General features: G+C 43.2%; 40 non-coding genes and 4 pseudogenes across 40 annotated transcripts; 12 read left to right on the top strand and 32 right to left on the bottom strand.

Moving 5' to 3' along the window:
* The first annotated feature begins 36,566 nt into the window (after positions 1–36,566).
* On the top strand, positions 36,567–36,730 carry LOC134987417 (U1 spliceosomal RNA). Its single transcript, XR_010193073.1, has one exon. It is a non-coding gene; the product is annotated as a U1 spliceosomal RNA (small nuclear RNA).
* Positions 36,731–36,882: 152 nt separating this feature from the next.
* On the top strand, positions 36,883–37,018 carry LOC134987460 (U1 spliceosomal RNA; annotated as a pseudogene).
* Positions 37,019–37,719: 701 nt separating this feature from the next.
* Positions 37,720–37,883, top strand: LOC134987430 (U1 spliceosomal RNA). The gene has a single exon (XR_010193087.1). It is a non-coding gene; the product is annotated as a U1 spliceosomal RNA (small nuclear RNA).
* A 152-nt stretch (positions 37,884–38,035) lies between these two features.
* On the top strand, positions 38,036–38,198 carry LOC134987456 (U1 spliceosomal RNA). Its single transcript, XR_010193113.1, has one exon. It is a non-coding gene; the product is annotated as a U1 spliceosomal RNA (small nuclear RNA).
* Positions 38,199–38,872: 674 nt separating this feature from the next.
* Positions 38,873–39,036, top strand: LOC134987428 (U1 spliceosomal RNA). Its single transcript, XR_010193086.1, has one exon. It is a non-coding gene; the product is annotated as a U1 spliceosomal RNA (small nuclear RNA).
* Positions 39,037–39,187: 151 nt separating this feature from the next.
* On the top strand, positions 39,188–39,350 carry LOC134987437 (U1 spliceosomal RNA). Its single transcript, XR_010193095.1, has one exon. It is a non-coding gene; the product is annotated as a U1 spliceosomal RNA (small nuclear RNA).
* Positions 39,351–40,024: 674 nt separating this feature from the next.
* On the top strand, positions 40,025–40,188 carry LOC134987421 (U1 spliceosomal RNA). The gene has a single exon (XR_010193079.1). It is a non-coding gene; the product is annotated as a U1 spliceosomal RNA (small nuclear RNA).
* A 152-nt stretch (positions 40,189–40,340) lies between these two features.
* LOC134987398 (U1 spliceosomal RNA) lies at positions 40,341–40,503 on the top strand. Its single transcript, XR_010193059.1, has one exon. It is a non-coding gene; the product is annotated as a U1 spliceosomal RNA (small nuclear RNA).
* Positions 40,504–41,177: 674 nt separating this feature from the next.
* On the top strand, positions 41,178–41,341 carry LOC134987416 (U1 spliceosomal RNA). The gene has a single exon (XR_010193072.1). It is a non-coding gene; the product is annotated as a U1 spliceosomal RNA (small nuclear RNA).
* Positions 41,342–41,493: 152 nt separating this feature from the next.
* On the top strand, positions 41,494–41,629 carry LOC134987464 (U1 spliceosomal RNA; annotated as a pseudogene).
* An 855-nt stretch (positions 41,630–42,484) lies between these two features.
* On the bottom strand, positions 42,485–42,647 carry LOC134987439 (U1 spliceosomal RNA). Its single transcript, XR_010193097.1, has one exon. It is a non-coding gene; the product is annotated as a U1 spliceosomal RNA (small nuclear RNA).
* Positions 42,648–43,115: 468 nt separating this feature from the next.
* On the top strand, positions 43,116–43,278 carry LOC134987452 (U1 spliceosomal RNA). The gene has a single exon (XR_010193109.1). It is a non-coding gene; the product is annotated as a U1 spliceosomal RNA (small nuclear RNA).
* An 828-nt stretch (positions 43,279–44,106) lies between these two features.
* LOC134987447 (U1 spliceosomal RNA) lies at positions 44,107–44,269 on the bottom strand. The gene has a single exon (XR_010193105.1). It is a non-coding gene; the product is annotated as a U1 spliceosomal RNA (small nuclear RNA).
* Positions 44,270–44,421: 152 nt separating this feature from the next.
* On the bottom strand, positions 44,422–44,585 carry LOC134987397 (U1 spliceosomal RNA). The gene has a single exon (XR_010193057.1). It is a non-coding gene; the product is annotated as a U1 spliceosomal RNA (small nuclear RNA).
* Positions 44,586–45,259: 674 nt separating this feature from the next.
* Positions 45,260–45,422, bottom strand: LOC134987443 (U1 spliceosomal RNA). The gene has a single exon (XR_010193100.1). It is a non-coding gene; the product is annotated as a U1 spliceosomal RNA (small nuclear RNA).
* Positions 45,423–45,564: 142 nt separating this feature from the next.
* LOC134987424 (U1 spliceosomal RNA) lies at positions 45,565–45,728 on the bottom strand. Its single transcript, XR_010193082.1, has one exon. It is a non-coding gene; the product is annotated as a U1 spliceosomal RNA (small nuclear RNA).
* A 674-nt stretch (positions 45,729–46,402) lies between these two features.
* LOC134987450 (U1 spliceosomal RNA) lies at positions 46,403–46,565 on the bottom strand. The gene has a single exon (XR_010193108.1). It is a non-coding gene; the product is annotated as a U1 spliceosomal RNA (small nuclear RNA).
* Positions 46,566–47,033: 468 nt separating this feature from the next.
* Positions 47,034–47,196, top strand: LOC134987438 (U1 spliceosomal RNA). Its single transcript, XR_010193096.1, has one exon. It is a non-coding gene; the product is annotated as a U1 spliceosomal RNA (small nuclear RNA).
* Positions 47,197–48,051: 855 nt separating this feature from the next.
* On the bottom strand, positions 48,052–48,187 carry LOC134987463 (U1 spliceosomal RNA; annotated as a pseudogene).
* Positions 48,188–48,339: 152 nt separating this feature from the next.
* On the bottom strand, positions 48,340–48,503 carry LOC134987415 (U1 spliceosomal RNA). The gene has a single exon (XR_010193071.1). It is a non-coding gene; the product is annotated as a U1 spliceosomal RNA (small nuclear RNA).
* Positions 48,504–49,177: 674 nt separating this feature from the next.
* On the bottom strand, positions 49,178–49,341 carry LOC134987405 (U1 spliceosomal RNA). Its single transcript, XR_010193062.1, has one exon. It is a non-coding gene; the product is annotated as a U1 spliceosomal RNA (small nuclear RNA).
* A 152-nt stretch (positions 49,342–49,493) lies between these two features.
* On the bottom strand, positions 49,494–49,657 carry LOC134987420 (U1 spliceosomal RNA). The gene has a single exon (XR_010193078.1). It is a non-coding gene; the product is annotated as a U1 spliceosomal RNA (small nuclear RNA).
* Positions 49,658–50,331: 674 nt separating this feature from the next.
* On the bottom strand, positions 50,332–50,494 carry LOC134987436 (U1 spliceosomal RNA). Its single transcript, XR_010193094.1, has one exon. It is a non-coding gene; the product is annotated as a U1 spliceosomal RNA (small nuclear RNA).
* Positions 50,495–50,645: 151 nt separating this feature from the next.
* LOC134987431 (U1 spliceosomal RNA) lies at positions 50,646–50,809 on the bottom strand. The gene has a single exon (XR_010193088.1). It is a non-coding gene; the product is annotated as a U1 spliceosomal RNA (small nuclear RNA).
* A 674-nt stretch (positions 50,810–51,483) lies between these two features.
* On the bottom strand, positions 51,484–51,646 carry LOC134987455 (U1 spliceosomal RNA). The gene has a single exon (XR_010193112.1). It is a non-coding gene; the product is annotated as a U1 spliceosomal RNA (small nuclear RNA).
* Positions 51,647–51,798: 152 nt separating this feature from the next.
* Positions 51,799–51,962, bottom strand: LOC134987433 (U1 spliceosomal RNA). The gene has a single exon (XR_010193090.1). It is a non-coding gene; the product is annotated as a U1 spliceosomal RNA (small nuclear RNA).
* Positions 51,963–52,663: 701 nt separating this feature from the next.
* Positions 52,664–52,799, bottom strand: LOC134987459 (U1 spliceosomal RNA; annotated as a pseudogene).
* Positions 52,800–52,951: 152 nt separating this feature from the next.
* Positions 52,952–53,115, bottom strand: LOC134987413 (U1 spliceosomal RNA). The gene has a single exon (XR_010193069.1). It is a non-coding gene; the product is annotated as a U1 spliceosomal RNA (small nuclear RNA).
* Positions 53,116–53,789: 674 nt separating this feature from the next.
* Positions 53,790–53,952, bottom strand: LOC134987445 (U1 spliceosomal RNA). The gene has a single exon (XR_010193102.1). It is a non-coding gene; the product is annotated as a U1 spliceosomal RNA (small nuclear RNA).
* A 152-nt stretch (positions 53,953–54,104) lies between these two features.
* LOC134987419 (U1 spliceosomal RNA) lies at positions 54,105–54,268 on the bottom strand. Its single transcript, XR_010193077.1, has one exon. It is a non-coding gene; the product is annotated as a U1 spliceosomal RNA (small nuclear RNA).
* A 674-nt stretch (positions 54,269–54,942) lies between these two features.
* LOC134987442 (U1 spliceosomal RNA) lies at positions 54,943–55,105 on the bottom strand. The gene has a single exon (XR_010193099.1). It is a non-coding gene; the product is annotated as a U1 spliceosomal RNA (small nuclear RNA).
* Positions 55,106–55,257: 152 nt separating this feature from the next.
* Positions 55,258–55,421, bottom strand: LOC134987404 (U1 spliceosomal RNA). Its single transcript, XR_010193061.1, has one exon. It is a non-coding gene; the product is annotated as a U1 spliceosomal RNA (small nuclear RNA).
* Positions 55,422–57,845: 2,424 nt separating this feature from the next.
* LOC134987399 (U1 spliceosomal RNA) lies at positions 57,846–58,009 on the bottom strand. The gene has a single exon (XR_010193060.1). It is a non-coding gene; the product is annotated as a U1 spliceosomal RNA (small nuclear RNA).
* Positions 58,010–58,161: 152 nt separating this feature from the next.
* LOC134987422 (U1 spliceosomal RNA) lies at positions 58,162–58,325 on the bottom strand. Its single transcript, XR_010193080.1, has one exon. It is a non-coding gene; the product is annotated as a U1 spliceosomal RNA (small nuclear RNA).
* A 673-nt stretch (positions 58,326–58,998) lies between these two features.
* On the bottom strand, positions 58,999–59,161 carry LOC134987435 (U1 spliceosomal RNA). The gene has a single exon (XR_010193093.1). It is a non-coding gene; the product is annotated as a U1 spliceosomal RNA (small nuclear RNA).
* A 151-nt stretch (positions 59,162–59,312) lies between these two features.
* LOC134987427 (U1 spliceosomal RNA) lies at positions 59,313–59,476 on the bottom strand. The gene has a single exon (XR_010193085.1). It is a non-coding gene; the product is annotated as a U1 spliceosomal RNA (small nuclear RNA).
* A 674-nt stretch (positions 59,477–60,150) lies between these two features.
* LOC134987454 (U1 spliceosomal RNA) lies at positions 60,151–60,313 on the bottom strand. Its single transcript, XR_010193111.1, has one exon. It is a non-coding gene; the product is annotated as a U1 spliceosomal RNA (small nuclear RNA).
* A 152-nt stretch (positions 60,314–60,465) lies between these two features.
* On the bottom strand, positions 60,466–60,629 carry LOC134987432 (U1 spliceosomal RNA). The gene has a single exon (XR_010193089.1). It is a non-coding gene; the product is annotated as a U1 spliceosomal RNA (small nuclear RNA).
* Positions 60,630–61,303: 674 nt separating this feature from the next.
* On the bottom strand, positions 61,304–61,466 carry LOC134987453 (U1 spliceosomal RNA). The gene has a single exon (XR_010193110.1). It is a non-coding gene; the product is annotated as a U1 spliceosomal RNA (small nuclear RNA).
* A 152-nt stretch (positions 61,467–61,618) lies between these two features.
* LOC134987458 (U1 spliceosomal RNA) lies at positions 61,619–61,782 on the bottom strand. Its single transcript, XR_010193116.1, has one exon. It is a non-coding gene; the product is annotated as a U1 spliceosomal RNA (small nuclear RNA).
* Positions 61,783–62,456: 674 nt separating this feature from the next.
* LOC134987444 (U1 spliceosomal RNA) lies at positions 62,457–62,619 on the bottom strand. The gene has a single exon (XR_010193101.1). It is a non-coding gene; the product is annotated as a U1 spliceosomal RNA (small nuclear RNA).
* Positions 62,620–62,771: 152 nt separating this feature from the next.
* Positions 62,772–62,935, bottom strand: LOC134987418 (U1 spliceosomal RNA). The gene has a single exon (XR_010193074.1). It is a non-coding gene; the product is annotated as a U1 spliceosomal RNA (small nuclear RNA).
* Positions 62,936–63,609: 674 nt separating this feature from the next.
* On the bottom strand, positions 63,610–63,772 carry LOC134987441 (U1 spliceosomal RNA). Its single transcript, XR_010193098.1, has one exon. It is a non-coding gene; the product is annotated as a U1 spliceosomal RNA (small nuclear RNA).
* Positions 63,773–63,924: 152 nt separating this feature from the next.
* On the bottom strand, positions 63,925–64,088 carry LOC134987446 (U1 spliceosomal RNA). Its single transcript, XR_010193104.1, has one exon. It is a non-coding gene; the product is annotated as a U1 spliceosomal RNA (small nuclear RNA).
* Positions 64,089–65,905: the final 1,817 nt, after the last annotated feature.

The following is a 65,905-nucleotide window of genomic DNA, read 5'->3' as shown; positions in this document are numbered from 1 at the left end:
GAATTTTCTCATGCCTATCTCTTTGCAAAAGAGAGATATCGGCAAGGAAAAGCTGCATTGTACTTTTACATTTTTCTCCCAAACGAAAGACACTAGAATGAAAATTTTAAAGCCTCCTGTTAGTGCTTCATCTACACGTTATAGCCCTGAATTTTCCAATGCCTATCTCTTTGCAAAAGAGAGATATCGGCAAGGAAAAACTGTATTGTACCTTTGCATTTTTCTCCCAAACGAAAGACACTAGAATGAAAATTTTAAAGCCTCCTGTTAGTGCTTCATCTACACGTTATAGCCCTGAATTTTCCAATGCCTATCTCTTTGCAAAAGAGAGATATCGGCAAGGAAAAGCTGTATTGTACCTTTGCATTTTTCTCCCAAACGAAAGACACTAGAATGAAAATTTTAAAGCCTCCTGTTAGTGCTTCATCTACACGTTATAGCCCTGAATTTTCCAATGCCTATCTCTTTGCAAAAGAGAGATATCGGCAAGGAAATGCTGTATTGTACCTTTGCATTTTTCTCCCAAACGAAAGACACTAGAATGAAAATTTTAAAGCCTCCTGTTAGTGCTTCATCTACACGTTATAGCCCTGAATTTTCCAATGCCTAGCTCTTTGCAAAAGAGAGATATTGGCAAGGAAAAGCTGTATTGTACCTTTGCATTTTTCTCCCAAACGAAAGACACTAGAATGAAAATTTTAAAGCCTCCTGTTAGTGCTTCATCTACACGTTATAGCCCTGAATTTTCCAATGCCTATCTCTTTGCAAAAGAGAGATATCGGCAAGGAAAAGCTGTAATGTACCTTTGCATTTTTCTCCCAAACGAAGGACACTAGAATGAAAATTTTAAAGCCTCCTGTTAGTGCTTCATCTACACGTTATAGCCCTGAATTTTCAAATGCCTATCTCTTTGCAAAAGAGAGATATCGGCAAGGAAAAGCTGTATTGTACCTTTGCATTTTTCTCCCAAACGAAAGACACTAGAATGAAAATTTTAAAGCATCCTGTTAGTGCTTCATCTAAACGTTATAGCCCTGAATTTTCCAATGCCTATCTCTTTGCAAAAGAGAGATATCGGCAAGGAAAAACTGTATTGTACCTTTGCATTTTTCTCCCAAACGAAAGACACTAGAATGAAAATTTTAAAGCCTCCTGTTAGTGCTTCATCTACACGTTATAGCCCTGAATTTTCCAATGCCTAGCTCTTTGCAAAAGAGAGATATTGGCAAGGAAAAGCTGTATTGTACCTTTGCATTTTTCTCCCAAACGAAAGACACTAGAATGAAAATTTTAAAGTCTACTGTTAGTGCTTCATCTACACGTTATAGCCCTGAATTTTCCAATGCCTAGCTCTTTGCAAAAGAGAGATATCGGCAAGGAAAAGCTGTATTGTACCTTTGCATTTTTCTCCCAAACGAAAGACACTAGAATGAAAATTTTAAAGCCTCCTGTTAGTGCTTCATCTACACGTTATAGCCCTGAATTTTCCAATGCCTATCTCTTTGCAAAAGAGAGATATCGGCAAGGAAAAGCTGTATTGTACCTTTGCATTTTTCTCCCAAACGAAGGACACTAGAATGAAAATTTTAAAGCCTCCTATTAGTGCTTCATCTACACGTTATAGCCCTGAATTTTCCAATGCCTATCTCTTTGCAAAAGAGAGATATCGGCAAGGAAAAGCTGTATTGTACCTATGCATTTTTCTCCCAAACGAAGGACACTAGAATGAAAATTTAAAGCCTCCTGTTAGTGCTTCATCTACACGTTATAGCCCTGAATTTTCCAATGCCTATCTCTTAGCAAAAGAGAGATATCGGCAAGGAAAAGCTGTATTGTACCTTTGCATTTTTCTCCCAAACGAAAGACACTAGAATGAAAATTTTAAAGCCTCCTGTTAGTGCTTCATATACACGTTATAGCCCTGAATTTTCTCATGCCTATCTCTTTGCAAAAGAGAGATATCGGCAAGGAAAAGCGGCATTGTACTTTTACATTTTTCTCCCAAACGAAAGACACTAGAATGAAAATTTTAAAGCCTCCTGTTAGTGCTTCATCTACACGTTATAGCCCTGAATTTTCCAATGCCTATCTCTTTGCAAAAGAGAGATATCGGCAAGGAAAAGCTGCATTGTACTTTTACATTTTTCTCCCAAACGAAAGACACTAGAATGAAAATTTTAAAGCCTCCTTTTAGTGCTTCATCTACACGTAATAGCCCTGAATTTTCCAATGCCTATCTCTTTGCAAAAGAGAGATATCGGCAAGGAAATGCTGTATTGTACCTTTGCATTTTTCTCCCAAACGAAAGACACTAGAATGAAAATTTTAAAGCCTCCTGTTAGTGCTTCATCTACACGTAATAGCCCTGAATTTTCCAATGCCTAGCTCTTTGCAAAAGAGAGATATTGGCAAGGAAAAGCTGTATTGTACCTTTGCATTTTTCTCCCAAACGAAGGACACTAGAATGAAAATTTTAAAGCCTCCTGTTAGTGCTTCATCTACACGTAATAGCCCTGAATTTTCCAATGCCTATCTCTTTGCAAAAGAGAGATATCGGCAAGGAAAAGCAGCATTGTACTTTTGCATTTTTCTCCCAAACGAAAGACACTAGAATGAAAATTTTAAAGCCTCCTATTAGTGCTTCATCTACACGTTATAGCCCTGAATTTTCCAATGCCTAGCTCTTTGCAAAAGAGAGATATCGGCAAGGAAAAGCTGTATTGTACCTTTGCATTTTTCTCCCAAACGAAAGACACTAGAATGAAAATGTTAAAGCCTCCTGTTAGTGCTTCATCTACACGTTATAGCCCTGAATTTTCCAATGCCTATCTCTTTGCAAAAGAGAGATATCGGCAAGGAAAAGCTGTATTGTACATTTGCATGTTTCTCCCAAACGAAGGACACTAGAATGAAAATTTTAAAGCCTCCTATTAGTGCTTCATCTACACGTTATAGCCCTGAATTTTCCAATGCCTATCTCTTTGCAAAAGAGAGATATCGGCAAGGAAAAGCTGTATTGTACCTTTGCATTTTTCTCCCAAACGAAGGACACTAGAATGAAAATTTTAAAGCCTTCTGTTAGTGCTTCATCTACACGTTATAGCCCTGAATTTTCAAATGCCTATCTCTTTGCAAAAGAGAGATATCGGCAAGGAAAAGCTGTATTGTACCTTTGCATTTTTCTCCCAAACGAAAGACACTAGAATGAAAATTTTAAAGCCTCCTGTTAGTGCTTCATCTACACGTTATAGCCCTGAATTTTCCAATGCCTATCTCTTTGCAAAAGAGAGATATCGGCAAGGAAAAACTGTATTGTACCTTTGCATTTTTCTCCCAAACGAAAGACACTAGAATGAAAATTTTAAAGCCTCCTGTTAGTGCTTCATCTACACGTTATAGCCCTGAATTTTCCAATGCCTATCTTTTTGCAAAAGAGAGATATCGGCAAGGAAAAGCTGTATTGTACCTTTGCATTTTTCTCCCAAACGAAGGACACTAGAATGAAAATTTTAAAGCCTCCTATTAGTGCTTCATCTACACGTTATAGCCCTGAATTTTCCAATGCCTATCTCTTTGCAAAAGAGAGATATCGGCAAGGAAAAACTGTATTGTACCTTTGCATTTTTCTCCCAAACGAAAGACACTAGAATGAAAATTTTAAAGCCTCCTGTTAGTGCTTCATCTACACGTTATAGCCCTGAATTTTCCAATGCCTATCTCTTTGCAAAAGAGAGATATCGGCAAGGAAAAGCTGCATTGTACTTTTACATTTTTCTCCCAAACGAAAGACACTAGAATGAAAATTTTAAAGCCTCCTTTTAGTGCTTCATCTACACGTAATAGCCCTGATTTTTCCAATGCCTATCTCTTTGCAAAAGAGAGATATCGGCAAGGAAATGCTGTATTGTACCTTTGCATTTTTCTCCCAAACGAAAGACACTAGAATGAAAATTTTAAAGCCTCCTGTTAGTGCTTCATCTACACGTTATAGCCCTGAATTTTCCAATGCCTATCTCTTTGCAAAAGAGAGATATCGGCAAGGAAAAGCTGTATTGTACCTTTGCATTTTTCTCCCAAACGAAGGACACTAGAATGAAAATTTTAAAGCCTCCTATTAGTGCTTCATCTACACGTTATAGCCCTGAATTTTCCAATGCCTATCTCTTTGCAAAAGAGAGATATCGGCAAGGAAAAGCTGTATTGTACCTTTGCATTTTTCTCCCAAACGAAGGACACTAGAATGAAAATTTTAAAGCCTCCTGTTAGTGCTTCATCTACACGTTATAGCCCTGAATTTTCCAATGCCTATCTCTTAGCAAAAGAGAGATATCGGCAAGGAAAAGCTGTATTGTACCTTTGCATTTTTCTCCCAAACGAAAGACACTAGAATGAAAATGTTAAAGCCTCCTGTTAGTGCTTCATATACACGTTATAGCCCTGAATTTTCTCATGCCTATCTCTTTGCAAAAGAGAGATATCGGCAAGGAAAAGCTGCATTGTACTTTTACATTTTTCTCCCAAACGAAAGACACTAGAATGAAAATTTTAAAGCCTCCTGTTAGTGCTTCATCTACACGTTATAGCCCTGAATTTTCCAATGCCTATCTCTTTGCAAAAGAGAGATATCGGCAAGGAAAAACTGTATTGTACCTTTGCATTTTTCTCCCAAACGATAGACACTAGAATGAAAATTTTAAAGCCTCCTGTTAGTGCTTCATCTACACGTTATAGCCCTGAATTTTCCAATGCCTATCTCTTTGCAAAAGAGAGATATCGGCAAGGAAAAGCTGTATTGTACCTTTGCATTTTTCTCCCAAACGAAAGACACTAGAATGAAAATTTTAAAGCCTCCTGTTAGTGCTTCATCTACACGTTATAGCCCTGAATTTTCCAATGCCTATCTCTTTGCAAAAGAGAGATATCGGCAAGGAAAAACTGTATTGTACCTTTGCATTTTTCTCCCAAACGAAAGACACTAGAATGAAAATTTTAAAGCCTCCTGTTAGTGCTTCATCTACACGTTATAGCCCTGAATTTTCCAATGCCTATCTCTTTGCAAAAGAGAGATATCGGCAAGGAAAAGCTGTATTGTACCTTTGCATTTTTCTCCCAAACGAAAGACACTAGAATGAAAATTTTAAAGCATCCTGTTAGTGCTTCATCTAAACGTTATAGCCCTGAATTTTCCAATGCCTATCTCTTTGCAAAAGAGAGATATCGGCAAGGAAAAACTGTATTGTACCTTTGCATTTTTCTCCCAAACGAAAGACACTAGAATGAAAATTTTAAAGCCTCCTGTTAGTGCTTCATCTACACGTTATAGCCCTGAATTTTCCAATGCCTAGCTCTTTGCAAAAGAGAGATATTGGCAAGGAAAAGCTGTATTGTACCTTTGCATTTTTCTCCCAAACGAAAGACACTAGAATGAAAATTTTAAAGTCTACTGTTAGTGCTTCATCTACACGTTATAGCCCTGAATTTTCCAATGCCTAGCTCTTTGCAAAAGAGAGATATCGGCAAGGAAAAGCTGTATTGTACCTTTGCATTTTTCTCCCAAACGAAAGACACTAGAATGAAAATTTTAAAGCCTCCTATTAGTGCTTCATCTACACGTTATAGCCCTGAATTTTCCAATGCCTATCTCTTTGCAAAAGAGAGATATCGGCAAGGAAAAGCTGTATTGTACCTTTGCATTTTTCTCCCAAACGAAGGACACTAGAATGAAAATTTTAAAGCCTCCTGTTAGTGCTTCATCTACACGTTATAGCCCTGAATTTTCCAATGCCTATCTCTTAGCAAAAGAGAGATATCGGCAAGGAAAAGCTGTATTGTACCTTTGCATTTTTCTCCCAAACGAAAGACACTAGAATGAAAATTTTAAAGCCTCCTGTTAGTGCTTCATATACACGTTATAGCCCTGAATTTTCTCATGCCTATCTCTTTGCAAAAGAGAGATATCGGCAAGGAAAAGCTGCATTGTACTTTTACATTTTTCTCCCAAACGAAAGACACTAGAATGAAAATTTTAAAGCCTCCTGTTAGTGCTTCATCTACACGTTATAGCCCTGAATTTTCCAATGCCTATCTCTTTGCAAAAGAGAGATATCGGCAAGGAAAAGCTGCATTGTACTTTTACATTTTTCTCCCAAACGAAAGACACTAGAATGAAAATTTTAAAGCCTCCTTTTAGTGCTTCATCTACACGTAATAGCCCTGAATTTTCCAATGCCTATCTCTTTGCAAAAGAGAGATATCGGCAAGGAAATGCTGTATTGTACCTTTGCATTTTTCTCCCAAACGAAAGACACTAGAATGAAAATTTTAAAGCCTCCTGTTAGTGCTTCATCTACACGTAATAGCCCTGAATTTTCCAATGCCTAGCTCTTTGCAAAAGAGAGATATTGGCAAGGAAAAGCTGTATTGTACCTTTGCATTTTTCTCCCAAACGAAGGACACTAGAATGAAAATTTTAAAGCCTCCTGTTAGTGCTTCATCTACACGTAATAGCCCTGAATTTTCCAATGCCTATCTCTTTGCAAAAGAGAGATATCGGCAAGGAAAAGCAGCATTGTACTTTTGCATTTTTCTCCCAAACGAAAGACACTAGAATGAAAATTTTAAAGCCTCCTATTAGTGCTTCATCTACACGTTATAGCCCTGAATTTTCCAATGCCTAGCTCTTTGCAAAAGAGAGATATCGGCAAGGAAAAGCTGTATTGTACCTTTGCATTTTTCTCCCAAACGAAAGACACTAGAATGAAAATGTTAAAGCCTCCTGTTAGTGCTTCATCTACACGTTATAGCCCTGAATTTTCCAATGCCTATCTCTTTGCAAAAGAGAGATATCGGCAAGGAAAAGCTGTATTGTACATTTGCATGTTTCTCCCAAACGAAGGACACTAGAATGAAAATTTTAAAGCCTCCTATTAGTGCTTCATCTACACGTTATAGCCCTGAATTTTCCAATGCCTATCTCTTTGCAAAAGAGAGATATCGGCAAGGAAAAGCTGTATTGTACCTTTGCATTTTTCTCCCAAACGAAGGACACTAGAATGAAAATTTTAAAGCCTTCTGTTAGTGCTTCATCTACACGTTATAGCCCTGAATTTTCAAATGCCTATCTCTTTGCAAAAGAGAGATATCGGCAAGGAAAAGCTGTATTGTACCTTTGCATTTTTCTCCCAAACGAAAGACACTAGAATGAAAATTTTAAAGCCTCCTGTTAGTGCTTCATCTACACGTTATAGCCCTGAATTTTCCAATGCCTATCTCTTTGCAAAAGAGAGATATCGGCAAGGAAAAACTGTATTGTACCTTTGCATTTTTCTCCCAAACGAAAGACACTAGAATGAAAATTTTAAAGCCTCCTGTTAGTGCTTCATCTACACGTTATAGCCCTGAATTTTCCAATGCCTAGCTCTTTGCAAAAGAGAGATATTGGCAAGGAAAAGCTGTATTGTACCTTTGCATTTTTCTCCCAAACGAAAGACACTAGAATGAAAATTTTAAAGTCTACTGTTAGTGCTTCATCTACACGTTATAGCCCTGAATTTTCCAATGCCTAGCTCTTTGCAAAAGAGAGATATCGGCAAGGAAAAGCTGTATTGTACCTTTGCATTTTTCTCCCAAACGAAAGACACTAGAATGAAAATTTTAAAGCCTCCTGTTAGTGCTTCATCTACACGTTATAGCCCTGAATTTTCCAATGCCTATCTCTTTGCAAAAGAGAGATATCGGCAAGGAAAAGCTGTATTGTACCTTTGCATTTTTCTCCCAAACGAAGGACACTAGAATGAAAATTTTAAAGCCTCCTATTAGTGCTTCATCTACACGTTATAGCCCTGAATTTTCCAATGCCTATCTCTTTGCAAAAGAGAGATATCGGCAAGGAAAAGCTGTATTGTACCTTTGCATTTTTCTCCCAAACGAAGGACACTAGAATGAAAATTTTAAAGCCTCCTTTTAGTGCTTCATCTACACGTTATAGCCCTGAATTTTCCAATGCCTATCTCTTAGCAAAAGAGAGATATCGGCAAGGAAAAGCTGTATTGTACCTTTGCATTTTTCTCCCAAACGAAAGACACTAGAATGAAAATTTTAAAGCCTCCTGTTAGTGCTTCATCTACACGTTATAGCCCTGAATTTTCCAATGCCTATCTCTTTGCAAAAGAGAGATATCGGCAAGGAAAAGCTGCATTGTACTTTTACATTTTTCTCCCAAACGAAAGACACTAGAATGAAAATTTTAAAGCCTCCTGTTAGTGCTTCATCTACACGTTATAGCCCTGAATTTTCCAATGCCTATCTCTTTGCAAAAGAGAGATATCGGCAAGGAAAAGCTGCATTGTACTTTTACATTTTTCTCCCAAACGAAAGACACTAGAATGAAAATTTTAAAGCCTCCTTTTAGTGCTTCATCTACACGTAATAGCCCTGAATTTTCCAATGCCTATCTCTTTGCAAAAGAGAGATATCGGCAAGGAAAAGCTGTATTGTACCTTTGCATTTTTCTCCCAAACGAAGGACACTAGAATGAAAATTTTAAAGCCTCCTTTTAGTGCTTCATCTACACGTTATAGCCCTGAATTTTCCAATGCCTATCTCTTAGCAAAAGAGAGATATCGGCAAGGAAAAGCTGTATTGTACCTTTGCATTTTTCTCCCAAACGAAAGACACTAGAATGAAAATTTTAAAGTCTACTGTTAGTGCTTCATCTACACGTTATAGCCCTGAACTTTCAAATGCCTAGCTCTTTGCAAAAGAGAGATATCGGCAAGGAAAAGCTGTATTGTACCTTTGCATTTTTCTCCCAAACGAAAGACACTAGAATGAAAATTTTAAAGCCTCCTGTTAGTGCTTCATCTACACGTTATAGCCCTGAATTTTCCAATGCCTATCTCTTTGCAAAAGAGAGATATCGGCAAGGAAAAGCTGTATTGTACCTTTGCATTTTTCTCCCAAACGAAAGACACTAGAATGAAAATTTTAAAGCCTCCTGTTAGTGCTTCATATACACGTTATAGCCCTGAATTTTCCAATGCCTATCTCTTTGCAAAAGAGAGATATCGGCAAGGAAAAGCTGCATTGTACTTTTACATTTTTCTCCCAAACGAAAGACACTAGAATGAAAATTTTAAAGCCTCCTGTTAGTGCTTCATCTACACGTTATAGCCCTGAATTTTCCAATGCCTATCTCTTTGCAAAAGAGAGATATCGGCAAGGAAAAGCTGCATTGTACTTTTACATTTTTCTCCCAAACGAAAGACACTAGAATGAAAATTTTAAAGCCTCCTTTTAGTGCTTCATCTACACGTAATACCCCTGAATTTTCCAATGCCTATCTCTTTGCAAAAGAGAGATATCGGCAAGGAAATGCTGTATTGTACCTTTGCATTTTTCTCCCAAACGAAAGACACTAGAATGAAAATTTTAAAGCCTCCTGTTAGTGCTTCATCTACACGTTATAGCCCTGAATTTTCCAATGCCTATCTCTTTGCAAAAGAGAGATATCGGCAAGGAAAAGCTGTATTGTACCTTTGCATTTTTCTCCCAAAAGAAGGACACTAGAATGAAAATTTTAAAGCCTCCTTTTAGTGCTTCATCTACACGTTATAGCCCTGAATTTTCCAATGCCTATCTCTTAACAAAAGAGAGATATCGGCAAGGAAAAGCTGTATTGTACCTTTGCATTTTTCTCCCAAACGAAAGACACTAGAATGAAAATTTTAAAGCCTCCTGTTAGTGCTTCATATACACGTTATAGCCCTGAATTTTCCAATGCCTATCTCTTTGCAAAAGAGAGATATCGGCAAGGAAAAGCTGCATTGTACTTTTACATTTTTCTCCCAAACGAAAGACACTAGAATGAAAATTTTAAAGCCTCCTGTTAGTGCTTCATCTACACGTTATAGCCCTGAATTTTCCAATGCCTATCTCTTTGCAAAAGAGAGATATCGGCAAGGAAAAGCTGCATTGTACTTTTACATTTTTCTCCCAAACGAAAGACACTAGAATGAAAATTTTAAAGCCTCCTTTTAGTGCTTCATCTACACGTAATAGCCCTGAATTTTCCAATGCCTATCTCTTTGCAAAAGAGAGATATCGGCAAGGAAATGCTGTATTGTACCTTTGCATTTTTCTCCCAAACGAAAGACACTAGAATGAAAATTTTAAAGCCTCCTGTTAGTGCTTCATCTACACGTTATAGCCCTGAATTTTCCAATGCCTAGCTCTTTGCAAAAGAGAGATATTGGCAAGGAAAAGCTGTATTGTACCTTTGCATTTTTCTCCCAAACGAAGGACACTAGAATGAAAATTTTAAAGCCTCCTGTTAGTGCTTCATCTACACGTTATAGCCCTGAATTTTCCAATGCCTATCTCTTAGCAAAAGAGAGATATCGGCAAGGAAAAGCTGTATTGTACCTTTGCATTTTTCTCCCAAACGAAAGACACTAGAATGAAAATTTTAAAGCCTCCTGTTAGTGCTTCATATACACGTTATAGCCCTGAATTTTCTCATGCCTATCTCTTTGCAAAAGAGAGATATCGGCAAGGAAAAGCTGCATTGTACTTTTACATTTTTCTCCCAAACGAAAGACACTAGAATGAAAATTTTAAAGCCTCCTGTTAGTGCTTCATCTACACGTTATAGCCCTGAATTTTCCAATGCCTATCTCTTTGCAAAAGAGAGATATCGGCAAGGAAAAACTGTATTGTACCTTTGCATTTTTCTCCCAAACGAAAGACACTAGAATGAAAATTTTAAAGCCTCCTGTTAGTGCTTCATCTACACGTTATAGCCCTGAATTTTCCAATGCCTATCTCTTTGCAAAAGAGAGATATCGGCAAGGAAAAGCTGTATTGTACCTTTGCATTTTTCTCCCAAACGAAAGACACTAGAATGAAAATTTTAAAGCCTCCTGTTAGTGCTTCATCTACACGTTATAGCCCTGAATTTTCCAATGCCTATCTCTTTGCAAAAGAGAGATATCGGCAAGGAAATGCTGTATTGTACCTTTGCATTTTTCTCCCAAACGAAAGACACTAGAATGAAAATTTTAAAGCCTCCTGTTAGTGCTTCATCTACACGTTATAGCCCTGAATTTTCCAATGCCTAGCTCTTTGCAAAAGAGAGATATTGGCAAGGAAAAGCTGTATTGTACCTTTGCATTTTTCTCCCAAACGAAAGACACTAGAATGAAAATTTTAAAGCCTCCTGTTAGTGCTTCATCTACACGTTATAGCCCTGAATTTTCCAATGCCTATCTCTTTGCAAAAGAGAGATATCGGCAAGGAAAAGCTGTAATGTACCTTTGCATTTTTCTCCCAAACGAAGGACACTAGAATGAAAATTTTAAAGCCTCCTGTTAGTGCTTCATCTACACGTTATAGCCCTGAATTTTCAAATGCCTATCTCTTTGCAAAAGAGAGATATCGGCAAGGAAAAGCTGTATTGTACCTTTGCATTTTTCTCCCAAACGAAAGACACTAGAATGAAAATTTTAAAGCATCCTGTTAGTGCTTCATCTAAACGTTATAGCCCTGAATTTTCCAATGCCTATCTCTTTGCAAAAGAGAGATATCGGCAAGGAAAAACTGTATTGTACCTTTGCATTTTTCTCCCAAACGAAAGACACTAGAATGAAAATTTTAAAGCCTCCTGTTAGTGCTTCATCTACACGTTATAGCCCTGAATTTTCCAATGCCTAGCTCTTTGCAAAAGAGAGATATTGGCAAGGAAAAGCTGTATTGTACCTTTGCATTTTTCTCCCAAACGAAAGACACTAGAATGAAAATTTTAAAGTCTACTGTTAGTGCTTCATCTACACGTTATAGCCCTGAATTTTCCAATGCCTAGCTCTTTGCAAAAGAGAGATATCGGCAAGGAAAAGCTGTATTGTACCTTTGCATTTTTCTCCCAAACGAAAGACACTAGAATGAAAATTTTAAAGCCTCCTGTTAGTGCTTCATCTACACGTTATAGCCCTGAATTTTCCAATGCCTATCTCTTTGCAAAAGAGAGATATCGGCAAGGAAAAGCTGTATTGTACCTTTGCATTTTTCTCCCAAACGAAGGACACTAGAATGAAAATTTTAAAGCCTCCTATTAGTGCTTCATCTACACGTTATAGCCCTGAATTTTCCAATGCCTATCTCTTTGCAAAAGAGAGATATCGGCAAGGAAAAGCTGTATTGTACCTTTGCATTTTTCTCCCAAACGAAGGACACTAGAATGAAAATTTTAAAGCCTCCTGTTAGTGCTTCATCTACACGTTATAGCCCTGAATTTTCCAATGCCTATCTCTTAGCAAAAGAGAGATATCGGCAAGGAAAAGCTGTATTGTACCTTTGCATTTTTCTCCCAAACGAAAGACACTAGAATGAAAATTTTAAAGCCTCCTGTTAGTGCTTCATATACACGTTATAGCCCTGAATTTTCTCATGCCTATCTCTTTGCAAAAGAGAGATATCGGCAAGGAAAAGCTGCATTGTACTTTTACATTTTTCTCCCAAACGAAAGACACTAGAATGAAAATTTTAAAGCCTCCTGTTAGTGCTTCATCTACACGTTATAGCCCTGAATTTTCCAATGCCTATCTCTTTGCAAAAGAGAGATATCGGCAAGGAAAAGCTGCATTGTACTTTTACATTTTTCTCCCAAACGAAAGACACTAGAATGAAAATTTTAAAGCCTCCTTTTAGTGCTTCATCTACACGTAATAGCCCTGAATTTTCCAATGCCTATCTCTTTGCAAAAGAGAGATATCGGCAAGGAAATGCTGTATTGTACCTTTGCATTTTTCTCCCAAACGAAAGACACTAGAATGAAAATTTTAAAGCCTCCTGTTAGTGCTTCATCTACACGTAATAGCCCTGAATTTTCCAATGCCTAGCTCTTTGCAAAAGAGAGATATTGGCAAGGAAAAGCTGTATTGTACCTTTGCATTTTTCTCCCAAACGAAGGACACTAGAATGAAAATTTTAAAGCCTCCTGTTAGTGCTTCATCTACACGTAATAGCCCTGAATTTTCCAATGCCTATCTCTTTGCAAAAGAGAGATATCGGCAAGGAAAAGCAGCATTGTACTTTTGCATTTTTCTCCCAAACGAAAGACACTAGAATGAAAATTTTAAAGCCTCCTATTAGTGCTTCATCTACACGTTATAGCCCTGAATTTTCCAATGCCTAGCTCTTTGCAAAAGAGAGATATCGGCAAGGAAAAGCTGTATTGTACCTTTGCATTTTTCTCCCAAACGAAAGACACTAGAATGAAAATGTTAAAGCCTCCTGTTAGTGCTTCATCTACACGTTATAGCCCTGAATTTTCCAATGCCTATCTCTTTGCAAAAGAGAGATATCGGCAAGGAAAAGCTGTATTGTACATTTGCATGTTTCTCCCAAACGAAGGACACTAGAATGAAAATTTTAAAGCCTCCTATTAGTGCTTCATCTACACGTTATAGCCCTGAATTTTCCAATGCCTATCTCTTTGCAAAAGAGAGATATCGGCAAGGAAAAGCTGTATTGTACCTTTGCATTTTTCTCCCAAACGAAGGACACTAGAATGAAAATTTTAAAGCCTTCTGTTAGTGCTTCATCTACACGTTATAGCCCTGAATTTTCAAATGCCTATCTCTTTGCAAAAGAGAGATATCGGCAAGGAAAAGCTGTATTGTACCTTTGCATTTTTCTCCCAAACGAAAGACACTAGAATGAAAATTTTAAAGCCTCCTGTTAGTGCTTCATCTACACGTTATAGCCCTGAATTTTCCAATGCCTATCTCTTTGCAAAAGAGAGATATCGGCAAGGAAAAACTGTATTGTACCTTTGCATTTTTCTCCCAAACGAAAGACACTAGAATGAAAATTTTAAAGCCTCCTGTTAGTGCTTCATCTACACGTTATAGCCCTGAATTTTCCAATGCCTAGCTCTTTGCAAAAGAGAGATATTGGCAAGGAAAAGCTGTATTGTACCTTTGCATTTTTCTCCCAAACGAAAGACACTAGAATGAAAATTTTAAAGTCTACTGTTAGTGCTTCATCTACACGTTATAGCCCTGAATTTTCCAATGCCTAGCTCTTTGCAAAAGAGAGATATCGGCAAGGAAAAGCTGTATTGTACCTTTGCATTTTTCTCCCAAACGAAAGACACTAGAATGAAAATTTTAAAGCCTCCTGTTAGTGCTTCATCTACACGTTATAGCCCTGAATTTTCCAATGCCTATCTCTTTGCAAAAGAGAGATATCGGCAAGGAAAAGCTGTATTGTACCTTTGCATTTTTCTCCCAAACGAAGGACACTAGAATGAAAATTTTAAAGCCTCCTATTAGTGCTTCATCTACACGTTATAGCCCTGAATTTTCCAATGCCTATCTCTTTGCAAAAGAGAGATATCGGCAAGGAAAAGCTGTATTGTACCTTTGCATTTTTCTCCCAAACGAAGGACACTAGAATGAAAATTTTAAAGCCTCCTTTTAGTGCTTCATCTACACGTTATAGCCCTGAATTTTCCAATGCCTATCTCTTAGCAAAAGAGAGATATCGGCAAGGAAAGCTGTATTGTACCTTTGCATTTTTCTCCCAAACGAAAGACACTAGAATGAAAATTTTAAAGCCTCCTGTTAGTGCTTCATATACACGTTATAGCCCTGAATTTTCCAATGCCTATCTCTTTGCAAAAGAGAGATATCGGCAAGGAAAAGCTGCATTGTACTTTTACATTTTTCTCCCAAACGAAAGACACTAGAATGAAAATTTTAAAGCCTCATGTTAGTGCTTCATCTACACGTTATAGCCCTGAATTTTCCAATGCCTATCTCTTTGCAAAAGAGAGATATCGGCAAGGAAAAGCTGCATTGTACTTTTACATTTTTCTCCCAAACGAAAGACACTAGAATGAAAATTTTAAAGCCTCCTTTTAGTGCTTCATCTACACGTAATAGCCCTGAATTTTCCAATGCCTATCTCTTTGCAAAAGAGAGATATCGGCAAGGAAAAGCTGTATTGTACCTTTGCATTTTTCTCCCAAACGAAGGACACTAGAATGAAAATTTTAAAGCCTCCTTTTAGTGCTTCATCTACACGTTATAGCCCTGAATTTTCCAATGCCTATCTCTTAGCAAAAGAGAGATATCGGCAAGGAAAAGCTGTATTGTACCTTTGCATTTTTCTCCCAAACGAAAGACACTAGAATGAAAATTTTAAAGTCTACTGTTAGTGCTTCATCTACACGTTATAGCCCTGAACTTTCAAATGCCTAGCTCTTTGCAAAAGAGAGATATCGGCAAGGAAAAGCTGTATTGTACCTTTGCATTTTTCTCCCAAACGAAAGACACTAGAATGAAAATTTTAAAGCCTCCTGTTAGTGCTTCATCTACACGTTATAGCCCTGAATTTTCCAATGCCTATCTCTTTGCAAAAGAGAGATATCGGCAAGGAAAAGCTGTATTGTACCTTTGCATTTTTCTCCCAAACGAAAGACACTAGAATGAAAATTTTAAAGCCTCCTGTTAGTGCTTCATCTACACGTTATAGCCCTGAATTTTCCAATGCCTATCTCTTTGCAAAAGAGAGATATCGGCAAGGAAAAGCTGTATTGTACCTTTGCATTTTTCTCCCAAAAGAAGGACACTAGAATGAAAATTTTAAAGCCTCCTTTTAGTGCTTCATCTACACGTTATAGCCCTGAATTTTCCAATGCCTATCTCTTAACAAAAGAGAGATATCGGCAAGGAAAAGCTGTATTGTACCTTTGCATTTTTCTCCCAAACGAAAGACACTAGAATGAAAATTTTAAAGCCTCCTGTTAGTGCTTCATATACACGTTATAGCCCTGAATTTTCCAATGCCTATCTCTTTGCAAAAGAGAGATATCGGCAAGGAAAAGCTGCATTGTACTTTTACATTTTTCTCCCAAACGAAAGACACTAGAATGAAAATTTTAAAGCCTCCTGTTAGTGCTTCATCTACACGTTATAGCCCTGAATTTTCCAATGCCTATCTCTTTGCAAAAGAGAGATATCGGCAAGGAAAAGCTGCATTGTACTTTTACATTTTTCTCCCAAACGAAAGACACTAGAATGAAAATTTTAAAGCCTCCTTTTAGTGCTTCATCTACACGTAATAGCCCTGAATTTTCCAATGCCTATCTCTTTGCAAAAGAGAGATATCGGCAAGGAAATGCTGTATTGTACCTTTGCATTTTTCTCCCAAACGAAAGACACTAGAATGAAAATTTTAAAGCCTCCTGTTAGTGCTTCATCTACACGTTATAGCCCTGAATTTTCCAATGCCTAGCTCTTTGCAAAAGAGAGATATTGGCAAGGAAAAGCTGTATTGTACCTTTGCATTTTTCTCCCAAACGAAGGACACTAGAATGAAAATTTTAAAGCCTCCTGTTAGTGCTTCATCTACACGTTATAGCCCTGAATTTTCCAATGCCTATCTCTTTGCAAAAGAGAGATATCGGCAAGGAAAAACTGTATTGTACCTTTGCATTTTTCTCCCAAACGAAAGACACTAGAATGAAAATTTTAAAGCCTCCTGTTAGTGTTTCATCTACACGTTATAGCCCTGAATTTTCCAATGCCTAGCTCTTTGCAAAAGAGAGATATCGGCAAGGAAAAGCTGTATTGTACCTTTGCATTTTTCTCCCAAACGAAAGACACTAGAATGAAAATTTTAAAGCCTCCTGTTAGTGCTTCATCTACACGTTATAGCCCTGAATTTTCCAATGCCTATCTCTTTGCAAAAGAGAGATATCGGCAAGGAAAAGCTGTATTGTACCTTTGCATTTTTCTCCCAAACGAAGGACACTAGAATGAAAATTTTAAAGCCTCCTATTAGTGCTTCATCTACACGTTATAGCCCTGAATTTTCCAATGCCTATCTCTTTGCAAAAGAGAGATATCGGCAAGGAAAAGCTGTATTGTACCTTTGCATTTTTCTCCCAAACGAAGGACACTAGAATGAAAATTTTAAAGCCTCCTGTTAGTGCTTCATCTACACGTTATAGCCCTGAATTTTCCAATGCCTATCTCTTAGCAAAAGAGAGATATCAGCAAGGAAAAGCTGTATTGTACCTTTGCATTTTTCTCCCAAACGAAAGACACTAGAATGAAAATTTTAAAGCCTCCTGTTAGTGCTTCATATACACTTTATAGCCCTGAATTTTCTCATGCCTATCTCTTTGCAAAAGAGAGATATCGGCAAGGAAAAGCTGCATTGTACTTTTACATTTTTCTCCCAAACGAAAGACACTAGAATGAAAATTTTAAAGCCTCCTGTTAGTGCTTCATCTACACGTTATAGCCCTGAATTTTCCAATGCCTATCTCTTTGCAAAAGAGAGATAATGGCAAGGAAAAGCGGCATTGTACTTTTACATTTTTCTCCCAAACGAAAGACACTAGAATGAAAATTTTAAAGCCTCCTTTTAGTGCTTCATCTACACGTAATAGCCCTGAATTTTCCAATGCCTATCTCTTTGCAAAAGAGAGATATCGGCAAGGAAATGCTGTATTGTACCTTTGCATTTTTCTCCCAAACGAAAGACACTAGAATGAAAATTTTAAAGCCTCCTGTTAGTGCTTCATCTACACGTTAAAGCCCTGAATTTTCCAATGCCTAGCTCTTTGCAAAAGAGAGATATTGGCAAGGAAAAGCTGTAATGTACCTTTGCATTTTTCTCCCAAACGAAGGACACTAGAGTGAAAATTTTAAAGCCTCCTGTTAGTGCTTCATCTACACGTTATAGCCCTGAATTTTCCAATGCCTATCTCTTTGCAAAAGAGAGATATCGGCAAGGAAAAGCAGCATTGTACTTTTGCATTTTTCTCCCAAACGAAAGACACTAGAATGAAAATTTTAAAGCCTCCTATTAGTGCTTCATCTACACGTTATAGCCCTGAATTTTCCAATGCCTAGCTCTTTGCAAAAGAGAGATATCGGCAAGGAAAAGCTGTATTGTACCTTTGCATTTTTCTCCCAAACGAAAGACACTAGAATGAAAATTTTAAAGCCTCCTGTTAGTGCTTCATCTACACGTTATAGCCCTGAATTTTCCAATGCCTATCTCTTTGCAAAAGAGAGATATCGGCAAGGAAAAGCTGTATTGTACCTTTGCATGTTTCTCCCAAACGAAGGACACTAGAATGAAAATTTTAAAGCCTCCTATTAGTGCTTCATCTACACGTTATAGCCCTGAATTTTCCAATGCCTATCTCTTTGCAAAAGAGAGATATCGGCAAGGAAAAGCTGTATTGTACCTTTGCATTTTTCTCCCAAACGAAGGACACTAGAATGAAAATTTTAAAGCCTCCTGTTAGTGCTTCATCTACACGTTATAGCCCTGAATTTTCAAATGCCTATCTCTTTGCAAAAGAGAGATATCGGCAAGGAAAAGCTGTATTGTACCTTTGCATTTTTCTCCCAAACGAAAGACACTAGAATGAAAATTTTAAAGCCTCCTGTTAGTGCTTCATCTACACGTTATAGCCCTGAATTTTCCAATGCCTATCTCTTTGCAAAAGAGAGATATCGGCAAGGAAAAACTGTATTGTACCTTTGCATTTTTCTCCCAAACGAAAGACACTAGAATGAAAATTTTAAAGCCTCCTGTTAGTGCTTCATCTACACGTTATAGCCCTGAATTTTCCAATGCCTAGCTCTTTGCAAAAGAGAGATATTGGCAAGGAAAAGCTGTATTGTACCTTTGCATTTTTCTCCCAAACGAAAGACACTAGAATGAAAATTTTAAAGTCTACTGTTAGTGCTTCATCTACACGTTATAGCCCTGAATTTTCCAATGCCTAGCTCTTTGCAAAAGAGAGATATCGGCAAGGAAAAGCTGTATTGTACCTTTGCATTTTTCTCCCAAAAGAAAGACACTAGAATGAAAATGTTAAAGCCTCCTGTTAGTGCTTCATCTACACGTTATAGCCCTGAATTTTCCAATGCCTATCTCTTTGCAAAAGAGAGATATCGGCAAGGAAAAGCTGTATTGTACCTTTGCATTTTTCTCCCAAACGAAGGACACTAGAATGAAAATTTTAAAGCCTCCTGTTAGTGCTTCATCTACACGTTATAGCCCTGAATTTTCCAATGCCTAGCTCTTTGCAAAAGAGAGATATTGGCAAGGAAAAGCTGTAATGTACCTTTGCATTTTTCTCCCAAACGAAGGACACTAGAATGAAAATTTTAAAGCCTCCTGTTAGTGCTTCATCTACACGTTATAGCCCTGAATTTTCCAATGCCTATCTCTTTGCAAAAGAGAGATATCGGCAAGGAAAAGCAGCATTGTACTTTTGCATTTTTCTCCCAAACGAAAGACACTAGAATGAAAATTTTAAAGCCTCCTATTAGTGCTTCATCTACACGTTATAGCCCTGAATTTTCCAATGCCTATCTCTTTGCAAAAGAGAGATATCGGCAAGGAAAAGCTGTATTGTACCTTTGCATTTTTCTCCCAAACGAAAGACACTAGAATGAAAATTTTAAAGCCTCCTGTTAGTGCTTCATCTACACGTTATAGCCCTGAATTTTCCAATGCCTATCTCTTTGCAAAAGAGAGATATCGGCAAGGAAAAGCTGTATTGTACCTTTGCATGTTTCTCCCAAACGAAGGACACTAGAATGAAAATTTTAAAGCCTCCTATTAGTGCTTCATCTACACGTTATAGCCCTGAATTTTCCAATGCCTATCTCTTTGCAAAAGAGAGATATCGGCAAGGAAAAGCTGTATTGTACCTTTGCATTTTTCTCCCAAACGAAGGACACTAGAATGAAAATTTTAAAGCCTCCTGTTAGTGCTTCATCTACACGTTATAGCCCTGAATTTTCAAATGCCTATCTCTTTGCAAAAGAGAGATATCGGCAAGGAAAAGCTGTATTGTACCTTTGCATTTTTCTCCCAAACGAAAGACACTAGAATGAAAATTTTAAAGCCTCCTGTTAGTGCTTCATCTACACGTTATAGCCCTGAATTTTCCAATGCCTATCTCTTTGCAAAAGAGAGATATCGGCAAGGAAAAACTGTATTGTACATTTGCATTTTTCTCCCAAACGAAAGACACTAGAATGAAAATTTTAAAGCCTCCTGTTAGTGCTTCATCTACACGTTATAGCCCTGAATTTTCCAATGCCTAGCTCTTTGCAAAAGAGAGATATTGGCAAGGAAAAGCTGTATTTTTCTCCCAAACGAAAGACACTAGAATGAAAATTTTAAAGTCTACTGTTAGTGCTTCATCTACACGTTATAGCCCTGAATTTTCCAATGCCTAGCTCTTTGCAAAAGAGAGATATCGGCAAGGAAAAGCTGTATTGTACCTTTGCATTTTTCTCCCAAACGAAAGACACTAGAATGAAAATTTTAAAGCCTCCTGTTAGTGCTTCATCTACACGTTATAGCCCTGAATTTTCCAATGCCTATCTCTTTGCAAAAGAGAGATATCGGCAAGGAAAAGCTGTATTGTACCTTTGCATTTTTCTCCCAAACGAAGGACACTAGAATGAAAATTTTAAAGCCTCCTGTTAGTGCTTCATCTACACGTTATAGCCCTGAATTTTCCAATGCCTATCTCTTTGCAAAAGAGAGATATCGGCAAGGAAAAACTGTATTGTACCTTTGCATTTTTCTCCCGAACGAAAGACACTAGAATGAAAATTTTAAAGCCTCCTGTTAGTGCTTCATCTACACGTTATAGCCCTGAATTTTCCAATGCCTAGCTCTTTGCAAAAGAGAGATATTGGCAAGGAAAAGCTGTATTGTACCTTTGCATTTTTCTCCCAAACGAAAGACACTAGAATGAAAATTTTAAAGTCTACTGTTAGTGCTTCATCTACACGTTATAGCCCTGAATTTTCCAATGCCTATCTCTTTGCAAAAGAGAGATATCGGCAAGGAAAAGCTGTATTGTACCTTTGCATTTTTCTCCCAAACGAAAGACACTAGAATGAAAATTTTAAAGCCTCCTGTTAGTGCTTCATATACACGTTATAGCCCTGAATTTTCCAATGCCTATCTCTTTGCAAAAGAGAGATATCGGCAAGGAAAAGCTGTATAGTACCTTTGCATTTTTCTCCCAAACGAAAGACACTAGAATGAAAATTTTAAAGCCTCCTGTTAGTGCTTCATCTACACGTTATAGCCCTGAATTTTCCAATGCCTAGCTCTTTGCAAAAGAGAGATATCGGCAAGGAAAAGCTGTATTGTACCTTTGCATTTTTCTCCCAAACGAAAGACACTAGAATGAAAATTTTAAAGCCTCCTGTTAGTGCTTCATCTACACGTTATAGCCCTGAATTTTCCAATGCCTATCTCTTTGCAAAAGAGAGATATCGGCAAGGAAAAGCTGTATTGTACCTTTGCATTTTTCTCCCAAACGAAGGACACTAGAATGAAAATTTTAAAACCTCCTATTAGTGCTTCATCTACACGTTATAGCCCTGAATTTTCCAATGCCTATCTCTTTGCAAAAGAGAGATATCGGCAAGGAAAAGCTGTATTGTACCTTTGCATTTTTCTCCCAAACGAAGTACACTAGAATGAAAATGTTAAAGCCTCCTGTTAGTGCTTCATCTACACGTTATAGCCCTGAATTTTCCAATGCCTATCTCTTTGCAAAAGAGAGATATCGGCAAGGAAAAGCTGTATTGTACCTTTGCATTTTTCTCCCAAACGAAAGACACTAGAATGAAAATTTTAAAGACTCCTGTTAGTGCTTCATCTACACGTTATAGCCCTGCATTTTCCAATGCCTATCTCTTTGCAAAAGAGAGATATCGGCAAGGAAAAGCTGCATTGTACTTTTGCATTTTTCTCCCAAACGAAAGACACTAGAATGAAAATTTTAAAGCCTCCTGTTAGTGCTTCATCTATACGTTATAGCCCTGAATTTTCCAATGCCTATCTCTTTGCAAAAGAGAGATATCGGCAAGGAAAAGCTGTATTGTACCTTTGCATTTTTCTCCCAAACGAAGGACACTAGAATGAAAAATTTAAAGCCTCCTGTTAGTGCTTCATCTACACGTTATAGCCCTGAATTTTCCAATGCCTATCTCTTTGCAAAAGAGAGATATCGGCAAGGAAAAGCTGTATTATACCTTTGCATTTTTCTCCCAAACGAAAGACACTAGAATGAAAATTTTAAAGCCTACTGTTAGTGCTTCATCTACACGTTATAGCCCTGAATTTTCCAATGCCTAGCTCTTTGCAAAAGAGAGATATCGGCAAGGAAATGCTGTATTGTACCTTTGCATTTTTCTCCCAAACGAAAGACACTAGAATGAAAATGTTAAAGCCTACTGTTAGTGCTTCATCTACACGTTATAGCCCTGAATTTTCCAATGCCTAGCTCTTTGCAAAAGAGAGATATCGGCAAGGAAAAACTGTATTGTACCTTTGCATTTTTCTCCTAAACGAAAGACACTAGAATGAAAATTTTAAAGCCTCCTGTTAGTGCTTCATCTACACGTTATAGCCCTGAATTTTCCAATGCCTATCTCTTTGCAAAAGAGAGATATCAGCAAGGAAAAGCTGTATTGTACCTTTGCATTTTTCTCCCAAACGAAGGACACTAGAATGAAAATTTTAAAGCCTCCTATTAGTGCTTCATCTACACGTTATAGCCCTGAATTTTCCAATGCCTATCTCTTTGCAAAAGAGAGATATCGGCAAGGAAAAACTGTATTGTACCTTTGCATTTTTCTCCCAAACGAAAGACACTAAAATGAAAATTTTAAAGCCTCCTGTTAGTGCTTCATCTACACGTTATAGCCCTGAATTTTCCAATGCCTATCTCTTTGCAAAAGAGAGATATCGGCAAGGAAAAGCTGTATTGTACCTTTGCATTTTTCTCCCAAACGAAAGATACTAGAATGAAAATTTTAAATCCTACTGTTAGTGCTTCATCTGCACGTTATAGCCCTGAATTTTCCAATGCCTAGCTCTTTGCAAAAGAGAGATATCGGCAAGGAAAAGCTGTATTGTACCTTTGCATTTTTCTCCCAAACGAAAGACACTAGAATGAAAATTTTAAAGCCTACTGTTAGTGCTTCATCTACACGTTATAGCCCTGAATTTTCCAATGCCTAGCTCTTTGCAAAAGAGAGATATCGGCAAGGAAAAGCTGTATTGTACCTTTGCATTTTTCTCCCAAACGAAAGACACTAGAATGAAAATTTTAAAGCCTCCTGTTAGTGCTTCATCTACACGTTATAGCCCTGAATTTTCCAATGCCTATCTCTTTTCAAAAGAGAGATATCGGCAAGGAAAAGATGTATTGTACCTTTGCATTTTTCTCCCAAACGAAGGATACTAGAATGAAAATGTTAAAGCCTCCTATTAGTGCTTCATCTACACGTTATAGCCCTGAATTTTCCAATGCCTATCTCTTTGCAAAAGAGAGATATCGGCAAGGAAAAGTGTATTGTACTTTTGCATTTTTCTCCCAAACGAAAGACACTAGAATGATAATTTTAAAGCCTCCTGTTAGTGCTTCATCTACACGTTATATCCCTGCATTTTCCAATGCCTATCTCTTTGCAAAAGAGAGATATCGGCAAGGAAAAGCTGCATTGTACTTTTGCATTTTTCTCCCAAACGAAAGACACTAGAATGAAAATTTTAAAGTCTCCTGTTAGTGCTTCATCTACACGTTATAGCCCTGAATTTTCCAATGCCTATCTCTTTTCAAAAGAGAGATATCGGCAAGGAAAAGATGTATTGTACCTTTGCATTTTTCTCCCAAACGAAGGATACTAGAATGAAAATTTTAAAGCCTCCTGTTAGTGCTTCATCTACACGTTATAGCCCTGAATTTTCCAATGCCTAGCTCTTTGCAAAAGAGAGATATTGGCAAGGAAAAGCTGTATTGTACCTTTGCATTTTTCTCCCAAACGAAGGACACTAGAATGAAAATTTTAAAGCCTCCTGTTAGTGCTTCATCTACACGTTATAGCCCTGAATTTTCCAATGCCTATCTCTTTGCAAAAGAGAGATATCGGCAAGGAAAAACTGTATTGTACCTTTGCATTTTTCTCCCAAACGAAAGACACTAGAATGAAAATTTTAAAGCCTCCTGTTAGTGTTTCATCTACACGTTATAGCCCTGAATTTTCCAATGCCTAGCTCTTTGCAAAAGAGAGATATCGGCAAGGAAAAGCTGTATTGTACCTTTGCATTTTTCTCCCAAACGAAAGACACTAGAATGAAAATTTTAAAGCCTCCTGTTAGTGCTTCATCTACACGTTATAGCCCTGAATTTTCCAATGCCTATCTCTTTGCAAAAGAGAGATATCGGCAAGGAAAAGCTGTATTGTACCTTTGCATTTTTCTCCCAAACGAAGGACACTAGAATGAAAATTTTAAAGCCTCCTGTTAGTGCTTCATCTACACGTTATAGCCCTGAATTTTCCAATGCCTATCTCTTAGCAAAAGAGAGATATCAGCAAGGAAAAGCTGTATTGTACCTTTGCATTTTTCTCCCAAACGAAAGACACTAGAATGAAAATTTTAAAGCCTCCTGTTAGTGCTTCATATACACTTTATAGCCCTGAATTTTCTCATGCCTATCTCTTTGCAAAAGAGAGATATCGGCAAGGAAAAGCTGCATTGTACTTTTACATTTTTCTCCCAAACGAAAGACACTAGAATGAAAATTTTAAAGCCTCCTGTTAGTGCTTCATCTACACGTTATAGCCCTGAATTTTCCAATGCCTATCTCTTTGCAAAAGAGAGATAATGGCAAGGAAAAGCGGCATTGTACTTTTACATTTTTCTCCCAAACGAAAGACACTAGAATGAAAATTTTAAAGCCTCCTTTTAGTGCTTCATCTACACGTAATAGCCCTGAATTTTCCAATGCCTATCTCTTTGCAAAAGAGAGATATCGGCAAGGAAATGCTGTATTGTACCTTTGCATTTTTCTCCCAAACGAAAGACACTAGAATGAAAATTTTAAAGCCTCCTGTTAGTGCTTCATCTACACGTTAAAGCCCTGAATTTTCCAATGCCTAGCTCTTTGCAAAAGAGAGATATTGGCAAGGAAAAGCTGTAATGTACCTTTGCATTTTTCTCCCAAACGAAGGACACTAGAGTGAAAATTTTAAAGCCTCCTGTTAGTGCTTCATCTACACGTTATAGCCCTGAATTTTCCAATGCCTATCTCTTTGCAAAAGAGAGATATCGGCAAGGAAAAGCAGCATTGTACTTTTGCATTTTTCTCCCAAACGAAAGACACTAGAATGAAAATTTTAAAGCCTCCTATTAGTGCTTCATCTACACGTTATAGCCCTGAATTTTCCAATGCCTAGCTCTTTGCAAAAGAGAGATATCGGCAAGGAAAAGCTGTATTGTACCTTTGCATTTTTCTCCCAAACGAAAGACACTAGAATGAAAATTTTAAAGCCTCCTGTTAGTGCTTCATCTACACGTTATAGCCCTGAATTTTCCAATGCCTATCTCTTTGCAAAAGAGAGATATCGGCAAGGAAAAGCTGTATTGTACCTTTGCATGTTTCTCCCAAACGAAGGACACTAGAATGAAAATTTTAAAGCCTCCTATTAGTGCTTCATCTACACGTTATAGCCCTGAATTTTCCAATGCCTATCTCTTTGCAAAAGAGAGATATCGGCAAGGAAAAGCTGTATTGTACCTTTGCATTTTTCTCCCAAACGAAGGACACTAGAATGAAAATTTTAAAGCCTCCTGTTAGTGCTTCATCTACACGTTATAGCCCTGAATTTTCAAATGCCTATCTCTTTGCAAAAGAGAGATATCGGCAAGGAAAAGCTGTATTGTACCTTTGCATTTTTCTCCCAAACGAAAGACACTAGAATGAAAATTTTAAAGCCTCCTGTTAGTGCTTCATCTACACGTTATAGCCCTGAATTTTCCAATGCCTATCTCTTTGCAAAAGAGAGATATCGGCAAGGAAAAACTGTATTGTACCTTTGCATTTTTCTCCCAAACGAAAGACACTAGAATGAAAATTTTAAAGCCTCCTGTTAGTGCTTCATCTACACGTTATAGCCCTGAATTTTCCAATGCCTAGCTCTTTGCAAAAGAGAGATATTGGCAAGGAAAAGCTGTATTGTACCTTTGCATTTTTCTCCCAAACGAAAGACACTAGAATGAAAATTTTAAAGTCTACTGTTAGTGCTTCATCTACACGTTATAGCCCTGAATTTTCCAATGCCTAGCTCTTTGCAAAAGAGAGATATCGGCAAGGAAAAGCTGTATTGTACCTTTGCATTTTTCTCCCAAAAGAAAGACACTAGAATGAAAATGTTAAAGCCTCCTGTTAGTGCTTCATCTACACGTTATAGCCCTGAATTTTCCAATGCCTATCTCTTTGCAAAAGAGAGATATCGGCAAGGAAAAGCTGTATTGTACCTTTGCATTTTTCTCCCAAACGAAGGACACTAGAATGAAAATTTTAAAGCCTCCTGTTAGTGCTTCATCTACACGTTATAGCCCTGAATTTTCCAATGCCTAGCTCTTTGCAAAAGAGAGATATTGGCAAGGAAAAGCTGTAATGTACCTTTGCATTTTTCTCCCAAACGAAGGACACTAGAATGAAAATTTTAAAGCCTCCTGTTAGTGCTTCATCTACACGTTATAGCCCTGAATTTTCCAATGCCTATCTCTTTGCAAAAGAGAGATATCGGCAAGGAAAAGCAGCATTGTACTTTTGCATTTTTCTCCCAAACGAAAGACACTAGAATGAAAATTTTAAAGCCTCCTATTAGTGCTTCATCTACACGTTATAGCCCTGAATTTTCCAATGCCTATCTCTTTGCAAAAGAGAGATATCGGCAAGGAAAAGCTGTATTGTACCTTTGCATTTTTCTCCCAAACGAAAGACACTAGAATGAAAATTTTAAAGCCTCCTGTTAGTGCTTCATCTACACGTTATAGCCCTGAATTTTCCAATGCCTATCTCTTTGCAAAAGAGAGATATCGGCAAGGAAAAGCTGTATTGTACCTTTGCATGTTTCTCCCAAACGAAGGACACTAGAATGAAAATTTTAAAGCCTCCTATTAGTGCTTCATCTACACGTTATAGCCCTGAATTTTCCAATGCCTATCTCTTTGCAAAAGAGAGATATCGGCAAGGAAAAGCTGTATTGTACCTTTGCATTTTTCTCCCAAACGAAGGACACTAGAATGAAAATTTTAAAGCCTCCTGTTAGTGCTTCATCTACACGTTATAGCCCTGAATTTTCAAATGCCTATCTCTTTGCAAAAGAGAGATATCGGCAAGGAAAAGCTGTATTGTACCTTTGCATTTTTCTCCCAAACGAAAGACACTAGAATGAAAATTTTAAAGCCTCCTGTTAGTGCTTCATCTACACGTTATAGCCCTGAATTTTCCAATGCCTATCTCTTTGCAAAAGAGAGATATCGGCAAGGAAAAACTGTATTGTACATTTGCATTTTTCTCCCAAACGAAAGACACTAGAATGAAAATTTTAAAGCCTCCTGTTAGTGCTTCATCTACACGTTATAGCCCTGAATTTTCCAATGCCTAGCTCTTTGCAAAAGAGAGATATTGGCAAGGAAAAGCTGTATTTTTCTCCCAAACGAAAGACACTAGAATGAAAATTTTAAAGTCTACTGTTAGTGCTTCATCTACACGTTATAGCCCTGAATTTTCCAATGCCTAGCTCTTTGCAAAAGAGAGATATCGGCAAGGAAAAGCTGTATTGTACCTTTGCATTTTTCTCCCAAACGAAAGACACTAGAATGAAAATTTTAAAGCCTCCTGTTAGTGCTTCATCTACACGTTATAGCCCTGAATTTTCCAATGCCTATCTCTTTGCAAAAGAGAGATATCGGCAAGGAAAAGCTGTATTGTACCTTTGCATTTTTCTCCCAAACGAAAGACACTAGAATGAAAATTTTAAAGCCTCCTGTTAGTGCTTCATATACACGTTATAGCCCTGAATTTTCCAATGCCTATCTCTTTGCAAAAGAGAGATATCGGCAAGGAAAAGCTGTATAGTACCTTTGCATTTTTCTCCCAAACGAAAGACACTAGAATGAAAATTTTAAAGCCTCCTGTTAGTGCTTCATCTACACGTTATAGCCCTGAATTTTCCAATGCCTAGCTCTTTGCAAAAGAGAGATATCGGCAAGGAAAAGCTGTATTGTACCTTTGCATTTTTCTCCCAAACGAAAGACACTAGAATGAAAATTTTAAAGCCTCCTGTTAGTGCTTCATCTACACGTTATAGCCCTGAATTTTCCAATGCCTATCTCTTTGCAAAAGAGAGATATCGGCAAGGAAAAGCTGTATTGTACCTTTGCATTTTTCTCCCAAACGAAGGACACTAGAATGAAAATTTTAAAACCTCCTATTAGTGCTTCATCTACACGTTATAGCCCTGAATTTTCCAATGCCTATCTCTTTGCAAAAGAGAGATATCGGCAAGGAAAAGCTGTATTGTACCTTTGCATTTTTCTCCCAAACGAAGTACACTAGAATGAAAATGTTAAAGCCTCCTGTTAGTGCTTCATCTACACGTTATAGCCCTGAATTTTCCAATGCCTATCTCTTTGCAAAAGAGAGATATCGGCAAGGAAAAGCTGTATTGTACCTTTGCATTTTTCTCCCAAACGAAAGACACTAGAATGAAAATTTTAAAGACTCCTGTTAGTGCTTCATCTACACGTTATAGCCCTGCATTTTCCAATGCCTATCTCTTTGCAAAAGAGAGATATCGGCAAGGAAAAGCTGCATTGTACTTTTGCATTTTTCTCCCAAACGAAAGACACTAGAATGAAAATTTTAAAGCCTCCTGTTAGTGCTTCATCTATACGTTATAGCCCTGAATTTTCCAATGCCTATCTCTTTGCAAAAGAGAGATATCGGCAAGGAAAAGCTGTATTGTACCTTTGCATTTTTCTCCCAAACGAAGGACACTAGAATGAAAAATTTAAAGCCTCCTGTTAGTGCTTCATCTACACGTTATAGCCCTGAATTTTCCAATGCCTATCTCTTTGCAAAAGAGAGATATCGGCAAGGAAAAGCTGTATTATACCTTTGCATTTTTCTCCCAAACGAAAGACACTAGAATGAAAATTTTAAAGCCTACTGTTAGTGCTTCATCTACACGTTATAGCCCTGAATTTTCCAATGCCTAGCTCTTTGCAAAAGAGAGATATCGGCAAGGAAATGCTGTATTGTACCTTTGCATTTTTCTCCCAAACGAAAGACACTAGAATGAAAATGTTAAAGCCTACTGTTAGTGCTTCATCTACACGTTATAGCCCTGAATTTTCCAATGCCTAGCTCTTTGCAAAAGAGAGATATCGGCAAGGAAAAACTGTATTGTACCTTTGCATTTTTCTCCCAAACGAAAGACACTAGAATGAAAATTTTAAAGCCTCCTGTTAGTGCTTCATCTACACGTTATAGCCCTGAATTTTCCAATGCCTATCTCTTTGCAAAAGAGAGATATCAGCAAGGAAAAGCTGTATTGTACCTTTGCATTTTTCTCCCAAACGAAGGACACTAGAATGAAAATTTTAAAGCCTCCTATTAGTGCTTCATCTACACGTTATAGCCCTGAATTTTCCAATGCCTATCTCTTTGCAAAAGAGAGATATCGGCAAGGAAAAACTGTATTGTACCTTTGCATTTTTCTCCCAAACGAAAGACACTAAAATGAAAATTTTAAAGCCTCCTGTTAGTGCTTCATCTACACGTTATAGCCCTGAATTTTCCAATGCCTATCTCTTTGCAAAAGAGAGATATCGGCAAGGAAAAGCTGTATTGTACCTTTGCATTTTTCTCCCAAACGAAAGATACTAGAATGAAAATTTTAAATCCTACTGTTAGTGCTTCATCTGCACGTTATAGCCCTGAATTTTCCAATGCCTAGCTCTTTGCAAAAGAGAGATATCGGCAAGGAAAAGCTGTATTGTACCTTTGCATTTTTCTCCCAAACGAAAGACACTAGAATGAAAATTTTAAAGCCTACTGTTAGTGCTTCATCTACACGTTATAGCCCTGAATTTTCCAATGCCTAGCTCTTTGCAAAAGAGAGATATCGGCAAGGAAAAGCTGTATTGTACCTTTGCATTTTTCTCCCAAACGAAAGACACTAGAATGAAAATTTTAAAGCCTCCTGTTAGTGCTTCATCTACACGTTATAGCCCTGAATTTTCCAATGCCTATCTCTTTTCAAAAGAGAGATATCGGCAAGGAAAAGATGTATTGTACCTTTGCATTTTTCTCCCAAACGAAGGATACTAGAATGAAAATGTTAAAGCCTCCTATTAGTGCTTCATCTACACGTTATAGCCCTGAATTTTCCAATGCCTATCTCTTTGCAAAAGAGAGATATCGGCAAGGAAAAGTGTATTGTACTTTTGCATTTTTCTCCCAAACGAAAGACACTAGAATGATAATTTTAAAGCCTCCTGTTAGTGCTTCATCTACACGTTATAGCCCTGCATTTTCCAATGCCTATCTCTTTGCAAAAGAGAGATATCGGCAAGGAAAAGCTGCATTGTACTTTTGCATTTTTCTCCCAAACGAAAGACACTAGAATGAAAATTTTAAAGTCTCCTGTTAGTGCTTCATCTACACGTTATAGCCCTGAATTTTCCAATGCCTATCTCTTTGCAAAAGAGAGATATCGGCAAGGAAAAGCTGTATTGTGCCTTTGCATTTTTCTCCCAAACGAAAGACACTAGAATGAAAATGTTAAAGCCTACTGTTAGTGCTTCATCTACACGTTATAGCCCTGAATTTTCCAATGCCTAGCTCTTTGCAAAAGAGAGATATCGGCAAGGAAAAGCTGTATTGTACCTTTGCATTTTTCTCCCAAACGAAGTACACTAGAATGAAAATTTTAAAGCCTCCTGTTAGTGCTTCATCTACACGTTATAGCCCTGAATTTTCCAATGCCTATCTCTTTGCAAAAGAGAGATATCGGCAAGGAAATGCTGTATTGTACCTTTGCATTTTTCTCCCAAACGAAAGACACTAGAATGAAAATTTTAAAGCCTCCTGTTAGTGCTTCATCTACACGTTATAGCCCTGCATTTTCCAATGCCTATCTCTTTGCAAAAGAGAGATATCGGCAAGGAAAAGCTGCATTGTACTTTTGCATTTTTCTCCCAAACGAAAGACACTAGAATGAAAATTTTAAAGCCTCCTGTTAGTGCTTCATCTACACGTTATAGCCCTGAATTTTCCAATGCCTAGCTCTTTGCAAAAGAGAGATATCGGCAAGGAAAAACTGTATTGTACCTTTGCATTTTTCTCCCAAACGAAAGACACTAGAATGAAAATTTTAAAGCCTCCTGTTAGTGCTTCATCTACACGTTATAGCCCTGAATTTTCCAATGCCTATCTCTTTGCAAAAGAGAGATATCAGCAAGGAAAAGCTGTATTGTACCTTTGCATTTTTCTCCCAAACGAAGGACACTAGAATGAAAATTTTAAAGCCTCCTATTAGTGCTTCATCTACACGTTATAGCCCTGAATTTTCCAATGCCTATCTCTTTGCAAAAGAGAGATATCGGCAAGGAAAAACTGTATTGTACCTTTGCATTTTTCTCCCAAACGAAAGACACTAAAATGAAAATTTTAAAGCCTCCTGTTAGTGCTTCATCTACACGTTATAGCCCTGAATTTTCCAATGCCTATCTCTTTGCAAAAGAGAGATATCGGCAAGGAAAAGCTGTATTGTACCTTTGCATTTTTCTCCCAAACGAAAGATACTAGAATGAAAATTTTAAATCCTACTGTTAGTGCTTCATCTGCACGTTATAGCCCTGAATTTTCCAATGCCTAGCTCTTTGCAAAAGAGAGATATCGGCAAGGAAAAGCTGTATTGTACCTTTGCATTTTTCTCCCAAACGAAAGACACTAGAATGAAAATTTTAAAGCCTACTGTTAGTGCTTCATCTACACGTTATAGCCCTGAATTTTCCAATGCCTAGCTCTTTGCAAAAGAGAGATATCGGCAAGGAAAAGCTGTATTGTACCTTTGCATTTTTCTCCCAAACGAAAGACACTAGAATGAAAATTTTAAAGCCTCCTGTTAGTGCTTCATCTACACGTTATAGCCCTGAATTTTCCAATGCCTATCTCTTTTCAAAAGAGAGATATCGGCAAGGAAAAGATGTATTGTACCTTTGCATTTTTCTCCCAAACGAAGGATACTAGAATGAAAATGTTAAAGCCTCCTATTAGTGCTTCATCTACACGTTATAGCCCTGAATTTTCCAATGCCTATCTCTTTGCAAAAGAGAGATATCGGCAAGGAAAAGTGTATTGTACTTTTGCATTTTTCTCCCAAACGAAAGACACTAGAATGATAATTTTAAAGCCTCCTGTTAGTGCTTCATCTACACGTTATAGCCCTGCATTTTCCAATGCCTATCTCTTTGCAAAAGAGAGATATCGGCAAGGAAAAGCTGCATTGTACTTTTGCATTTTTCTCCCAAACGAAAGACACTAGAATGAAAATTTTAAAGTCTCCTGTTAGTGCTTCATCTACACGTTATAGCCCTGAATTTTCCAATGCCTATCTCTTTGCAAAAGAGAGATATCGGCAAGGAAAAGCTGTATTGTGCCTTTGCATTTTTCTCCCAAACGAAAGACACTAGAATGAAAATGTTAAAGCCTACTGTTAGTGCTTCATCTACACGTTATAGCCCTGAATTTTCCAATGCCTAGCTCTTTGCAAAAGAGAGATATCGGCAAGGAAAAGCTGTATTGTACCTTTGCATTTTTCTCCCAAACGAAGTACACTAGAATGAAAATTTTAAAGCCTCCTGTTAGTGCTTCATCTACACGTTATAGCCCTGAATTTTCCAATGCCTATCTCTTTGCAAAAGAGAGATATCGGCAAGGAAATGCTGTATTGTACCTTTGCATTTTTCTCCCAAACGAAAGACACTAGAATGAAAATTTTAAAGCCTCCTGTTAGTGCTTCATCTACACGTTATAGCCCTGCATTTTCCAATGCCTATCTCTTTGCAAAAGAGAGATATCGGCAAGGAAAAGCTGCATTGTACTTTTGCATTTTTCTCCCAAACGAAAGACACTAGAATGAAAATTTTAAAGCCTCCTGTTAGTGCTTCATCTACACGTTATAGCCCTGAATTTTCCAATGCCTAGCTCTTTGCAAAAGAGAGATATTGGCAAGGAAAAGCTGTATTGTACCTTTGCATTTTTCTCCCAAACGAAAGACACTAGAATGAAAATTTTAAAGCCTCCTGTTAGTGCTTCATCTACACGTTATAGCCCTGAATTTTCCAATGCCTATCTCTTTGCAAAAGAGAGATATCGGCAAGGAAAAGCTGTATTGTACCTTTGCTTTTTTCTCCCAAACGAAAGACACTAGAATGAAAATTTTAAAGCCTCCTATTAGTGCTTCATCTACACGTTATAGCCCTGAATTTTCCAATGCCTATCTCTTTGCAAAAGAGAGATATCGGCAAGGAAAAGCTGCATTGTACTTTTGCATTTTTCTCCCAAACGAAAGACACTAGAATGAAAATTTTAAAGCCTCCTGTTAGTGCTTCATCTACACGTTATAGCCCTGAATTTTCCAATGCCTAGCTCTTTGCAAAAGAGAGATATTGGCAAGGAAAAGCTGTATTGTACCTTTGCATTTTTCTCCCAAACGAAAGACACTAGAATGAAAATTTAAAAGCCTCCTGTTAGTGCTTCATGTACGCGGTATAGCCCTGAATTTTCCAATGCCTAGCTCTTTGCAAAAGAGAGATATCGGCAAGGAAAAGCTGTATTGTACCTTTGCATTTTTCTCCCAAACGAAAGACACTAGAATGAAAATTTTAAAGCCTCCTGTTAGTGCTTCATCTACACGTTATAGCCCTGAATTTTCCAATGCCTATCTCTTTGCAAAAGAGAGATATCGGCAAGGAAATGCTGTATTGTACCTTTGCATTTTTCTCCCAAACGAAAGACACTAGAATGAAAATTTTAAAGCCTCCTGTTAGTGCTTCATCTACACGTTATAGCCCTGCATTTTCCAATGCCTATCTCTTTGCAAAAGAGAGATATCGGCAAGGAAAAGCTGCATTGTACTTTTGCATTTTTCTCCCAAACGAAAGACACTAGAATGAAAATTTTAAAGCCTCCTGTTAGTGCTTCATCTACACGTTATAGCCCTGAATTTTCCAATGCCTATCTCTTTGCAAAAGAGAGATATCGGCAAGGAAAAACTGTATTGTACCTTTGCATTTTTCTCCCAAACGAAAGACACTAGAATGAAAATTTTAAAGCCTCCTGTTAGTGCTTCATCTACACGTTATAGCCCTGAATTTTCCAATGCCTATCTCTTTGCAAAAGAGAGATATCGGCAAGGAAAAGCAGTATTGTACCTTTGCATTTTTCTCCCAAACGAAGGACACTAGAATGAAAATTTTAAAGCCTCCTATTAGTGCTTCATCTACACGTTATAGCCCTGAATTTTCCAATGCCTATCTCTTTGCAAAAGAGAGATATCGGCAAGGAAAAGCTGTATTGTACCTTTGCATTTTTCTCCCAAATGAAGTACACTAGAATGAAAATGTTAAAGCCTCCTGTTAGTGCTTCATCTACACGTTATAGCCCTGAATTTTCCAATGCCTATCTCTTTGCAAAAGAGAGATATCGGCAAGGAAAAGCTGTATTGTACCTTTGCATTTTTCTCCCAAACGAAAGACACTAGAATGAAAATTTTAAAGCCTCCTGTTAGTGCTTCATCTACACGTTATAGCCCTGAATTTTCCAATGCCTATCTCTTTGCAAAAGAGATATATCGGCAAGGAAATGCTGTATTGTACCTTTGCATTTTTCTCCCAAACGAAAGACACTAGAATGAAAATTTTAAAGCCTCCTGTTAGTGCTTCATCTACACGTTATAGCCCTGCATTTTCCAATGCCTATCTCTTTGCAAAAGAGAGATATCGGCAAGGAAAAGCTGCATTGTACTTTTGCATTTTTCTCCCAAACGAAAGACACTAGAATGAAAATTTTAAAGCCTCCTGTTAGTGCTTCATCTACACGTTATAGCCCTGAATTTTCCAATGCCTAGCTCTTTGCAAAAGAGAGATATTGGCAAGGAAAAGCTGTATTGTACCTTTGCATTTTTCTCCCAAACGAAAGACACTAGAATGAAAATTTTAAAGCCTACTGTTAGTGCTTCATCTACACGTTATAGCCCTGAATTTTCCAATGCCTAGCTCTTTGCAAAAGAGAGATATCGGCAAGGAAAAGCTGTATTGTACCTTTGCATTTTTCTCCCAAACGAAAGACACTAGAATGAAAATTTTAAAGCCTCCTGTTAGTGCTTCATCTACACGTTATAGCCCTGAATTTTCCAATGCCTATCTCTTTGCAAAAGAGAGATATCGGCAAGGAAAAGCTGTATTGTACCTTTGCTTTTTTCTCCCAAACGAAAGACACTAGAATGAAAATTTTAAAGCCTCCTATTAGTGCTTCATCTACACGTTATAGCCCTGAATTTTCCAATGCCTATCTCTTTGCAAAAGAGAGATATCGGCAAGGAAAAGCTGCATTGTACTTTTGCATTTTTCTCCCAAACGAAAGACACTAGAATGAAAATTTTAAAGCCTCCTGCTAGTGCTTCATCTACACGTTATAGCCCTGAATTTTCCAATGCCTAGCTCTTTGCAAAAGAGAGATATTGGCAAGGAAAAGCTGTATTGTACCTTTGCATTTTTCTCCCAAACGAAAGACACTAGAATGAAAATTTAAAAGCCTCCTGTTAGTGCTTCATCTACACGGTATAGCCCTGAATTTTCCAATGCCTAGCTCTTTACAAAAGAGAGATATTGGCAAGGAAAAGCTGTATTGTACCTTTGCATTTTTCTCCCAAACGAAAGACACTAGAATGAAAATTTAAAAGCCTCCTGTTAGTGCTTCATCTACACGGTATAGCCCTGAATTTTCCAATGCCTAGCTCTTTGCAAAAGAGAGATATCGGCAAGGAAAAGCTGTATTGTACCTTTGCATTTTTCTCCCAAACGAAAGACACTAGAATGCAAACTACAGGTAGTGCTGCAGGGCCCACACCCTTTTACTTGCCTTACAGAGCAGCTCTGGAGCTGTTACAGTGCCCAGCTGCTGCAAGAAATCAGCTTGAATGCTTCAGGGGATGGGGCATGGCCAACATGAGCCCCACACCAAAGGAGGGGGGAGGTGTTTAATGCGAACTAGGGGTCATCCAAGCACTGCAAAAGGCCGCCATGCCCTGCATGCCCCTTTTCTCTTTTCATATGCAGATGAGGGTTCCAGTCAACTTTGGCCCACTGCTTGGATAACATCACCGTATGCAAATCCGTCTACTGCAGACCTTCCCCCAGGAGTGCTTGTACTAGTTGTTGCATATGGTTTGATATTTGATGGTGCTTCAGTATTAGGCAGCCTTCCGCCCTCCCATGTTCATCTGAAAAGATGTGGTCTCCCTGCAGTTGTTGTCCCCAGATGAGAGTTCACTTGTGCTGCCTCAGTTGAATCTCCTTTACTTGACAGAGATGTGCCTGAGCAGCTGCCCTCACCAGCCCTATCCCAAATCATACTTATTTTGCATAGGAGATACCATGGTCATGAAGATTGTTCTCCAAGGGTGAGGTTCATTCATTGCATTCTGGGTATGCTGACCCCTGTGATTTTCCCAAATGTGGGAAACTCGACTGCATTATTTGTGGTAGTGGGGGACTGTGTTTGTGCTTTCCTCTGGTCAGCTCTGGTAAAAGTCAGATTTCTTTGTCTCAGATCTTCCTCTAGCCTTGTTCTTCTTTCGAGAGTTCCCTTGTGCTGCCTCAGTTGGATCTCTTTCACTTGACAGGGGGGTGCCCGAACAGCGACCCTCCCCAGCTCTAGCCCAACTCCTACTTACCTGCCAGGTGAGATACTATGATCATGAAGGTGCTTCTCCCAGGGCAAGGCTCAACCATTGCACTCTGGGTGTGCTGCTCCTGCGATTTCCCCAAATGTGGGAAACTTGACTGCATAATTTGTGTTTCCCCTCGTCGGCTCTCGTATAATTCAGATCTCTTTGTCTCAGGTCTCTCTCCAGCCTAGTTTGCTGTCTGTTTCCACTTCTCTTTTCTTCAGCCGCTCCCTTCTATACCCTTGTGCACTATCCTGACTTCTCCTCCCGTCTGCTTACTTTGTGCCTTCCAATGCACAATGCAAACTACAGGTAGTGCTGCAGGGCCCACACCCTTTTACTTGCCTTACAGAGCAGCTCTGGAGCTGTTACAGTGCCCAGCTGCTGCAAGAAATCAGCTTGAATGCTTCAGGGGCTGGGGCATAGCCAACATGAGCCCCACACCAAAGGAGGGTGGAGGTGTTTAATGCAAACTAGGGGTCAGCCAAGCGCCGCAAAAGGCCACCATGCCCTGCACGCCCCTTTTCTCTTTTCATATGCAGATGAGGGTTGAAGCCAACTTTGACCCACTGCTTGGATGACATCACCATATGCAAATCCATCTGCGGCAGGCCTTCCCCCAGGAATGCTTGCACTAGTTGTTGCATTTGGTTTGTTGTTTGGGGGTGCTTCAGTATTAGGCAGCCTTCTGCCCTCCCATGTTCATCTGAAAATATATGTTCTCCCTGCAGTTGTTGTCCCAAGATGAGAGTTCCCTTGTGCTGCCTCAGTTGAATCTCCTTTACTTGACAGAGATGTGCATGAGCAGCGGCCCTCCCCAGCCCTATTCCAAATCATACTTATTTTGCATAGGAGATACCATGGTCATGAAGATTTTTCTCCCAGGGTGAGGTTCATTCATTGCATTTTGGGTATGCTGACCCCTGTGATTTCCCCAAATGTGGGAAACTTGACTGCATTATTTGTGGTAGTGGGAGACTGTGTTTGTGCTTTCCTCTGGTCAGCTCTGGTAAAAGTCAGATTTCTTTGTCTCAGATTTTCCTTTAGCCTTGTTCTTTTTTCGAGAGTTCCCTTGTGCTGCCTCAGTTGGATCTCCTTCACTTTACAGGGGGGTACCCGAGCAGCGACCCTCCCCAGCTCTAGCCCAACTCCTACTTACCTGCCAGGTGAGATACTATGATCATGAAGGTGCTTCTCCCAGGGCAAGGCTCACCCATTGTACTCTGGGTGTGCTGCTCCTGTGATTTCCCCAAATGTGGGAAACTTGACTGCATAATTTGTGTTTCCCCTGGTCGGCTCTCGTATAATTCAGATCTCTTTGTCTCAGGTCTCTCTCCAGCCTAGTTTGCTGTCTGTTTCCACTTCTCTTTTCTTCAGCCGCTCCCTTCTATACCCTTGTGCACTATCCTGACTTCTCCTCCCGTCTGCTTACTTTGTGCCTTCCAATGCACAATGCAAACTACAGGTAGTGCTGCAGGGCCCACACCCTTTTACTTGCCTTACAGAGCAGCTCTGGAGCTGTTACAGTGCCCAGCTGCTGCAAGAAATCAGCTTGAATGCTTCAGGGGATGGGGCATGGCCAACATGAGCCCCACACCAAAGGAGGGTGGAGGTGTTTAATGCGAACTAGGGGTCATCCAAGCACCGCAAAAGGCCGCCATGCCCTGCACGCCCCTTTTCTCTTTTCATATGCAGATGAGGGTTGAAGCCAACTTTGACCCACTGCTTGGATGACATCACCGTATGCAAATCCATCTTCTGCAGAACTTCCCCCAGGAATGCTTGCACTAGTTGTTGCATTTGGTTTGTTGTTTGGGGGTGCTTCAGTATTAGGCAGCCTTCTGCCCTCCCATGTTCATCTGAAAATATGTGTTCTCCCTGCAGTTGTTGTCCCCAGATGAGAGTTCCCTTGTGCTGCCTCAGTTGAATCTCCTTTACTTGACAGAGATGTGCCTGAGCAGCGGCCCTCCCCAGCTCTATCCCAAATCATACTTATTTTGCATAGGAGATACCATGGTCATGAAGATTATTCTCCCAGGGTGAGGTTCATTCATTGCATTATGGGTATGCTGACCCCTGTGATTTCCCCAAATGTGGGAAACTCGACTGCTTTATTTGTGGTAGTGGGGGACTGTGTTTGTGTTTTCCTCTGGTCAGCTCTGGTAAAAGTCAGATTTCTTTGTTCAGATCTTCCTCTAGCCTTGTTCTTCTTTCGAGAGTTCCCTTGTGCTGCCTCAGTTGGATCTCCTTCACTTGACAGGGGGGTGCCCAAGCAGAGACCCTCCCCAGCTCTAGCCCAACTCCTACTTACCTGCCAGGTGAGATACTATGATCATGAAGGTGCTTCTCCCAGGGCAAGGCTCACCCATTGCACTCTGGGTGTGCTGCCCCTGCGATTTCCCCAAATGTGGGAAACTTGACTGCATAATTTGTGTTTCCCCTGGTCGGCTCTCGTGTAATTCAGATCTCTTTGTCTCAGGTCTCTCTCCAACCTAGTTTGCTGTCTGTTTCCACTTCTCTTTTCTTCAGCCGCTCCCTTCTATACCCTTGTGCACTATCCTGACTTCTCCTCCCGTCTGCTTACTTTGTGCCTTCCAATGCACAATGCAAACTACAGGTAGTGCTGCAGGGCCCACACCCTTTTACTTGCCTTACAGAGCAGCTCTGGAGATGTTACAGTGCCCAGCTGCTGCAAGAAATCAGCTTGAATGCTTCAGGGGATGGGGCATGGCCAACATGAGCCCCACACCAAAGGAGGGTGGAGGTGTTTAATGCGAACTAGGGGTCATCCAAGCACCGCAAAAGGCCGCCATGCCCTGCACGCTCCTTTTCTCTTTTCATATGCAGATGAGGGTTGAAGCCAACTTTGACCCACTGCTTGGATGACATCACCGTATGCAAATCCGTCTTCTGCAGAACTTCCCCCAGGAATGCTTGCACTAGTTGTTGCATTTGGTTTGTTGTTTGGGGGTGCTTCAGTATTAGGCAGCCTTCTGCCCTCCCATGTTCATCTGAAAATATGTGTTCTCCCTGCAGTTGTTGTCCCCAGATGAGAGTTCCCTTGTGCTGCCTCAGTTGAATCTCCTTTACTTGACAGAGATGTGCATGAGCAGCGGCCCTCCCCAGCCCTATTCCAAATCATACTTATTTTGCATAGGAGATACCATGGTCATGAAGATTGTTCTCCCAGGGTGAGGTTCATTCATTGCATTTTGGGTATGCTGACCCCTGTGATTTCCCCAAATGTGGGAAACTTGACTGCATTATTTGTGGTAGTGGGGGACTGTGTTTGTGCTTTCCTCTGGTCAGCTCTGGTAAAAGTCAGATTTCTTTGTCTCAGATTTTCCTCTAGCCTTGTTCTTCTTTCGAGAGTTCCCTTGTGCTGCCTCAGTTGGATCTCCTTCAGTTTACAGGGGGGTACCCGAGCAGCGATCCTCCCCAGCTCTAGCCCAACTCCTACTTACCTGCCAGGTGAGATACTATGATCATGAAGGTGCTTCTCCCAGGGCAAGGCTCACCCATTGCACTCTAGGTGTGCTGCTCCTGCGATTTCCCCAAATGTGGGAAACTTGACTGCATAATTTGTGTTTCCCCTGGTCGGCTCTCGTATAATTCAGATCTCTTTGTCTCAGGTCTCTCTCCAGCCTAGTTTGCTGTCTGTTTCCACTTCTCTTTTCTTGAGCCGCTCCCTTCTATGCCCTTGCGCACTATCCTGACTTCTCCTCCTGTCTGCTTACTTTGTGCCTTCCAACGCACAATGCGAACTACAGGTAGTGCTGCAGGGCCCACACCCTTTTACTTGCCTTACAGAGCAGCTCTGGAGCTGTTACAGTGCCCAGCTGCTGCAAGAAATCAGCTTGAATGCTTCAGGGGCTGGGGCATAGCCAACATGAGCCCCACACCAAAGGAGGGTGGAGGTGTTTAATGCAAACTAGGGGTCAGCCAAGTGCCGCAAAAGGCCACCATGCCCTGCACGCCCCTTTTCTCTTTTCATATGCAGACGAGGGTTGAAGCCAACTTTGACCCACTGCTTGGATGACATCACCATATGCAAATCCATCTGCGGCAGGCCTTCCCCCAGGAATGCTTGCACTAGTTGTTGCATTTGGTTTGTTGTTTGGGGGTGCTTCAGTATTAGGCAGCTTTCTGCCCTCCCATGTTCATCTGAAAATATATGTTCTCCCTGCAGTTGTTGTCCCCAGATGAGAGTTCCCTTGTGCTGCCTCAGTTGAATCTCCTTTACTTGACAGAGATGTGCATGAGCAGCGGCCCTCCCCAGCCCTATTCCAAATCATACTTATTTTGCATAGGAGATACCATGGTCATGAAGATTTTTCTCCCAGGGTGAGGTTCATTCATTGCATTTTGGGTATGCTGACCCCTGTGATTTCCCCAAATGTGGGAAACTCAACTGCATTATTTGTGGTAGTGGGGGACTGTGTTTGTGCTTTCCTCTGGTCAGCTCTAGTAAAAGTCAGATTTCTTTGTCTCACATTTTCCTCTAGCCTTGTTCTTCTTTCGAGAGTTCCCTTGTGCTGCCTTTGTTGGATCTCCTTCACTTTACAGGGGGGTACCCGAGCAGCGACCCTCCCCAGCTCTAGCCCAACTCCTACTTACCTGCCAGGTGAGATACTATGATCATTAAGGTGCTTCTCCCAGGGCAAGGCTCACCCATTGTACTCTGGGTGTGCTGCTCCTGCGATTTCCCCAAATGTGGGAAACTTGACTGCATAATTTGTGTTTCCCCTCGTCGGCTCTCGTATAATTCAGATCTCTTTGTCTCAGGTCTCTCTCCAGCCTAGTTTGCTGTCTGTTTCCACTTCTCTTTTCTTCAGCCGCTCCCTTCTATACCCTTGTGCACTATCCTGACTTCTCCTCCCGTCTGCTTACTTTGTGCCTTCCAATGCACAATGCAAACTACAGGTAGTGCTGCAGGGCCCACACCCTTTTACTTGCCTTACAGAGCAGCTCTGGAGCTGTTACAGTGCCCAGCTGCTGCAAGAAATCAGCTTGAATGCTTCAGGGGCTGGGGCATAGCCAACATCAGCCCCACACCGAAGGAGGGTGGAGGTGTTTAATGCAAACTAGGGGTCAGTCAAGCGCCGCAAAAGGCCACCATGCCCTGCACGCCCCTTTTCTGTTTTCATATGCAGATGAGGGTTGAAGCCAACTTTGACCCACTGCTTGGATGACATCACCATATGCAAATCCATCTGCGGCAGGCCTTCCCCCAGGAATGCTTGCACTAGTTGTTGCATTTGGTTTGTTGTTTGGGGGTGCTTCAGTATTAGGCAGCCTTCTGCTGCACCCTGCTTTGGTGTGGGGCTCATGTTGGCCATGCCCCATCCCCTGAAGCTTTCAAGCAGATTTCTTGCAGCAGCTGGGCACTGTAACAGCTCAAGAGCTGCTCTGTAAGGCAAGTAAAAGGGTGTGGGCCCTGCAGCACTACCTGTAGTTTGCATTGTGCATTGGAAGGCACAAAGTAAGCAGACGGGAGGAGAAGTCAGGATAGTGCACAAGGGTATAGAAGGGAGCGGCTGAAGAAAAGAGAAGTGGAAACAGACAGCAAACTAGGCTGGAGAGAGATCTGAGACAAAGAGATCTGAATTATACGATAGCCGACCAGGGGAAACACAAATTATGCAGTCAAGTTTCCCACATTTGGGGAAATCGCAGGGGCAGCACACCCAGAGTGCAATGGGTGAGCCTTGCCCTGGGAGAAGCACCTTCATGATCATAGTATCTCACCTGGCAGGTAAGTATGAGTTGGGCTAGAGCTGGGGAGGGTCGCTGCTCGGGCACCCCCCTGTTAAGTGAAGGAGATCCAACTGAGGCAGCACAAGGGAACTCTCAAAAGAAGAACAAGGCTAGAGGAAGATCTGAAACAAAGAAATCTGACTTTTACCAGAGCTGACCAGAAGAAAACACAAACACAGTCCCCCACTACCACAAATAAAGCAGTCGAGGTGAGGTTCATTCATTGCATTTTGGGTATGCTGACCCCTGTGATTTCCCCAAATGTGGGAAACTCGACTGCTTTATTTGTGGTAGTGGGGGACTGTGTTTGTGTTTTCTTCTGGTCAGCTCTGGTAAAAGTCAGATTTCTTTGTTTCAGATCTTCCTCTAGCCTTGTTCTTCTTTTGAGAGTTCCCTTGTGCTGCCTCAGTTGGATCTCCTTCACTTAACAGGGGGGTGCCCGAGCAGCGACCCTCCCCAGCTCTAGCCCAACTCCTACTTACCTGCCAGGTGAGATACTATGATCATGAAGGTGCTTCTCCCAGGGCAAGGCTCACCCATTGCACTCTGGGTGTGCAGCCCCTGCGATTTCCCCAAATGTGGGAAACTTGACTGCATAATTTGTGTTTCCCCTGGTCGGCTCTCGTATAATTCAGATCTCTTTGTCTCAGATCTCTCTCCAGCCTAGTTTGCTGTCTGTTTCCACTTCTCTTTTCTTCAGCCGCTCCCTTCTATACCCTTGTGCACTATCCTGACTTCTCCTCCCGTCTGCTTACTTTGTGCCTTCCAATGCACAATGCAAACTACAGGTAGTGCTGCAGGGCCCACACCCTTTTACTTGCCTTACAGAGCAGCTCTGGAGCTGTTACAGTGCCCAGCTGCTGCAAGAAATCTGCTTGAATGCTTCAGGGGATGGGACATGGCCAACATGAGCCCCACACCAAAGGAGGGTGGAGCAGAAGGCTGACTAATACTGAAGCACCCCCAAACAACAAACCAAATGCAACAACTAGTGCAAGCATTCCTGGGGGAAGGCCTGCCGCAGATGGATTTGCATATGGTGATGTCATCCAAGCAGTGGGTCAAAGTTGGCTTCAACCCTCGTCTGCATATGAAAACAGAAAAGGGGCGTGCAGGGCATGGTGGCCTTTTGCGGCGCTTGACCGACCCCTAGTTTGCATTAAACACCTCCACCCTCCTTCGGTGTGGGGCTCATGTTGGCTATGCCCCAGCCCCTGAAGCATTCAAGCTGATTTCTTGCAGCAGCTGGGCACTTTAACAGCTCCAGAGCTGCTCTGTAAGGCAAGTAAAAGGGTGTGGGCCCTGCAGCACTACCTGTAGTTTGCATTGTGCATTGGAAGGCACAAAGTAAGCAGACGGGAGGAGAAGTCAGGATAGTGCACAAGGGTATAGAAGGGAGCGGCTGAAGAAAAGAGAAGTGGAAACAGACAGCAAACTAGGCTGGAGAGAGACCTGAGACAAAGAGATCTGAATTATACGAGAGCCGACCAGGGGAAACACAAATTATGCAGTCAAGTTTCCCACATTTGGGGAAATCGCAGGAGCAGCACACCCAGAGTGCAATGGGTGAGCCTTGCCCTGGGAGAAGCACCTTCATGATCATAGTATCTCACCTGGCAGGTAAGTAGGAGTTGGGCTAGAGCTGGGGAGGGTCGCTGCTCGGGTACCCCCCTGTCAAGTGAAGGAGATCCAACTGAGGCAGCACAAGGGAACTCTCGAAAGAAGAACAAGGCAAGAGGAAAATCTGAGACAAAGAAATCTGACTTTTACCAGAGCTGACCAGAGGAAAGCACAAACACAGTCCCCCACTACCACAAATAATGCAGTTGAGTTTCCCACATTTGGGGAAATCACAGGGGTCAGCATACCCAAAATGCAATGAATGAACCTCACCCTGGGAGAACAATCTTCATGACCATGGTATCTCCTATGCAAAATAAGTATGATTTGGAATAGGGCTGGGGAGGGCCGCTGCTCATGCACATCTCTGTCAAGTAAAGGAGATTCAACTGAGGCAGCACAAGGGAACTCTCATCTGGGGACAACAACTGCAGGGAGAACACATATTTTCAGATGAACATGGGAGGGCAGAAGGCTGCCTAATACTGAAGCACCCCCAAACAACAAACCAAATGCAACAACTAGTGCAAGCATTCCTGGGGGAAGTTCTGCAGAAGACGGATTTGCATACGGTGATGTCATACAAGCAGTGGGTCAAAGTTGGCTTCAACCCTCATCTGCATATGAAAAGAGAAAAGGGGCGTGCAGGGCATGGCGGCCTTTTGCGGTGCTTGGATGACCCCTAGTTCGCATTAAACACCTCCACCCTCCTTTGGTGTGGGGCTCATGTTGGCCATGCCCCATCCCCTGAAGCATTCAAGCAGATTTCTTGCAGCAGCTGGGCACTGTAACAGCTCCAGAGCTGCTCTGTAAGGCAAGTAAAAGGGTGTGGGCCCTGCAGCACTACCTGTAGTTTGCATTGTGCATTGGAAGGCACAAAGTAAGCAGACGGGAGGAGAAGTCAGGATAGTGCACAAGGGTATAGAAGGGAGCGGCTGAAGAAAAGAGAAGTGGAAACAGACAGCAAACTAGGCTGGAGAGAGACCTGAGACAAAGAGATCTGAATTATACGAGAGCCGACCAGGGGAAACACAAATTATGCAGTCAAGTTTCCCACATTTGGGGAAATCGCAGGGGCAGCACACCCAGAGTGCAATGGGTGAGCCTTGCCCTGGGAGAAGCACCTTCATGATCATAGTATCTCACCTGGCAGGTAAGTAGGAGTTGGGCTAGAGCTGGGGAGGGTCTCTGCTCGGGCACCCCCCTGTCAAGTGAAGGAGATCCAACTGAGGCAGCACAAGGGAACTCTCAAAAGAAGAACAAGGCTCTGAAACAAAGAAATCTGACTTTTACCAGAGCTGACCAGAGGAAAACACAAACACAGTCCCCCACTACCACAAATAAAGCAGTCGAGTTTCCCACATTTGGGGAAATCACAGGGGTCAGCATACCCAGAATGCAATGAATGAACCTCACCCTGGGAGAATAATCTTCATGACCATGGTATCTCCTATGCAAAATAAGTATGATTTGGGATAGAGCTGGGGAGGGCCGCTGCTCAGGCACATCTCTGTCAAGTTAAGGAGATTCAACTGAGGCAGCACAAGGGAACTCTCATCTAGGGACAACAACTGCAGGGAGAACACATATTTTCAGATGAACATGGGAGGGCAGACGGCTGCCTAATACTGAAGCACCCCCAAACAACAAACCAAATGCAACAACTAGTGCAAGCATTCCTGGGGGAAGGCCTGCCGCAGATGGATTTGCATATGGTGATGTCATCCAAGCAGTGGGTCAAAGTTGGCTTCAACCCTCGTCTGCATATGAAAACAGAAAAGGGGCGTGCAGGGCATGGTGGCCTTTTGCTGCGCTTGTCTGACCCCTAGTTTGCATTAAACACCTCCACCCTTCTTCGGTGTGGGGCTCATGTTGGCTATGCCCCAGCCCCTGAAGCATTCAAGCTGATTTCTTGCAGCAGCTTGGCACTGCAACAGCTCCAGAGCTGCTCTGTAAGGCAAGTAAAAGGGTGTGGGCCCTGCAGCACTACCTGTAGTTTGCATTGTGCATTGGAAGGCACAAAGTAAGCAGACGGGAGGAGAAGTCAGGATAGTGCACAAGGGTATAGAAGGGAGCGGCTGAAGAAAAGAGAAGTGGAAACAGACAGCAAACTAGGCTGGAGAGAGATCTGAGACAAAGAGATCTGAATTATACGAGAGCCGACCAGGGGAAACACAAATTATGCAGTCAAGTTTCCCACATTTGGGGAAATCGCAGGGGCTGCACACCCAGAGTGCAATGGGTGAGCCTTGCCCTGGGAGAAGCACCTTCATGATCATAGTATCTCACCTGGCAGGTAAGTAGGAGTTGGGCTAGAGCTGGGGAGGGTCGCTGCTCGGGCACCCCCCTGTTAAGTGAAGGAGATCCAACTGAGGCAGCACAAGGGAACTCTCAAAAGAAGAACAAGGCTAGAGGAAGATCTGAAACAAAGAAATCTGACTTTTACCAGAGCTGACCAGAAGAAAACACAAACACAGTCCCCCACTACCACAAATAAAGCAGTCGAGTTTCCCACATTTGGGGAAATCACAGGGGTCAGCATACCCAAAATGCAATGAATGAACCTCACCTCGACTGCTTTATTTGTGGTAGTGGGGGACTGTGTTTGTGTTTTCTTCTGGTCAGCTCTGGTAAAAGTCAGATTTCTTTGTTTCAGATCTTCCTCTAGCCTTGTTCTTCTTTTGAGAGTTCCCTTGTGCTGCCTCAGTTGGATCTCCTTCACTTAACAGGGGGGTGCCCGAGCAGCGACCCTCCCCAGCTCTAGCCCAACTCATACTTACCTGCCAGGTGAGATACTATGATCATGAAGGTGCTTCTCCCAGGGCAAGGCTCACCCATTGCACTCTGGGTGTGCTGCCCCTGCGATTTCCCCAAATGTGGGAAACTTGACTGCATAATTTGTGTTTCCCCTGGTCGGCTATCGTATAATTCAGATCTCTTTGTCTCAGATCTCTCTCCAGCCTAGTTTGCTGTCTGTTTCCACTTCTCTTTTCTTCAGCCGCTCCCTTCTATACCCTTGTGCACTATCCTGACTTCTCCTCCCGTCTGCTTACTTTGTGCCTTCCAATGCACAATGCAAACTACAGGTAGTGCTGCAGGGCCCACACCCTTTTACTTGCCTTACAGAGCAGCTCTTGAGCTGTTACAGTGCCCAGCTGCTGCAAGAAATCTGCTTGAAAGCTTCAGGGGATGGGGCATGGCCAACATGAGCCCCACACCAAAGCAGGGTGCAGCAGAAGGCTGCCTAATACTGAAGCACCCCCAAACAACAAACCAAATGCAACAACTAGTGCAAGCATTCCTGGGGGAAGGCCTGCCGCAGATGGATTTGCATATGGTGATGTCATCCAAGCAGTGGGTCAAAGTTGGCTTCAACCCTCATCTGCATATGAAAACAGAAAAGGGGCGTGCAGGGCATGGTGGCCTTTTGCGGCGCTTGACTGACCCCTAGTTTGCATTAAACACCTCCACCCTCCTTCGGTGTGGGGCTGATGTTGGCTATGCCCCAGCCCCTGAAGCATTCAAGCTGATTTCTTGCAGCAGCTGGGCACTGTAACAGCTCCAGAGCTGCTCTGTAAGGCAAGTAAAAGGGTGTGGGCCCTGCAGCACTACCTGTAGTTTGCATTGTGCATTGGAAGGCACAAAGTAAGCAGACGGGAGGAGAAGTCAGGATAGTGCACAAGGGTATAGAAGGGAGCGGCTGAAGAAAAGAGAAGTGGAAACAGACAGCAAACTAGGCTGGAGAGAGACCTGAGACAAAGAGATCTGAATTATACGAGAGCCGACGAGGGGAAACACAAATTATGCAGTCAAGTTTCCCACATTTGGGGAAATCGCAGGAGCAGCACACCCAGAGTACAATGGGTGAGCCTTGCCCTGGGAGAAGCACCTTAATGATCATAGTATCTCACCTGGCAGGTAAGTAGGAGTTGGGCTAGAGCTGGGGAGGGTCGCTGCTCGGGTACCCCCCTGTAAAGTGAAGGAGATCCAACAAAGGCAGCACAAGGGAACTCTCGAAAGAAGAACAAGGCTAGAGGAAAATGTGAGACAAAGAAATCTGACTTTTACTAGAGCTGACCAGAGGAAAGCACAAACACAGTCCCCCACTACCACAAATAATGCAGTTGAGTTTCCCACATTTGGGGAAATCACAGGGGTCAGCATACCCAAAATGCAATGAATGAACCTCACCCTGGGAGAAAAATCTTCATGACCATGGTATCTCCTATGCAAAATAAGTATGATTTGGAATAGGGCTGGGGAGGGCCGCTGCTCATGCACATCTCTGTCAAGTAAAGGAGATTCAACTGAGGCAGCACAAGGGAACTCTCATCTGGGGACAACAACTGCAGGGAGAACATATATTTTCAGATGAACATGGGAGGGCAGAAAGCTGCCTAATACTGAAGCACCCCCAAACAACAAACCAAATGCAACAACTAGTGCAAGCATTCCTGGGGGAAGGCCTGCCGCAGATGGATTTGCATATGGTGATGTCATCCAAGCAGTGGGTCAAAGTTGGCTTCAACCCTCGTCTGCATATGAAAAGAGAAAAGGGGCGTGCAGGGCATGGTGGCCTTTTGCGGCACTTGGCTGACCCCTAGTTTGCATTAAACACCTCCACCCTCCTTTGGTGTGGGGCTCATGTTGGCTATGCCCCAGCCCCTGAAGCATTCAAGCTGATTTCTTGCAGCAGCTGGGCACTGTAACAGCTCCAGAGCTGCTCTGTAAGGCAAGTAAAAGGGTGTGGGCCCTGCAGCACTACCTGTAGTTCGCATTGTGCGTTGGAAGGCACAAAGTAAGCAGACAGGAGGAGAAGTCAGGATAGTGCGCAAGGGCATAGAAGGGAGCGGCTCAAGAAAAGAGAAGTGGAAACAAACAGCAAACTAGGCTGGAGAGAGACCTGAGACAAAGAGATCTGAATTATACGAGAGCCGACCAGGGGAAACACAAATTATGCAGTCAAGTTTCCCACATTTGGGGAAATCGCAGGAGCAGCACACCTAGAGTGCAATGGGTGAGCCTTGCCCTGGGAGAAGCACCTTCATGATCATAGTATCTCACCTTGGCAGGTAAGTAGGAGTTGGGCTAGAGCTGGGGAGGATCGCTGCTCGGGTACCCCCCTGTAAACTGAAGGAGATCCAACTGAGGCAGCACAAGGGAACTCTCGAAAGAAGAACAAGGCTAGAGGAAAATCTGAGACAAAGAAATCTGACTTTTACCAGAGCTGACCAGAGGAAAGCACAAACACAGTCCCCCACTACCACAAATAATGCAGTCAAGTTTCCCACATTTGGGGAAATCACAGGGGTCAGCATACCCAAAATGCAATGAATGAACCTCACCCTGGGAGAACAATCTTCATGACCATGGTATCTCCTATGCAAAATAAGTATGATTTGGAATAGGGCTGGGGAGGGCCGCTGCTCATGCACATCTCTGTCAAGTAAAGGAGATTCAACTGAGGCAGCACAAGGGAACTCTCATCTGGGGACAACAACTGCAGGGAGAACACATATTTTCAGATGAACATGGGAGGGCAGAAGGCTGCCTAATACTGAAGCACCCCCAAACAACAAACCAAATGCAACAACTAGTGCAAGCATTCCTGGGGGAAGTTCTGCAGAAGACGGATTTGCATACGGTGATGTCATCCAAGCAGTGGGTCAAAGTTGGCTTCAACCCTCATCTGCATATGAAAAGAGAAAAGGAGCGTGCAGGGCATGGCGGCCTTTTGCGGTGCTTGGATGACCCCTAGTTCGCATTAAACACCTCCACCCTCCTTTGGTGTGGGGCTCATGTTGGCCATGCCCCATCCCCTGAAGCATTCAAGCTGATTTCTTGCAGCAGCTGGGCACTGTAACATCTCCAGAGCTGCTCTGTAAGGCAAGTAAAAGGGTGTGGGCCCTGCAGCACTACCTGTAGTTTGCATTGTGCATTGGAAGGCACAAAGTAAGCAGACGGGAGGAGAAGTCAGGATAGTGCACAAGGGTATAGAAGGGAGCGGCTGAAGAAAAGAGAAGTGGAAACAGACAGCAAACTAGGTTGGAGAGAGACCTGAGACAAAGAGATCTGAATTACACGAGAGCCGACCAGGGGAAACACAAATTATGCAGTCAAGTTTCCCACATTTGGGGAAATCGCAGGGGCAGCACACCCAGAGTGCAATGGGTGAGCCTTGCCCTGGGAGAAGCACCTTCATGATCATAGTATCTCACCTGGCAGGTAAGTAGGAGTTGGGCTAGAGCTGGGGAGGGTCTCTGCTTGGGCACCCCCCTGTCAAGTGAAGGAGATCCAACTGAGGCAGCACAAGGGAACTCTCGAAAGAAGAACAAGGCTAGAGGAAGATCTGAACAAAGAAATCTGACTTTTACCAGAGCTGACCAGAGGAAAACACAAACACAGTCCCCCACTACCACAAATAAAGCAGGCGAGTTTCCCACATTTGGGGAAATCACAGGGGTCAGCATACCCATAATGCAATGAATGAACCTCACCCTGGGAGAATAATCTTCATGACCATGGTATCTCCTATGCAAAATAAGTATGATTTGGAATAGGGCTGGGGAGGGCCGCTGCTCATGCACATCTCTGTCAAGTAAAGGAGATTCAACTGAGGCAGCACAAGGGAACTCTCATCTGGGGACAACAACTGCAGGGAGAACACATATTTTCAGATGAACATGGGAGGGCAGAAGGCTGCCTAATACTGAAGCACCCCCAAACAACAAACCAAATGCAACAACTAGTGCAAGCATTCCTGGGGGAAGTTCTGCAGAAGACGGATTTGCATACGGTGATGTCATCCAAGCAGTGGGTCAAAGTTGGCTTCAACCCTCATCTGCATATGAAAAGAGAAAAGGGGCGTGCAGGGCATGGCGGCCTTTTGCGGTGCTTGGATGACCCCTAGTTCGCATTAAACACCTCCACCCTCCTTTGGTGTGGGGCTCATGTTGGCCATGCCCCATCCCCTGAAGCATTCAAGCTGATTTCTTGCAGCAGCTGGGCACTGTAACAGCTCCAGAGCTGCTCTGTAAGGCAAGTAAAAGGGTGTGGGCCCTGCAGCACTACCTGTAGTTTGCATTGTGCATTGGAAGGCACAAAGTAAGCAGACGGGAGGAGAAGTCAGGATAGTGCACAAGGGTATAGAAGGGAGCGGCTGAAGAAAAGAGAAGTGGAAACAGACAGCAAACTAGGCTGGAGAGAGACCTGAGACAAAGAGATCTGAATTATACGAGAGCCGACCAGGGGAAACACAAATTATGCAGTCAAGTTTCCCACATTTGGGGAAATCACAGGAGCAGCACACCCAGAGTACAATGGGTGAGCCTTGCCCTGGGAGAAGCACCTTCATGATCATAGTATCTCACCTGGCAGGTAAGTAGGAGTTGGGCTAGAGCTGGGGAGGGTCGCTGCTCGGGTACCCCCCTGTAAAGTGAAGGAGATCCAACTGAGGCAGCACAAGGGAACTCTCGAAAAAAGAACAAGGCTAAAGGAAAATCTGAGACAAAGAAATCTGACTTTTACCAGAGCTGACCAGAGGAAAGCACAAACACAGTCTCCCACTACCACAAATATTGCAGTCAAGTTTCCCACATTTGGGGAAATCACAGGGGTCAGCATACCCAAAATGCAATGAATGAACCTCACCCTGGGAGAAAAATCTTCATGACCATGGTATCTCCTATGCAAAATAAGTATGATTTGGAATAGGGCTGGGGAGGGCCGCTGCTCATGCACATCTCTGTCAAGTAAAGGAGATTCAACTGAGGCAGCACAAGGGAACTCTCATCTTGGGACAACAACTGCAGGGAGAACATATATTTTCAGATGAACATGGGAGGGCAGAAGGCTGCCTAATACTGAAGCACCCCCAAACAACAAACCAAATGCAACAACTAGTGCAAGCATTCCTGGGGGAAGGCCTGCCGCAGATGGATTTGCATATGGTGATGTCATCCAAGCAGTGGGTCAAAGTTGGCTTCAACCCTCGTCTGCATATGAAAAGAGAAAAGGGGCGTGCAGGGCATGGTGGCCTTTTGCGGCGCTTGGCTGACCCCTAGTTTGCATTAAACACCTCCACCCTCCTTTGGTGTGGGGCTCATGTTGGCTATGCCCCAGCCCCTGAAGCATTCAAGCTGATTTCTTGCAGCAGCTGGGCACTGTAACAGCTCCAGAGCTGCTCTGTAAGGCAAGTAAAAGGGTGTGGGCCCTGCAGCACTACCTGTAGTTTGCATTGTGCATTGGAAGGCACAAAGTAAGCAGACGGGAGGAGAAGTCAGGATAGTGCACAAGGGTATAGAAGGGAGCGGCTGAAGAAAAGAGAAGTGGAAACAGACAGCAAACTAGGCTGGAGAGAGACCTGAGACAAAGAGATCTGAATTATACGAGAGCCGACGAGGGGAAACACAAATTATGCAGTCAAGTTTCCCACATTTGGGGAAATCGCAGGAGCAGCACACCCAGAGTGCAATGGTTGAGCCTTGCCCTGGGAGAAGCACCTTCATGATCATAGTATCTCACCTGGCAGGTAAGTAGGAGTTGGGCTAGAGCTGGGGAGGGTCGCTGCTCGGGTTCCCCCCTGTGAAGTGAAGGAGATCCAACTGAGGCAGCACCAGGGAACTCTCGAAAGAAGAACAAGGCTAGAGGAAGATCTGAGACAAAGAAATCTGACTTTTACCAGAGCTGACCAGAGGAAAGCACAAACACAGTCCCCCACTACCACAAATAATGCAGTCGAGTTTCCCACATTTGGGAAAATCACAGGGGTCAGCATACCCAGAATGCAATGAATGAACCTCACCCTGGGAGAACAATCTTCATGACCATGGTATCTCCTATGCAAAATAAGTATGATTTGGGATAGGGCTGGTGAGGGCAGCTGCTCAGGCACATCTCTGTCAAGTAAAGGAGATTCAACTGAGGCAGCACAAGTGAACTCTCATCTGGGGACAACAACTGCAGGGAGACCACATCTTTTCAGATGAACATGGGAGGGCGGAAGGCTGCCTAATACTGAAGCACCATCAAATATCAAACCATATGCAACAACTAGTACAAGCACTCCTGGGGGAAGGTCTGCAGCAGACGGATTTGCATACGGTGATGTTATCCAAGCAGTGGGCCAAAGTTGACTGGAACCCTCATCTGCATATGAAAAGAGAAAAGGGGCATGCAGGGCATGGCGGCCTTTTGCAGTGCTTGGATGACACCTAGTTCGCATTAAACACCTCCCCCCTCCTTTGGTGTGGGGCTCATGTTGGCCATGCCCCATCCCCTGAAGCATTCAAGCTGATTTCTTGCAGCAGCTGGGCACTGTAACAGCTCCAGAGCTGCTCTGTAAGGCAAGTAAAAGGGTGTGGGCCCTGCAGCACTACCTGTAGTTTGCATTGTGCATTGGAAGGCACAAAGTAAGCAGACGGGAGGAGAAGTCAGGATAGTGCACAAGGGTATAGAAGGGAGCGGCTGAAGAAAAGAGAAGTGGAAACAGACAGCAAACTAGGCTGGAGAGAGACCTGAGACAAATAGATCTGAATTATACGAGAGCCGACCAGGGGAAACACAAATTATGCAGTCAAGTTTCCCACATTTGGGGAAATCGCAGGGGCAGCACACCCAGAGTGCAATGGGTGAGCCTTGCCCTGGGAGAAGCACCTTCATGATCATAGTATCTCACCTGGCAGGTAAGTAGGAGTTGGGCTAGAGCTGGGGAGGGTCGCTGCTCGGGTACCCCCCTGTAAAGTGAAGGAGATCCAACTGAGGCAGCACAATGGAACTCTCGAAAGAAGAACAAGGCTAGAGGAAAATCTGAGACAAAGAAATCTGACTTTTACCAGAGCTGACCAGAGGAAAGCACAAACACAGTCCCCCACTACCACAAATAATGCAGTCAAGTTTCCCACATTTGGGGAAATCACAGGGGTCAGCATACCCAAAATGCAATGAATGAACCTCACCCTGGGAGAACAATCTTCATGACCATGGTATCTCCTATGCAAAATAAGTATGATTTGGAATAGGGCTGGGGAGGGCCGCTGCTCATGCACATCTCTGTCAAGTAAAGGAGATTCAACTGAGGCAGCACAAGGGAACTCTCATCTGGGGACAACAACTGCAGGGAGAACACATATTTTCAGATGAACATGGGAGGGCAGAAGGCTGCCTAATACTGAAGCACCCCCAAACAACAAACCAAATGCAACAACTAGTGCAAGCATTCCTGGGGGAAGTTCTGCAGAAGACGGATTTGCATACGGTGATGTCATCCAAGCAGTGGGTCAAAGTTGGCTTCAACCCTCATCTGCATATGAAAAGAGAAAAGGGGCGTGCAGGGCATGGCGGCCTTTTGCGGTGCTTGGATGACCCCTAGTTCGCATTAAACACCTCCACCCTCCTTTGGTGTGGGGCTCATGTTGGCCATGCCCCATCCCCTGAAGCATTCAAGCTGATTTCTTGCAGCAGCTGGGCACTGTAACAGCTCCAGAGCTGCTCTGTAAGGCAAGTAAAAGGGTGTGGGCCCTGCAGCACTACCTGTAGTTTGCATTGTGCATTGGAAGGCACAAAGTAAGCAGACGGGAGGAGAAGTCAGGATAGTGCACAAGGGTATAGAAGGGAGCGGTTGAAGAAAAGAGAAGTGGAAACAGACAGCAAACTAGGCTGGAGAGAGACCTGAGACAAAGAGATCTGAATTATACGAGAGCCGACCAGGGGAAACACAAATTATGCAGTCAAGTTTCCCACATTTGGGGAAATCGCAGGGGCAGCACACCCAGAGTGCAATGGGTGAGCCTTGCCCTGGGAGAAGCACCTTCATGATCATAGTATCTCACCTGGCAGGTAAGTAGGAGTTGGGCTAGAGCTGGGGAGGGTCGCTGTTCGGGCACCCCCCTGTCAAGTGAAAGAGATCCAACTGAGGCAGCACAAGGGAACTCTCGAAAGAAGAACAAGGCTAGAGGAAGATCTGAGACAAAGAAATCTGACTTTTACCAGAGCTGACCAGAGGAAAGCACAAACACAGTCCCCCACTACCACAAATAATGCAGTCGAGTTTCCCACATTTGGGAAAATCACAGGGGTCAGCATACCCAGAATGCAATGAATGAACCTCACCCTGGGAGAACAATCTTCATGACCATGGTATCTCCTATGCAAAATAAGTATGATTTGGGATAGGGCTGGTGAGGGCCGCTGCTCAGGCACATCTCTGTCAAGTAAAGGAGATTCAACTGAGGCAGCACAAGGGAACTCTCATCTGGGGACAACAACTGCAGGGAGACCACATCTTTTCAGATGAACATGGGAGGGCGGAAGGCTGCCTAATACTGAAGCACCATCAAATATCAAACCATATGCAACAACTAGTACAAGCACTCCTTGGGGAAGGTCTGCAGCAGACGGATTTGCATACGGTGATGTTATCCAAGCAGTGGGCCAAAGTTGACTGGAACCCTCATCTGCATATGAAAAGAGAAAAGGGGCATGCAGGGCATGGCGGCCTTTTGCAGTGCTTGGATGACCCCTAGTTCGCATTAAACACCCCCACCCTCCTTTGGTGTGGGGCTCATGTTGGCCATGCCCCATCCCCTGAAGCATTCAAGCTGATTTCTTGCAGCAGCTGGGCACTGTAACAGCTCCAGAGCTGTTCTGTAAGGCAAGTAAAAGGGTGTGGGCCCTGCAGCACCACCTGTTGTTCGCATTGTGCGTTGGAAGGCACAAATTAAGCAGACGGGAGGAGAAGTCAGGATAGTGCGCAAGGGCATACTTTTCTCTTAGTCCGGGGGCAAGGCTTCAAAATGGGGTCTGCAACGGAGGAGACACAGGGGGCGTGGTCACAGCAGCTTTTCTCTACAGCCTGCACCAGCAGGAGCCTACACCATTTTTTATGATCACGCTGAACTGCAGTGCGACTGCAATTACAGCATGGTCAAGAAGGGAGGCGTCATGCTGGGTGGCCATGCCCTGTCACTGTGCAGGAGCCAGCACAGCTCACACACTAGTCCCCGGGTGCAGCCCCCAACCCCCGGGACACCCGGAGCAACAAAATGTAGATTCAGGCCACCAGGCCACGCCCCTACCTATGAAACCATGCCTCCTTTTTACCATTGCGCTGTTTATCTGCGCGCACTGCATTACAATCTCCCTCGCCACCTTTCTGGGTGTCACCAGTGATAGTGACACCTCTGCCATGCTTGTAGCAGCTGGTCCTAAGATCTACGCCTCAAGCCCTGAGTGTTTGCCCTTGTGACTTGTTGATCATCATAGCGAAGCAGATGCTTACAGAAAACTGCAGGGGCTTAGATTGAAAATAAAAAAATTGATGGGTATAAGGTAGAGAGGAGCGGGTTCGGTTCTCCGAGAACCGAATTCCCCACGAACTCCACGTGGTTTACACTGGTCCGAGGCAGGCTCGGTTGTTCCCGCCTGACTCGGAAAACCTGAACAAGGGAAAATGTCATCATCCCGCTGTCGGATTCTTGCGAGATTCGGATTCCATATAAAGAGCTGCGCGTTGCTGCCATTTTTACTCGTGCATTGAAGAGAGAGCGGAGAGGACGTGGCTATGTTCTCTCAGTGGAAATCTCAATATCAGTGCTCAGTATCAGTGGTTACTTATTGCTGCTCAGTAATACTAGTAGTGTGTCTCTCCTGCTCAGTGTCAGTTCTCAGTAGTATCCTCATCAGTGCTCAGTATCACTGCTCATTGTCTTGTGCTGCATTGTGGTGCTCAGCATACTACAGTACATTACTAATAGTCCAGTGCTGCATCTTGCTGCTCAGTGTCAGTTCTAGTATCCTCATCAGTGCTCACTATCACTGCTCATTGCATTGTGGTGTTCTGTATACTACAGTAACATAGTAATATAGTATATATAGAGGAGCGGGTTCGGTTCTCCGAGAACCGAATTCCCGACGAACTCCACGTGGTTTACACTGGTCCGTGGCAGGCTCGGTTGTTCCCGCCTGACTCGGAAAACCTGAACAAGGGAAAATGTCATCATCCCGCTGTCGGATTCTCGCGAGATTCGGATTCCATATAAAGAGCTGCGCGTTGCCGCCATTTTTACTCGTGCATTGAAGAGAGAGCGGAGAGGACGTGGCTATGTTCTCTCAGTGGAAATCTCAATATCAGTGCCCAGTATCAGTGGTTACTTATTGCTGCTCAGTAATACTAGTAGTGTGTCTCTCCTGCTCAGTGTCAGTTCTCAGTAGTATCCTCATCAGTGCTCAGTATCACTGCTCATTGTCTTGTGCTGCATTGTGGTGCTCAGCATACAACAGTACATTACTAATAGTCCAGTGCTGCATCTTGCTGCTCATGTTGGCTATGCCCCAGCCCCTGAAGCATTCAAGCTGATTTCTTGCAGCAGCTGGGCACTGTAACAGCTCCAGAGCTGCTCTGTAAGGCAAGTAAAAGGGTGTTGGCCCTGCAGCACTACCTGTAGTTTGCATTGTGCATTGGAAGGCACAAAGTAAGCAGACAGGAGAAGTCAGGAGAGTGCACAAGGGCATAGAAGGCAGGGGCTCAAGAAAAGAGAAGTGGAAACAGACAGCAAACTAGGCTGGAGAGAGACCTGAGACAAAGAGATCTGAATTATACGAGTAGCCGACCAGAGGAAACACAAATTATGCAGTCAAGTGTCCCACATTTGGGGAAATCGTAGGAGCAGCACACCCAGAGTGCAATGGGTGAGCCTTGCCCTGGTAGAAGCACCTTCCTGATCATAGTATCTCACTTGGCAGGTAAGTAGGAGTTGGGCTTGAGCTGGGGAGGGTCGCTGCTCGGGCACCCCCCTGTCAAGTGAAGGAGATCCAACTGAGGCAGCACAAGGAAACTCTCAAAAAAAGAACAAGGCTAGAGGAAGATCTGAGACAAAGAAATCTGACTTTTACCAGAGCTGACCAGAGGAAAGCACAAACACAGTCCCCCACTACCACAAATAATGCAGTCGAGTTTCCCACATTTGGGGAAATCACAGGGGTCAGCATACCCAGAATGCAATGAATGAACCTCACCCTGGGAGAACAATCTTCATGACCATGGTATCTCCTATGCAAAATAAGTATGATTTGGGATAGGGCTGGGGAGGGCCGCTGCTCAGGCACATCTCTTTCAAGTAAAGGAGATTCAACTGAGGCAGCACAAGGGAACTCTCATCTGGGGACAACAACTGCAGGGAGAACACATATTTTCAGATGAACATGGGAGAGCTGAAGGCTGCCTAATACTGAAGCACCCCAAACAACAAACCAAATGCAACAACTAGTACAAGCATTCCTGGGGGAAGGTCTGCAGAAGACGGATTTGCATACGGTGATGTCATCCAAGCAGTGGGCCAAAGTTGGCTTCAACCCTCATCTGCATATGAAAAGAGAAAAGGAGCGTGCAGGGCATGGCGGCCTTTTGCGGTGCTTGGATGACCCCTAGTTCGCATTAAACACCTCCACCCTCCTTTGGTGTGGGGCTCATGTTGGCCATGCCCCATCCCCTGAAGCATTCAAGCTGATTTCTTGCAGCAGCTGGGCACTGTAACATCTCCAGAGCTGCTCTGTAAGGCAAGTAAAAGGGTGTGGGCCCTGCAGCACTACCTGTAGTTTGCATTGTGCATTGGAAGGCACAAAGTAAGCAGACGGGAGGAGAAGTCAGGATAGTGCACAAGGGTATAGAAGGGAGCGGCTGAAGAAAAGAGAAGTGGAAACAGACAGCAAACTAGGTTGGAGAGAGACCTGAGACAAAGAGATCTGAATTACACGAGAGCCGACCAGGGGAAACACAAATTATGCAGTCAAGTTTCCCACATTTGGGGAAATCGCAGGGGCAGCACACCCAGAGTGCAATGGGTGAGCCTTGCCCTGGGAGAAGCACCTTCATGATCATAGTATCTCACCTGGCAGGTAAGTAGGAGTTGGGCTAGAGCTGGGGAGGGTCTCTGCTTGGGCACCCCCCTGTCAAGTGAAGGAGATCCAACTGAGGCAGCACAAGGGAACTCTCGAAAGAAGAACAAGGCTAGAGGAAGATCTGAACAAAGAAATCTGACTTTTACCAGAGCTGACCAGAGGAAAACACAAACACAGTCCCCCACTACCACAAATAAAGCAGTCGAGTTTCCCACATTTGGGGAAATCACAGGGGTCAGCATACCCATAATGCAATGAATGAACCTCACCCTGGGAGAATAATCTTCATGACCATGGTATCTCCTATGCAAAATAAGTATGATTTGGGATAGAGCTGGGGAGGGCCGCTGCTCAGGCACATCTCTGTCAAGTAAAGGAGATTCAACTGAGGCAGCACAAGGGAACTCTCATCTGGGGACAACAACTGCAGGGAGAACACATATTTTCAGATGAACATGGGAGGGCAGAAGGCTGCCTAATACTGAAGCACCCCCAAACAACAAACCAAATGCAACAACTAGTGCAAGCATTCCTGGGGGAAGTTCTGCAGAAGACGGATTTGCATACGGTGATGTCATCCAAGCAGTGGGTCAAAGTTGGCTTCAACCCTCATCTGCATATGAAAAGAGAAAAGGGGCGTGCAGGGCATGGCGGCCTTTTGCGGTGCTTGGATGACCCCTAGTTCGCATTAAACACCTCCACCCTCCTTTGGTGTGGGGCTCATGTTGGCCATGCCCCATCCCCTGAAGCATTCAAGCTGATTTCTTGCAGCAGCTGGGCACTGTAACAGCTCCAGAGCTGCTCTGTAAGGCAAGTAAAAGGGTGTGGGCCCTGCAGCACTACCTGTAGTTTGCATTGTGCATTGGAAGGCACAAAGTAAGCAGACGGGAGGAGAAGTCAGGATAGTGCACAAGGGTATAGAAGGGAGCGGCTGAAGAAAAGAGAAGTGGAAACAGACAGCAAACTAGGCTGGAGAGAGACCTGAGACAAAGAGATCTGAATTATACGAGAGCCGACCAGGGGAAACACAAATTATGCAGTCAAGTTTCCCACATTTGGGGAAATCACAGGAGCAGCACACCCAGAGTACAATGGGTGAGCCTTGCCCTGGGAGAAGCACCTTCATGATCATAGTATCTCACCTGGCAGGTAAGTAGGAGTTGGGCTAGAGCTGGGGAGGGTCGCTGCTCGGGTACCCCCCTGTAAAGTGAAGGAGATCCAACTGAGGCAGCACAAGGGAACTCTCGAAAAAAGAACAAGGCTAAAGGAAAATCTGAGACAAAGAAATCTGACTTTTACCAGAGCTGACCAGAGGAAAGCACAAACACAGTCTCCCACTACCACAAATATTGCAGTCAAGTTTCCCACATTTGGGGAAATCACAGGGGTCAGCATACCCAAAATGCAATGAATGAACCTCACCCTGGGAGAAAAATCTTCATGACCATGGTATCTCCTATGCAAAATAAGTATGATTTGGAATAGGGCTGGGGAGGGCCGCTGCTCATGCACATCTCTGTCAAGTAAAGGAGATTCAACTGAGGCAGCACAAGGGAACTCTCATCTTGGGACAACAACTGCAGGGAGAACATATATTTTCAGATGAACATGGGAGGGCAGAAGGCTGCTTAATACTGAAGCACCCCCAAACAACAAACCAAATGCAACAACTAGTGCAAGCATTCCTGGGGGAAGGCCTGCCGCAGATGGATTTGCATATGGTGATGTCATCCAAGCAGTGGGTCAAAGTTGGCTTCAACCCTCGTCTGCATATGAAAAGAGAAAAGGGGCGTGCAGGGCATGGTGGCCTTTTGCGGCGCTTGGCTGACCCCTAGTTTGCATTAAACACCTCCACCCTCCTTTGGTGTGGGGCTCATGTTGGCTATGCCCCAGCCCCTGAAGCATTCAAGCTGATTTCTTGCAGCAGCTGGGCACTGTAACAGCTCCAGAGCTGCTCTGTAAGGCAAGTAAAAGGGTGTGGGCCCTGCAGCACTACCTGTAGTTTGCATTGTGCATTGGAAGGCACAAAGTAAGCAGACGGGAGGAGAAGTCAGGATAGTGCACAAGGGTATAGAAGGGAGCGGCTGAAGAAAAGAGAAGTGGAAACAGACAGCAAACTAGGCTGGAGAGAGACCTGAGACAAAGAGATCTGAATTATACGAGAGCCGACCAGGGGAAACACAAATTATGCAGTCAAGTTTCCCACATTTGGGGAAATCGCAGGAGCAGCACACCCAGAGTGCAATGGTTGAGCCTTGCCCTGGGAGAAGCACCTTCATGATCATAGTATCTCACCTGGCAGGTAAGTAGGAGTTGGGCTAGAGCTGGGGAGGGTCGCTGCTCGGGTTCCCCCCTGTGAAGTGAAGGAGATCCAACTGAGGCAGCACCAGGGAACTCTCGAAAGAAGAACAAGGCTAGAGGAAGATCTGAGACAAAGAAATCTGACTTTTACCAGAGCTGACCAGAGGAAAGCACAAACACAGTCCCCCACTACCACAAATAATGCAGTCGAGTTTCCCACATTTGGGAAAATCACAGGGGTCAGCATACCCAGAATGCAATGAATGAACCTCACCCTGGGAGAACAATCTTCATGACCATGGTATCTCCTATGCAAAATAAGTATGATTTGGGATAGGGCTGGTGAGGGCAGCTGCTCAGGCACATCTCTGTCAAGTAAAGGAGATTCAACTGAGGCAGCACAAGTGAACTCTCATCTGGGGACAACAACTGCAGGGAGACCACATCTTTTCAGATGAACATGGGAGGGCGGAAGGCTGCCTAATACTGAAGCACCATCAAATATCAAACCATATGCAACAACTAGTACAAGCACTCCTGGGGGAAGGTCTGCAGCAGACGGATTTGCATACGGTGATGTTATCCAAGCAGTGGGCCAAAGTTGACTGGAACCCTCATCTGCATATGAAAAGAGAAAAGGGGCATGCAGGGCATGGCGGCCTTTTGCAGTGCTTGGATGACCCCTAGTTCGCATTAAACACCTCCCCCCTCCTTTGGTGTGGGGCTCATGTTGGCCATGCCCCATCCCCTGAAGCATTCAAGCTGATTTCTTGCAGCAGCTGGGCACTGTAACAGCTCCAGAGCTGCTCTGTAAGGCAAGTAAAAGGGTGTGGGCCCTGCAGCACTACCTGTAGTTTGCATTGTGCATTGGAAGGCACAAAGTAAGCAGACGGGAGGAGAAGTCAGGATAGTGCACAAGGGTATAGAAGGGAGCGGCTGAAGAAAAGAGAAGTGGAAACAGACAGCAAACTAGGCTGGAGAGAGACCTGAGACAAATAGATCTGAATTATACGAGAGCCGACCAGGGGAAACACAAATTATGCAGTCAAGTTTCCCACATTTGGGGAAATCGCAGGGGCAGCACACCCAGAGTGCAATGGGTGAGCCTTGCCCTGGGAGAAGCACCTTCATGATCATAGTATCTCACCTGGCAGGTAAGTAGGAGTTGGGCTAGAGCTGGGGAGGGTCGCTGCTCGGGTACCCCCCTGTAAAGTGAAGGAGATCCAACTGAGGCAGCACAATGGAACTCTCGAAAGAAGAACAAGGCTAGAGGAAAATCTGAGACAAAGAAATCTGACTTTTACCAGAGCTGACCAGAGGAAAGCACAAACACAGTCCCCCACTACCACAAATAATGCAGTCAAGTTTCCCACATTTGGGGAAATCACAGGGGTCAGCATACCCAAAATGCAATGAATGAACCTCACCCTGGGAGAACAATCTTCATGACCATGGTATCTCCTATGCAAAATAAGTATGATTTGGAATAGGGCTGGGGAGGGCCGCTGCTCATGCACATCTCTGTCAAGTAAAGGAGATTCAACTGAGGCAGCACAAGGGAACTCTCATCTGGGGACAACAACTGCAGGGAGAACACATATTTTCAGATGAACATGGGAGGGCAGAAGGCTGCCTAATACTGAAGCACCCCCAAACAACAAACCAAATGCAACAACTAGTGCAAGCATTCCTGGGGGAAGTTCTGCAGAAGACGGATTTGCATACGGTGATGTCATCCAAGCAGTGGGTCAAAGTTGGCTTCAACCCTCATCTGCATATGAAAAGAGAAAAGGGGCGTGCAGGGCATGGCGGCCTTTTGCGGTGCTTGGATGACCCCTAGTTCGCATTAAACACCTCCACCCTCCTTTGGTGTGGGGCTCATGTTGGCCATGCCCCATCCCCTGAAGCATTCAAGCTGATTTCTTGCAGCAGCTGGGCACTGTAACAGCTCCAGAGCTGCTCTGTAAGGCAAGTAAAAGGGTGTGGGCCCTGCAGCACTACCTGTAGTTTGCATTGTGCATTGGAAGGCACAAAGTAAGCAGACGGGAGGAGAAGTCAGGATAGTGCACAAGGGTATAGAAGGGAGCGGTTGAAGAAAAGAGAAGTGGAAACAGACAGCAAACTAGGCTGGAGAGAGACCTGAGACAAAGAGATCTGAATTATACGAGAGCCGACCAGGGGAAACACAAATTATGCAGTCAAGTTTCCCACATTTGGGGAAATCGCAGGGGCAGCACACCCAGAGTGCAATGGGTGAGCCTTGCCCTGGGAGAAGCACCTTCATGATCATAGTATCTCACCTGGCAGGTAAGTAGGAGTTGGGCTAGAGCTGGGGAGGGTCGCTGTTCGGGCACCCCCCTGTCAAGTGAAAGAGATCCAACTGAGGCAGCACAAGGGAACTCTCGAAAGAAGAACAAGGCTAGAGGAAGATCTGAGACAAAGAAATCTGACTTTTACCAGAGCTGACCAGAGGAAAGCACAAACACAGTCCCCCACTACCACAAATAATGCAGTCGAGTTTCCCACATTTGGGAAAATCACAGGGGTCAGCATACCCAGAATGCAATGAATGAACCTCACCCTGGGAGAACAATCTTCATGACCATGGTATCTCCTATGCAAAATAAGTATGATTTGGGATAGGGCTGGTGAGGGCCGCTGCTTAGGCACATCTCTGTCAAGTAAAGGAGATTCAACTGAGGCAGCACAAGGGAACTCTCATCTGGGGACAACAACTGCAGGGAGACCACATCTTTTCAGATGAACATGGGAGGGCGGAAGGCTGCCTAATACTGAAGCACCATCAAATATCAAACCATATGCAACAACTAGTACAAGCACTCCTTGGGGAAGGTCTGCAGCAGACGGATTTGCATACGGTGATGTTATCCAAGCAGTGGGCCAAAGTTGACTGGAACCCTCATCTGCATATGAAAAGAGAAAAGGGGCATGCAGGGCATGGCGGCCTTTTGCAGTGCTTGGATGACCCCTAGTTCGCATTAAACACCCCCACCCTCCTTTGGTGTGGGGCTCATGTTGGCCATGCCCCATCCCCTGAAGCATTCAAGCTGATTTCTTGCAGCAGCTGGGCACTGTAACAGCTCCAGAGCTGTTCTGTAAGGCAAGTAAAAGGGTGTGGGCCCTGCAGCACCACCTGTTGTTCGCATTGTGCGTTGGAAGGCACAAATTAAGCAGACGGGAGGAGAAGTCAGGATAGTGCGCAAGGGCATACTTTTCTCTTAGTCCGGGGGCAAGGCTTCAAAATGGGGTCTGCAACGGAGGAGACACAGGGGGCGTGGTCACAGCAGCTTTTCTCTACAGCCTGCACCAGCAGGAGCCTACACCATTTTTTATGATCACGCTGAACTGCAGTGCGACTGCAATTACAGCATGGTCAAGAAGGGAGGCGTCATGCTGGGTGGCCATGCCCTGTCACTGTGCAGGAGCCAGCACAGCTCACACACTAGTCCCCGGGTGCAGCCCCCAACCCCCGGGACACCCGGAGCAACAAAATGTAGATTCAGGCCACCAGGCCACGCCCCTACCTATGAAACCATGCCTCCTTTTTACCATTGCGCTGTTTATCTGCGCGCACTGCATTACAATCTCCCTCGCCACCTTTCTGGGTGTCACCAGTGATAGTGACACCTCTGCCATGCTTGTAGCAGCTGGTCCTAAGATCTACGCCTCAAGCCCTGAGTGTTTGCCCTTGTGACTTGTTGATCATCATAGCGAAGCAGATGCTTACAGAAAACTGCAGGGGCTTAGATTGAAAATAAAAAAATTGATGGGTATAAGGTAGAGAGGAGCGGGTTCGGTTCTCCGAGAACCGAATTCCCCACGAACTCCACGTGGTTTACACTGGTCCGAGGCAGGCTCGGTTGTTCCCGCCTGACTCGGAAAACCTGAACAAGGGAAAATGTCATCATCCCGCTGTCGGATTCTTGCGAGATTCGGATTCCATATAAAGAGCTGCGCGTTGCTGCCATTTTTACTCGTGCATTGAAGAGAGAGCGGAGAGGACGTGGCTATGTTCTCTCAGTGGAAATCTCAATATCAGTGCTCAGTATCAGTGGTTACTTATTGCTGCTCAGTAATACTAGTAGTGTGTCTCTCCTGCTCAGTGTCAGTTCTCAGTAGTATCCTCATCAGTGCTCAGTATCACTGCTCATTGTCTTGTGCTGCATTGTGGTGCTCAGCATACTACAGTACATTACTAATAGTCCAGTGCTGCATCTTGCTGCTCAGTGTCAGTTCTAGTATCCTCATCAGTGCTCACTATCACTGCTCATTGCATTGTGGTGTTCTGTATACTACAGTAACATAGTAATATAGTATATATAGAGGAGCGGGTTCGGTACTCCGAGAACCGAATTCCCGACGAACTCCACGTGGTTTACACTGGTCCGTGGCAGGCTCGGTTGTTCCCGCCTGACTCGGAAAACCTG

Source organism: Pseudophryne corroboree, unplaced genomic scaffold (genome assembly GCF_028390025.1).
Source record: "Pseudophryne corroboree isolate aPseCor3 unplaced genomic scaffold, aPseCor3.hap2 scaffold_1003, whole genome shotgun sequence".
NCBI classification, from domain to species: domain Eukaryota; kingdom Metazoa; phylum Chordata; class Amphibia; order Anura; family Myobatrachidae; genus Pseudophryne; species Pseudophryne corroboree.
Note: the sequence above shows the minus strand (reverse complement) of the source record. Positions and strands in the feature narration are given on the sequence as shown.